The sequence below is a fragment of the Bufo gargarizans genome, chromosome 4, assembly GCF_014858855.1.
Source record: "Bufo gargarizans isolate SCDJY-AF-19 chromosome 4, ASM1485885v1, whole genome shotgun sequence".
NCBI classification, from domain to species: domain Eukaryota; kingdom Metazoa; phylum Chordata; class Amphibia; order Anura; family Bufonidae; genus Bufo; species Bufo gargarizans.
The window spans coordinates 530,058,050-530,130,138 of NC_058083.1; the positions used below are offsets into that span (position 1 = coordinate 530,058,050).

At 44.3% G+C, this 72,089-nt stretch overlaps 1 protein-coding gene across 3 annotated transcripts; it reads right to left on the bottom strand.

Annotated features, from left to right (window-relative positions):
* Nucleotides 1–25,444: 25,444 nt before the first annotated feature.
* On the bottom strand, nucleotides 25,445–58,939 carry LOC122934750 (oocyte zinc finger protein XlCOF6-like). Of its 3 annotated transcripts, none has more exons than XM_044290434.1 (4): nucleotides 58,900–58,939; nucleotides 46,957–47,054; nucleotides 30,430–30,487; nucleotides 25,445–29,242 (listed from the first exon to the last, which is right to left on the bottom strand). In XM_044290434.1, exon 4 carries the CDS (start codon nucleotides 29,229–29,231, stop codon nucleotides 27,420–27,422), a length of 1,812 nt encoding a protein of 603 aa, XP_044146369.1. In that variant the 5' UTR covers nucleotides 29,232–29,242; nucleotides 30,430–30,487; nucleotides 46,957–47,054; nucleotides 58,900–58,939; the 3' UTR covers nucleotides 25,445–27,419. The 3 variants fall into 3 exon arrangements, with proteins under 3 accessions (XP_044146369.1, XP_044146368.1, XP_044146367.1); XM_044290433.1 differs by lacking the exon at nucleotides 58,900–58,939 and adding an exon at nucleotides 47,809–47,858 and having other exon boundaries at nucleotides 25,446–29,239; XM_044290432.1 differs by lacking the exon at nucleotides 58,900–58,939 and adding an exon at nucleotides 47,809–47,858 and having other exon boundaries at nucleotides 25,447–29,242.
* Between the last annotated feature and the right edge of the window lie 13,150 nt (nucleotides 58,940–72,089).

A 72,089-nucleotide genomic window follows, 5' to 3' on the forward strand; every position in this document is an offset into this window, starting at 1 on the left:
CAGGGCCAAGGCAGAGGACAAGGAAGAGGTCGCCAACGCAGCTGGGGCACCTCCAGCACCTCAGAATGCAGGGTAAACATGGCCGAAATGTGGAAAAGCTGTGTCAGCACGCCACAACAACCAGCACCACCAGCTGATATGGAACGTCTTAGCAGGAGGCAGCATTTCACCAACATGGTGGAGCAGTATGTGTGCACACGCCTACACGTACTGAATGACGGGTCTGCCCCCTTCAACTTCTGGGTCTCCAAATTGGGCACATGGCCTGAGCTTGCCCTTTACGCCTTGGAGGTGCTGGCCCCCCCTGCAGCCAGTGTATTATCTGAATGTGTGTTTAGCCTGGCAGGGGGCGTCATCACAGACAAGCGCAGCCACCTGTCCACAGCCAATGTGGACAAGCTCACGTTCATTAAAATGAACCAGGCGTGGATCCCTCAGGACTTGTCCGTACCTTGTTCAGAATAGACATGTATACCGGCACTAACCAGCCATTGTTATACTGCAGCGCAATTGCTCATGCTTGTATTTTTGATATTTCACACTCTTTTTGAGTGTACCCTAATTTAAAAAAATTAAATTAAAACCAAAAATCTGTGTTGGCTACCTCGTCCTCCACCGCCGCTTCCACCTACACCGCTATGTCCACCGCCTCCTCAAACTCCTACTCCATATGGACCTCTACCTCATAAATCAGTTTTTACTACTTTGTCAGTTAAATTTTCTGGTGAAATTCACCAATTTTTGGGTGTGATGTACCACTGCTATACCGAGTAAACAGGTAAAATAATATAAAAAAAAGTCTGTTACATTTTTTGGTAAAATTCCGAAATTTTGGGGTGTAATATACCCCTCCTCTACCTTGTTGACAGCCTAATAAATTTCAATAATTTTTCTTTTACATTTTTGGGTGACAATAAGCTATTTTTTTCTGTCATAGACCCCTGCTCTACCAAGTAGACAGGTTAATACATTTCTGTAATTTTTCTGTTACATTCTTGGGTTGACATTATACAATTTTAGACGTGAATAAACCCCTGCTCTGCATAGGTGACAGGGAATAAAATTTCTGAAATTCTTCTTTAATTGACGCGTGCCACCTCCTTTTATTCAATGCTTAAACTTTAACAAGTTGTACCACCTTTCCGCTTTACTCACTTTTTGGCCCACATTTGGGCTTCTGCAAATTGTCCCACATTTGCGCTTTAACAGCTTTTCCCACATTTCCGCTTGATTCCCAAAATTTTTTATAAATTTATCTCCCTTAAATTTGGTCTCTTTTTCTCACGCTCCCTCTCTGGCGTAGAACCCTGATTCGCCGATAACCGTTATCAATATGGTAGGCTCAGAAAAGAACATTGAGTTGATAGAGAGGATATCGAAATGGATGGTGGATGTCACTGGGGCACCTCTACATAGGTGACAGGAACATAAATTTGAAAAAATTAGGTGACATTTTTCAAATTTTGCCGGATAGAAACCCCTGCTCTGTATAGTTGACAGGGAATAAAATTTAATAAATTCTTAATTAATGCGCACCACATCCTTTCATTCAATGCTTAAACTTTAAAAAGTTGTCCGACTTTTACGCTTTAATAATTTGTCCCATAATTCCGCTCTTCAATTTTAAATTTGAAAAAATTAATCCTCCCTTAGATGTGGACTCTCTTTCTCACGCTCCCTCTCCGGCGTGGAACCCTGATTCCCCGCCACCCGTGATCACCATGGTAGGCGTATAAAAGAACATCGAAAGATGATAGAGATATCAAATTGGATCGTGAACATCAGGGGGACGTGCGACATGGTGGGGCAGTAAGTGTGCACACGCCTACACAAACTGACTGACAGGGGTCAGCCCCTGCAACTTCTGGGTCTCCAAATTGGGCACATGGCCTGAGCTTGCCCTTTACCCCTTGGATGTGCTGGCCTGCCCTGCAGCCAGTGTATTGTCTGAACGTGTGTTTAGCATGACTGGAGGGGGTTATCACAGGTTATATTTCCCAATGTTTTGGGGTGTACCCTAATTTAAACAAATCTAAAATAATTTAAAAGCAAAAAGCAGTGTAGGCTACCTCCTCCACCGCCGCTTCCACCTACACTGCCAAATCCACCGCCTCCTCAACCTCCTACTCCATATGGACCTCATCCTCCTAGATCAAGATTATTATTTTTTATTTTTCCGTATTTTATGTTATTTAAAGTTATTTCCCTATCCACATTTGTTTGCAGAGCACTTGCCATGCTCTTAACCACATTTTGATGCCATTTGCAGCCCTCTAGCCCTTTCCATGACATTTTTACAGCCATTTTAGTGCTCAAAAGTTCTGGTCCCCATTGACTTCAATAGGGTTTGGGTTCGGGGTCAAGTTCGGGTCCCGAACTCGAACTTTTTTCTGAAGTTCGGCCGAAGCAGTCGAACCCGAACATCCAGCTGTCCGCTCAACTCTAGTTATTACACTTTCTGAGCTTTTCACTGATAATAAACTGTAAAGAGAGTATACGTCTCAATTACATAGTAGACTGACAGATAGAGGGAGGCACTAGGGTAGTTCCCAGACTGGAGGGTGCAGCTACAGTTGTGTTCAAAGTAATAGCAGTCAGACATCACTAACCTGATCAATCACTGTTTTTGGTAGAAATAATATTTCTACATGGCAAATAATTTACTTGCAGGTGTAGTAGAGTAATAGAAACCTAACAAGACCCAACAGTCATGACATGCATGCTGCTGATTCTGTGTAATTCAATGACTTATTGAAAGGGGCATGTTAAAAAAAATAGCAGTGTGGAGTTCAATGAGTGAGGTCATTCATTCTTTGAAAAACAGGTGGCAATTATTGCCCCTATTTAAGGAAGGAAGGCAGCAAATGTTGTACATGCTGGTTACAGTGCATTTCTCTCTGAAATTCTGAGGAAAATGGGTTGTTCCGTACATTGTTCAGAAGAAAAGCCTACCTTGATTAAAAAGTTGACTGGAGAGGAGAAAACATATAAAGAAGTGCAGAAAATGATAGGCTGGTCAGCTAAAATGATCGCAAATGCTTTAAAATGGCAACCAAAACCTGAAAGACGTGGAAGAAATCGAAAAAATACCATTCAAATGGATAGAAGAATAGCCAAAATGGCAAGGCCAACAATCAGCTCCAGGAACATCAAAGAAGGTCTAAAGTTACCTGTGAGTTCTGTTACAATTAGAAGACGCCTATGTGAAGCCAAGCTATCTGCCAGAAGCCCCCGCAAAGTCCCATTGTTGAAAAAAAGACATGTGCTGAAGAGGTTACAATTTGCCAAAGAGCACATTGACGGCCTAAAGAGACATTTTGTGGATTGATGAAAATAAGATTGTTCTTTTTGGGTCTAGTGGCCGGAGACAGTTTGTCAGATGACCCCCAAACACTAAATTCAAGCCACAGTACACTGTGAAGCATGGTGGCGCAAGCATCATGATATGGGGATGTTTCTCATACTACGGTGTTGGGCCTATTTATCGCCTACCAGAGATCATGGATCAGTTTGAATACATCAGAATACTTGAAGAGGTCATGCTGCCTTATGCTGAAGAGGAAATGCCCTTGAAATGGGTGTTCCAACAAGACGACGACCCCAAACACACCAGTAAACGTGCAACATCTTGGTTCCAGACCAACAAGATTGACGTTATGGAGCGGTCAGCCCAATCCCAGGATCTTAATCCAATAGAAAACTTGTGGGGTGACATCAAAAGTGCAGTTTCTAAGGCAAAACCAAGAAATAGAGAAGAACTGTGGAATGTAGTCCAATCATCCTGGGCTGGAATACCTGTTCGCAGGGGCCAGAAGGTGGTGACTCCGAGCAGCACAGACGTCCAGCAGTTCTCAGGGACAGCGGTTATGCAACTAAATATTAGTGAAGTGATTCAAAGGAAAGCAAAATCTTCAAACATTTCTCAGTTTATATAGTGAATGTTTGAGTTTGTAAAGAAGAATACAAACCGTCTAATATTCACTTTTTTGCATTTTTTTTTATAGGTACAACACAAATTTGATATATTTTTCTTCATGTTTTGATTTGGAATAGAATGTGTAGTGTTCCCAATGCATTTGTATGTATGGAAATAAAAGCTATTAGAAGGATTTTGACCTTTATTCACTTTTTTAAACACACTGCTATTATTTTGAACACAACTGTATATGATATGGCTGGCAAAACCACCTCAAAGTGTGGAAGGTTGCACTAACAATATTCCCTCTCACAGCAGTAAGGTCTCTCTGCCATAAATGTGCACAATACCCTGCTGAATGACTCCAATGCATGGCCTTGTAGATTCTGGACCTTCTGACTCCCTTCTTTCTGGAGGACTTTTGATGATCAAGCAGCTTTCTTGGCTGTAGAAGTCTCAGAGCTAAAGGTTCTCTAAGCTCAGTTCTATCTCTGTGGAGCTTGCACATGTAGGTCTTCACTGTTGAACAGCTAGACTAGAATTCTACACAGACTAACCAGGGGTAGATCCAAGTCCATTTCCTGTCAACCTAACAGGATAAGGCAACATTTTAACCTTTAACTGTCCAAACAATGCGATTGGGTACACAGATACAGTAAATTGCAACGTTTAACTTAGCAATATACCATTATAACAATTAACCCTTTGCAGTGACCCTGTTCTGGGTACTGCACAGTGGCGTAGGGATCACCATAGCAGCCATAGCAATGGCTATGGGGCCCTACACCACTGGGGGTCCCGGGCTGCCAGCTGAGGATTAAAAAAAATAATAATTTGAGTGGCGGTGCGATAGGGGCCCCGGAACCCCCCCCCCTTCATTGGTGGCAGCGGCAGTTCCGATCGGAGTCCCAGGACGCTACTGAAGTCCTGGCTACCATGGCCAGTTACTCTGCAGAATACTTACATGTGCTGTGGCCGCCGGGCGAACCTCCTTGTTGTAACTCGTGACAGGTCTGTGCGGCGCATTGCTATAAGCCTAAGGTCCAAAAAAGTGAGCGGGTAAGTGGATGGGCCGCAGCACATAGTGTAGGCGGCACTGATGAGATCATGTGATTAGTGTCGGTCACGTGAGGAAACGTCTCCTCCTCCCCTGACATGCGCACTGGATACAGGGGGACGCGCTGTAAGCATGCATCACAGAGGTATGTGTTCAATAGAGTGTTACTCTTCACATGGGAGGATTTATATATACTTGAAGCGAATGTATGTGAACACATTGTGATACACTGTGGAAGATTAGTGTAATATATAACTAGGTGATTGGCCACGGCCGTTTGGGGAGGTGTGGCTTGTACTTTATAAGCAGGATCATTTAGGGATCACACTGTGCTTGATAAAGGCTATGCTATAGCCGAAACGTAGCAACTTTTGTAACCACGTTTTGCATGTAAGCAGTTCCCAATAAAGGGATATTCACCGGATATGCTGCCTCCGTCATCGTTTATTGGATTGCATATTCAGGAGCCTCTGTGGATCTAGGGCTCCAGATGGGCTGCTGCATTCCGGACGACCGTAAGATCTGGCGAGTGTGACTCCCTATTGATGTATTTCATGACTTGAATCCAAGGAGTTAGCACCGGGGTTTGAAACTTCCAAGATGGAGGGAACCTCAGGATCTGGTAAGGTCAGAGAGACTGCTAATGTGAACACGTGTTTATATACTGAGGAACAAATTCAAAGACTCATTAATGGCGACAGCGGGGATGTGTCCTTTTTGAGTACCCAGTAGACCTGCTCAAGAGAAAGTTTGACTAAAACAAACAAGTGGAAATAATGTATCAAAATATCAATTTATTATAAAATATATAGTATGGGGAAAAGACAGGATGGTATACAGTATACAGAAAAGCAAAGGGTCAGAGACACCCTAACATACACCTATCAACCTATGTATCGATCAGACGCAGGATAGTGTAGCACTCAAGGAACGAGGGATAAAAGCACAGGGACAACTGATACTGCATAGCATAAAAATATCCACCACAAAAGGGTTGTATGCTGTCAAATGCAAAATATCATATCATGGTGTCCATGGGCTATCTCTCACATCCCATAAAACATATGCGGCATGACTAATAATGATGAAAGAATCTATCAGTATCCTAAAAAATAATAATCACAGTGGTAGGCCTGAGGAATCTAGGACCCACTATGGATGTAATGAAAGTGCCGGGGGGATGCCGAGCTAGGCCAAACACAGGACGTACCTGAAGACATGGTGACTGGAAGGATGTCGGACCCTAAGCGCGAGACCTCGACGCGCATTTCATCTCAGCGGCTTCGTCAGGAGGTACCGAATGATATGCAGGCAGGGTATATATAGTCTAAGTAGGGGTGGGGAGATATTACCTGGATTCAAGCCACCTGCGGTCCATTTCATCGGGCGCGGAAGACTCGCGCTTAGGGTCCGACATCCTTCCAGTCACCATGTATTCAGGTACGTCCTGTGTTTAGCCTAGCTCGGCATCCCCCCGGCACTTTCATTAAATCCATAGTGGGTCCTAGATTCCTCAGGCCTACCACTGTGATTATTATTTTTTAGGATACTGATAGATTCTTTCATCATTATTAGTCATGCCGCATATGTTTTATGGGATGTGAGAGATAGCCCATGGACACCATGATATGATATTTTGCATTTGACAGCATACAACCCTTTTGTGGTGGATATTTTTATGCTATGCAGTATCAGTTGTCCCTGTGCTTTTATCCCTCGTTCCTTGAGTGCTACACTATCCTGTGTCTGATCGATACATAGGTTGATAGGTGTATGTTAGGGTGTCTCTGACCCTTTGCTTTTCTGTATACTGTATACCATCCTGTCTTTTCCCCATACTATATATTTTATAATAAATTGATATTTTGATACATTATTTCCACTTGTTTGTTTTAGTCTATTTTGGATATCGTACAGGTGGAAATCATAGCTGTCTAGTCTGACAGAGAGGTTCTTTTGTAGGTTAACTAGTATTTCATATATCTTTAGGTAATACTTCATACATGGATTTTCGATCACGTGACAAAGATTGGGTGTCACAATTAGGAACAGTTTTTGGTGAAAATACGGCACAGGATACAGAGAAATGTAATAGTAAGGAGTTAAAACATAAGATCAGAGAAGCACTTAGAAAAAGGACCAAGTTGGGGGCGGAGCCTGGACTGAGAGCATGGTGGACGTGTGTTAGCTCGCTCCACCACACTAGGCCCGTGCATAGCTCATACCTTGGCTGTAACAGCTACCAGAATGGTCAAAACCTGCAAAGATAAAGCCAGAGACCCGCGAAACCAGAGTTGAAGAGTGCCGACATGGAGAAATTTCTCAGTAAAGCGGCCGTCTCGGCGGGAGACCGCGCGCACAAGATGGCGCCTGAACGCCGGAGAATCCAGTCACTTGAATCGGATGCAGGCAGCGTCTCTGACTCTACGGTGGCCAGCGGTAATGGGGTGCAGGACCGTATCACAAAACGGTTTCTCAAGCAAGCGCTATCCCACGCTATAACCCCGGTGATGAAAGAACTGGCAGATATAAAAGGTGACCTGAAACAGATTGGGCACAGGGTCGAGGCCTTGGAACATAATCAAGCCGAAATGGTTGCCTTCAGCTCTCACCTGGAGAAACGAACCGCCTTACAAGCTGAATCTATTAACACTGCCGTCACCCTCTTGGAAGTCCAAGAGAATCGCAGCCGGAGGAGGAATGTTAGGATCCGAGGAGTCACTGAAGCTGTCCTCCCCGACCAGATATTGGAAGCGGTCTCCTCCATTTTTTCTGATCTCCTGGGGGAAGACAGAGTGGCTACGATAGTAGTTGAAAGAGCCCACAGGGCCCTGAGACTGGTACCTAAACCGAACGAACCCCCCAGAGACATTGTGTGCGGTTAAATTATCTGGACACTGCGGCTTTGCTTAAGGAGGCTAGGAGCCGCACTGATTTGCAACATGGCGGAGAACGGATCCAGCTATTCCAAGACATCTCGCCGGCTACCCTTAACAAGAGGAGATTGCTACGTCCTCTAACAGACCACCTGAAGGCCAACAACATCATGTACAGGTGGCTTTTTCCATTTGGCCTGGCATTTTCCAGCAATGGCCGGAGGTGTATAGTCAGGAACCCGACCGACTTGCCAGCTGCTTGGCTCATCCTCCAGATCGCGCCTATTGAGATACCTTCTTGGCTTCAGATCGATACATCGGAGGACTCGCTGCTGGACTTACCTGACCCGGGATCCTGGTCACAGCCGAAGAAGAAGAAATCCACTAGCCGGGACATTGCTAGCACGTGAGAGGTCTCAACATAGGCCAGCAGTATAGGTGCCGGTTTGGCGTATTATGTGACCTCCAGTTTGCAGTCGCTTGTTTTCTGCGACTCGATTGTTTTCTTGAAGCAGGTCTTGCTTGTTTGATCGGTGCAGTGAAGTGATGTGGAGTTCTGCTCCATCACGAAAATTGCTTTAAACGAGAGTGGAATCGCAGGGCAGGTAGTAATTGTATGAGCAATGGCTCCACCACACCACCCTGTGCTTCCGTCTCGGGCACAATATATTTTACACTGCATATACATTTATTTATCTGCTTGCAATGTGTTACTTGATTTAAAGTTTGACTGAGCCTGTGAGGCACGGGCCTGATGGACCTCTTCCAGGCCCATATGTTGTTCTCATTTCTGCTTCGTCTGGTTACCCCCACTCCCAGACGAGGCCTTGGTATAGGAGTGAATTTCCATCTCTGGGCTTACTTCTATTGCCCCCTGTCATTTTATTTACACTCCATACTACCATTTAGTTTAGGTAGTTCACTGATGTGGACCTTATGTTTATGTGTGTTTCTGTCCCCTTCCCTTGCTCCTGTTCCCCCTGGCCTCTCCAACCTCCTCTATCCTTCCCCCCTTTTCCCTCCCCCACCCCCATCGCAGCATAGGGTTGTGTGTCGCCGGGTTTGGCTCTAGAAACCCAACACTATGACTCAAGTAATCTGTACTACTTTTAATGTTAGAGGCATGAATACACCGCAGAAACGCTCACAAGTTTGTAGATTGTTACGTCAGTCCAAAACGGACATAGGCTTTTTGCAGGAAACTCATTTTAAGGTGGGCCGTAATCCCTGCATGACGAGACTTCAATTTAAAATGTGGTTCCATAGCACCTTTGAGAAGTCATCAAGGGGAGTGAGCATTGCTATTGCAAACACCATACCCTTTTCACATATCTTGACGCAGGCGGACCCGGAAGGGCGGTTCTTGTTTGTAAAGGGCAAGATAGGGTCAGATATTGTTACACTTGTGAACTTATATGCCCCCAACAAGGGTCAAGGGCTCTGGCTCAAGAGGACACTGTCCAAATTGGATAACTTTGCTGAAGGTGTCAGAATTGTATGAGAGGACATTAACTTAGCCCTGTCGCCTGCTCTAGACACTTCATCTGGTTTGTCCAGTCATTCTCAACACTCTCTGGGAGGTGTCTATGGTACGCTGAAGAGAATTGGTCTAGCAGATGTTTGGAGGCTATTACACCCCACGACTAAGGATTTTACGTTCTTTTCGGCCGTGCATGGCACCTTCCAGAGACTTGATTATATGTTTATTTCTGAGCAGCACCTAGAGCTAGTACGTTCTGCTAATATAGGCCCGGTGACTGTTTCTGATCATGCACCGGTATCGGTCTCTATATGTTTTACTGGCCTATCTGCAAGGGCGAAAACCTGGCGCTTAAACGAAACCCTTCTGGATAGGGAAGCTGATTGTAAGTAGTGATGAGCGGGAGGTGCCATGTTCGATTTCGCGATATTTCGCGAATATTCGAATGAATATTCGTGCTATATTCGTCGAAATCGAATATTCGTAATTATTCCAATTATCGCGAATAATATGCGATTTATTTTTCGCGTATTGCGATTATTTATCTTGATAGTATAAGGCAACGTTCCTATGCTAATTGACTATGGCTAGGCTAATATGTGTATTTTACGAAATTTCGTGATATTGCTCTAACTTCGTCTCTTAGAATATTACGAATATTCTAAAAGAAGAAGTTAGAGCAATATTACGAAATTTCGTAAAATACACATATAGATTGTAATTTAGCTAATATAGTGCTATAATCCCTTTTTTTTCCTCTAATTTTTTTTTGCCTCTTCTGGACTTTATTACAATATTACTATAGCAGTATATTAGCTTAAATACAATCTATGTGTATTTTACGAAATTTCTTACTATTGCTCTAACTTCGTCTTTTAGAATATTCGTAATATTGCTCTAACTTCGTCTTTCAGAATATTACGAATATTCTAAAAGACGAAGTTAGAGCAATATTAAGAACATTTGCAAAAGTCGAAATTGCGATGCGAGTAATATAACACGAAATAATCGCATGAAGATTTCAACTTAGCACTGCTATATTCCATATTCTAGCCTAATATGGAATATAGCAGTGCTAAGTTGAAATCTTCATGCGATTATTTCGTGTTATATTACTCGCATCGCAATTTCGACTATTGCGAAATTTCGTAAAATACACATATAGATTAGATTGTAATTTAGCTAATATGGAATATAGCAGTAAGTTGAAAACGCCACTGACTGGAGCAGCCAGGAATCCAAAGGACAGGTAAGAACAACTTTAGGGAAGTGGGAAAGAAAAAAATATAATAATAAAAAAAAATATTAATATTTGATTTCGCGAATATATAGAACGATATTCTAAATATTCGCGAAATCTCGAAATTGGGATATTCGAGAAAAAAATTTGCAATTCGAATATTCGCGCTCAACACTAATTGTAAGTCATTACTTCAAAAACTCACATTGTTTTTTCAGGAGAATCCCCCGGAAGACACCTCCATGATGACAGTTTGGAAGACGCACAAAGCTGTTATCCGGGGTGAGCTCATTTCCCTAGGATGTAAGATCAAACGTGATAGGCAAAAACAACTGCAAGCCTTATTATCCCAGATCACTAGCTTAGAATCCCTTCGTAAGCGGGCACAGGTCCTGCGGGTCCAGAAGGATCTCACGCTCTTGAGAGGTCAGTTAAAAGACCTGCTTAATGTGCAGTCAGCAAAGGCTTATCAGTACGCTAAGGTGAAAATGTATGCTCACGGAGATATATATATCTCAAAATATATGTCCCGCCTCATTAAACAGCGTAAGGATGCCACGTATATCCAGGGGATAAAGAACTCGGCTGGTGACAGAGTGACTAAAACAGCGGAGATAGCGGCGGCCTTTAAAGATTTCTATGCTCAGCTTTATAACCTGAGGGGTAGTGAATCGGTGAAGGGGGATGAGAGGATTAAAATGATGGATGACTTTCTAGACTCGCTACATCTCCCGTCTATTAAGGCCAGTGATTGTGATTTGCTTCTTCAGCCCATTACGGAGAAGGAACTCAGGGTAATCATAAATTCCATGCCATCAGGGAAAAGTCCGGGACCAGACGGATTTCCTATAGGCTACTATAAGAAGTTCCTCCCTGTGCTCCTTCCTCATATGACTAAATGGTGTGGCTCATTGCTAGCGGGGGGCTCTCTGCATCCCCAGTCCCTTGAAGCTATTATAACTATACTACCGAAAGAAGGTAAGGACTTGGAGCAATGTGGAAGCTATAGGCCGATATCCTTACTGAATGTCGACTTCAAGGTTTGGGCAAAAATTCTAGCTTCCAGATTGAGCCGACTCCTACCCGAATTAATACATCCTGAACAGGCTGGCTTTGTTTTGGGGCGGGAAGGCAACCACAACTCGTGTAGAATCTTATCAGCCATGGCATATGCTAAAAAAAATTCTCAACCCCTAGTATTCCTCAGTGTCAATGCTGAAAAAGCATTTGACCGGGTGGACTGGGTATTTATGCAGAGAGCTCTCGGCCGTTTTGGCATACCTACAGCATTTATTCAGGCGATCATGTCACTATATTCTTCGCCTGGGGCCAGAGTGAGGGTGAACGGCACTCTTTCAGCGGGTTCTCCATAACTAATGGAACCCGCCAGGGGTGCCCGTTGTCGCCCTCGCTCTTCATACTGGTGATGGAAACGTTAATCCAGGCAATTCGGGAACATCCTAATATACAGGGATTGAAGTTGCCGGACCCATTGCCCCAACAACACACTGCTGCCTTTGCGGACGATTTGTTGATCTTCGTCACCAATCCTTTGGAAGCATTCCCGCATCTGTTAGACGTATTCGACAAGTTTGGTGTGCTTTCTAATTTTAAAGTGAATTGCACTAAATCTGAAGCCATGAATGTTTCGGCTCATCCCTCAGTAGTTACCAAACTTCAGGGTCTTACTCCCTTTAAGTGGCAATCGTCATACCTTACCTATCTAGGAATCAAAATTCCCCGGGAACTTGGTAATGCCTACAAAATGAACTTTCCTCCTATGGTGACTAAGCTTCAAAGCCAGCTTGCATCCCTGGCGGTCCCATATATCTCTTGGATGGGTCGTAAAAATCTTCTTAAAACCTTTATCATGCCCCAACTATTATACGTCTTACAAATGCTCCCTATTTTTATTCCCAAGAGTTTCTTTCAGCAAATTAAGTCCTCTTTTTCGAAGTTCCTATGGAATAAGAAAAGAGCAAGATTACCCTATGCTAGACTGTCTATGAGGAAGGAGCATGGCGGATTCGGGCTTCCAGACCCATATGTGTATTATGTATCCTGACGAAGCTGAGGCGAAACGCGCGTCGGGGTTCCTTCCAGCCCTGTGTTCGGTGCTTCCACCCTCCATCATGTCTGTGGGTATGTTCACGTCCCCAGTGGATATCTTTTGTGTGGGAGTTTGATTGTACAGCCTGGTATCCTTGATTTATTGTATATGGGCAGACTGCATCTAGACGTATCTGATGGATGTTATGTGACTTTGTGCTCCATTGTATCATCATTTTTTGCTGTATTTTTTCACACTATAACCTCTCCCTGGGTTGTGCAGTGAGTTGAATATCACAGACACTTGTAGTGGATGTTTACTGACACTCTCTACTGGTGAATCACCTCACTGCACATCACACTGACATGTTTTTCATCTGCTTGGTGGGTGTTTGAGGCACCGACGGGGGGGACTATTGTTTCCAGTCTGTTTTGCTGATTATTCTCCATAGCATATCTGTGTAAAAAATATTTTATGAATTTTGGTGATCCATTGATGATCTAATAAAGTATTTATATTTCTACTGGGCATTCTATGGTTGTTTTTATAGCAGCATTTATAGGTTTAACCATATGTGTATTACAAGGCAATAATTATGAGAAGGTGGCTCCAACTCAACTCCAGAAATCAGCACATTTATGGAGTGGATATGGATCTCATCTCTGCTACCCCTCCTCAATTAGCAGGTCTTTGGGGTCTGAAGATGACTGTACCTCCCTTCACTAACCCGATACTGCAGGGCATAATAGCTATGATAAGATCAGTGGCTAAGGATAGGGATGTCCTAGGTTCGCCTTCACCTTTAATGCCACTCACTGATCCCTTTCCTGTTGAGACCACTATCCCTAAATGCGCCTCAGATTTGGAGTAAGTTCAGTGGCCAGACTTGGGCTAGTTTTTATGCGGGCTGGTTCACAGAGACGGGGTACCTCAGCCGCCAGACGTGGATACGCTCTCGTCAAACTTTTTAGACAGGGCAGAATTGCTATCAGCATGTAAGATCCTGCATTCCAAGAATGTGCGGGCAGGAGATTTGACTTGGTTTGAAAAAATCTTAGCCAAACCTGATTTACCCAAGAAGTTAGTCTCAATCCTCTACAATTCTTTCTAAACAGGGCAAAACAAGGGTACGCCTGCATATATAGCCCAATGGTCAAAGGAGTTAGGTAGGTCATTCACAGAGAGAGATATAATACGGATGCATTCATGTTCACATGGGTTCTCGCGTTGTGTCAGAGTCCAGGAGCATTCTTATAAGGTTCTAACATGCTGGTACAAAACCCTGCAATATTTATTTTCAATAGGCCTTGCCCCAACCGGGAACTGCTGGCGATGTGGGAAAGACTCAGGCACGTTGAGCCACATTTTCTGGTTCTGCCCTAGAATTACTGAGTTTTGGCGTAGTGTGGCTGCGGAAATTGAGAAGATCATAGGCAAACGATTACTGTTGTCTCCTAAATCCATTTTGCTCTGGCTCCCTAATGTATCCTGGTGCCCGGGCAGGAAGGATCTTGCGACGCAGTTAATCCAAGCGGCTAGACTAGTTATTCCTCTTAAATGGTTGGACACCAATCCCCCGACGTTAGACATGTGGATTGACAAAGTAGACCAAATTTACAGATTAGAGGAACTCGTGAGTTGGGAGCTGCGGAAACACCAGGGGTTTCTGAAGTTCTGGGCTCCTTGAAAACAATACAAGACCCGTATCCCTCCAGATGGTTATTGCAGTATATTCATGTACACTGGAGTTAGCAGTTACATTGCATGCACTTGATGAGCTCTAGTAATGTAAATGGTCACAACCTTGGTCCTTTTAACATCAGCATCTTCCCACCTTCCCCACTTTCCCTCCCCCCTCCTTCCCTTGTGGTTCTTCCCCCCCCCCCCCTTCCTACGTCCACTTGTCTTTGAGGCACGTGTTCCACACGGCTTTCATATTTAAGATGATGTATGTGCCTTAATTGATGTGTACTGTACTGTTATTGTATGTTTCATATTTCAAGGTGCGTGTGAACTGTTATGTATATCTTATGTATGTACACCGCCTGTGTCGGCGGTTATTCAGTGATGTTCATACAAATGGAACTTATACCTTGATGCTGCACTATTTGTTTTTGCTTTCAATAAAAAGAAATTTGAAAGAAAAAGGACCAAGTTATGGTGGAATAAGGCTGCATTAGAGAATTATCTTAATAAGAACATTGTGCCACGGGTACTTCGGGTCCAGATATTTCCTACTTTGGAGGGCGAGGATCCGACTTTCATTACTATATGGGAAGAAACCCTCACTAAGTGTTCACAGACTCTGATTGAACTACTAATTGGAGCTGATCGCAGATCATTAGAGGCCGTGGAGAAGGACATTGACAGCCATAAGGAGGGCATCCAGCAACTCCTGACGAAGGACGAACTGGATGTCTTTGACAAAAGTCTAGAAGAAGATCTTGTTAAATGGGAGCGAGAAATACAGTCCATGAAAACTAAGAAATTTCTGAGAGATCTGGGAGATTACCAGCAAAACAAAGTGTTCAAGTGGCAAAGAACTAATTTTAGGTCTGAGCCACGTTCACGCTCCCAACCAGTAGCATCCTCTATAGCTGAAGACGAATGTGGCGCGTCTTTTTTAGATGGGTGCCCGGTCACCGGACGTGGCCCGGATCCCGTAAGGACGGGCTACAACCTGCGTACCCCAGTACAAAAGAGAAAATACTGGAACGGGAACGGCCGAGGGAAGAGAGCAAAGAACTAAAGGTAATTAACCTCTCTGATATTTGTCTCACTCCAGCACAACAGCATGTTCTGCAGAGGGGCTTATCCTTCTCCCGGTTGGGAAATTTGACTACTTCGAAGTGGTCAAAGACCTTGAATTATTTGCCCGTAAGCTGCTTTTCAAAAAATATTTCAGTCGTGGACATGAGTCTACTGCTTTCATGTCACCAGTAGAGAGACAAGCGATTAGGGACCTGGAATCTCTCCTTGACGATCAAGTAGAGACCAAGACAAGGAGGTCCCCCATACATCTGCACCGACGTTCACGTACGTTCCCCCCTAAAACTTTATGCCCCGCGGTGGATGTCTTTGTGAAGCTGGTCAAACGTGATTTAAATATTGATCACCCATACATCAGGGGAGACAATTTGACCTGCCCACAAAGACAGGCACTGCGTGAATTACAGGAACTTAAAGAGGTTGTAATCAAACCAGCCAATAAGGGGGGTAACGTCGTGATACGGCCGGTGCAGATGTATGAGAAGGAGGCGTTTCAGCAACTTAATAACAAACAATGCTACAAGAGAATTGAAAGAGACCCCACCTTTCTCTATAAAAGAGATTTGGATGACATCCTGATGGATGCTTGTGATCAGGGTATTATATCCCCCAAAATGATGGAGGGTCTGCAGGTTGATTTTCCTGTTAAACCCACCCTCTATTTGCTGCCCAAGGTGCACAAAAATCATACGCACCCCCTGGACGTCCAATTGTTTCGGTGATCGGGGGTCTGTGCACCAACGTGGGGAAATTCATTGATTTCTTTCTCCAAAAGAGTGTGGAAATTCTCCCCTCCTTTGTGAAGGATACCACCGACATGTTGAGACGACTAAATGGGATCCATGTCGATTCTGACGTGGTTCTCGTCACATGTGATATTGAATCACTCTACACGTCTATATACCACGACCAGGGAGTACGGGCATCTAGATCCTTCTTATCTATGACCGATTACGATAACAACATGATTGAGTTCATTTTGGCTTTATTAGAATTTATGCCTACGCATAATTATTTTCTTTTCAAAGATCGCCTCTTCCTACAGCTCCAGGGGACAGCAATGGGGGCATCTTGCGCCCCCTCATATGCGAACCTTTTCCTGGGGCTGTGGGAAAGAGAGATTGTCCATAATACTCCTGGATACGATGCCGTACTCCTATGGTCGAGGTATATAGACAATGTGTTCTTCCTGTGGCAGGACACTGTTCCTGCTTTGGAGGGCTTTTTAGCCCGTCTGAATACAAATACACGTAACATCAAGCTCACTTGGAAGTATAGTCTCACGAATGTGGAATTCTTGGACATTATGATTATGAAAGGACCTGATGGATGTTTGTCCACCGATCTCTTTAGGAAGTCTACTGCTGTCAATGCCCTTCTCCACGCCTCCTCTGCACACCATCCGAAAACCATACAGGCAATACCCACAGGGCAATTTTTAAGAACTCGTAGAATCTGCTCCAGTGAAGAGCAGTTTGAACAACAGGCATCGGTTCTAACGCGGCGATTCCTTGAAAGAGGATATTCACCTGATACGATCCAGAAAGGCTACGAGAGAGCCCAAAAAACAAAAAGAGACTCCTTGCTGGTGAGTAGAATTAAAAATAAGGAGAATAGGGACTCCTAATAGGGGTGAGATTCATTACCCCTTTCAACAATAAGTGGCGGATCATTCAAAATATCTTTCGGAAACATTGGCCAGTCTTACAAACCGATGGTGATCTGGCGGTGTGCCTTCCGACATACCCCCAAATCACGTGGAGGAGGTCACGCAATTTGCGTGATATCCTGACCAAGAGCCACTATCTCCCGAAACCAGTAGGAGGCATTTTTGGTAGTAAGGGCCCCAGATGGGGATCATTCTCCTGCGGATCATGTGCCGCTTGTAAGTACATGGTCCGCTCCACTGCCTTCTGTGACTCTTCTGGGAAAAGAAGTTTCAAGATTGCACATAACATCAATTGCAACACCGAGGCAGTGGTGTATTTGATTACATGTCCATGTAATTTGTTCTACATTGGCATGACAAAAAGGGCCCTCAAGGTACGGGTCCTTGAACACATTGGTAGGATTAGAGCAGCCGCAGAGACATCAGAGAGGGACTGGGAATCACTACAGGCGGTCCCACGACATTTTTGCAGATTTCACGGGTCTGACCCACGGGGATTGATGGTGAAAGGTATTGACAGAATCCATTTAGGATCTAGAGGTGGGAATATCAAAGTAGCCTTACTTCGTAGAGAAACTAGATGGATAGTCACCCTGGATACCGTCACCCCGTATGGTCTCAATGAATCCAACAGCTTCTCCTCCTTTCTATAAGAACTGCGCAAATTTTAATTGCAGAGTATAGTTCTTTTTTTTTTCAGTTTTTTTGTACTATAATATTTGTGTCTTTTCCTTTTCTTGAGATCAATCCACCTAATATTTTGGGATATCGTGGGGATGGATCCTGCAATTAACCAGCGGAAGACATGGCCGGGACAAAGGACAAGAAAGAATAAGAACATCAAGCAATATACACCCATTTACGAGAGAACGGACATTATATGGCCATTGACGCCTTTAATTAATACACCCTTTTATATTGCTGGTTTGGGGCTATTCTGACCTATTCGGACTAGGGGCAGCCCTCACATGGATATTTTATATCCTTTACGTTGGGGAGATACATATAGGTATCCCGCCCTACAGGTCCTGTTTCCTGATGTCTTTGTTGTATGTGGGGTGGGAGTGCCCTGGTCGACCCCACTGGCGGCTTCGGCCGCCGGTGGGGCCGCCCCGGCCACTCTTGCTCTACACTTTTGTGGTCTTAGACATTTATAGGGATGCATATTTAGATCCAGCCGGGATGCTTTGGTCTTATGGCCAATTATGGCATATCGGCCATGCAGTCCGGTTGAGCACCAGTGAGCCTGTCCCATTATTTAGTTGGGATTGAGTTGCAAGTTTTATTCTTAAGCATTGATCAGGGTTTTATGCTATTGACACTTTCTTTTTAGGTTTACGATGATTTGTCCACTTTGTATCATAAATCCATGATCTATGTTTTATTGATCATGTATTTATATTATTTTATTAATATATTGACTATATGTGCACTATATATATAACATATGTCATCACAGTTACACTTTTTATCATTTATATATGGTATCCTTAATGTTCTTCACTTATTATGTCATCTTAGTGCATAGATCGTCTATGCGATTCTATATAAAAAAAACTTCTTATATCTTCACATGAATGTACACATATATCTCTCTGATTTGGGCATGCGAGCTGTGTGGGACCCAATATGGATGTATAGAGTGCTTCCCTCCCTTTTATATACGCTATACGATCCATGCGACCACTATTACTTCCTGTTTTAGATCCACTACTGGTTGGTGCGGGTCACCTGCGTTCCACGGGGTCGCGGATCACGCATGCGCTGCACGACGCCATCTCAACGTGCTCTGTGACGTCTGTATCTGCACGCAGACATAGACGCGCTGAGAGATGACGTCGTGGATCATGGAGTCTTCCACGCCCGATGAAATGGACCGCAGGTGGCTTGAATCCAGGTAATATCTCCCCACCCCTACTTAGACTATATATACCCTGCCTGCATATCATTCGGTACCTCCTGACGAAGCCGCTGAGGTGAAACGCGCGTCGAGGTCTCGCGCTTAGGGTCCGACATCCTTCCAGTCACCATGTCTTCAGGTACGTCCTGTGTTTAGCCTAGCTCGGCATCCCCTCGGCACTTTCATTACATCCATAGTGGGTCCTAGATTCCTCAGGCCTACCACTGTGATTATTATTTTTTAGGATACTGATAGATTCTTTCATCATTATTAGTCATGCCGCATATGTTTTATGGGATGTGAGAGATAGCCCATGGACACCATGATATGATATTTTGCATTTGACAGCATACAACCCTTTTTTGGTGGATATTTTTATGCTATGCAGTATCAGTTGTGCCTGTGCTTTTATCCCTCGTTCCTTGAGTGCTACACTATCCTGTGTCTGATCGATACATAGGTTGATAGGTGTATGTTAGGGTGTCTCTGACCCTTTGCTTTTCTGTATACTGTATACCATCCTGTCTTTTCCCCATACTATATATTTTATAATAAATTGATATTTTGATACATTATTTCCACTTGTTTGTTTTAGTCTATTTTGGATATCGTACAGGTGGAAATCATAGCTGCATAGTCTGACAGAGAGGTTCTTTTGTAGGTTAACAAGAGAAAGTTTGAGCATGAGTCTAAGAAATTGGTCACCATGGATTTACACCTGAACACCTTAAGGGAATACTATCGCTCACAACGAATACCTAGGGGATTGAGATCCCATCTCAGACCGACTCTATTCCTGAATAATGAAGAATTCTGTAAAAAAATTGAAATGATTAATAACAAACATGCCTTTGAACTTATGCTGCTGAATATAGATTTCCTCGGTCAGGAGATTGAGGGAGTTAAAAAATCCATGACTGCAATAGAAATACAGATTCAGGGATTACTGAGCAATGAGGAGGTCATGGCTTTCATGGAGAAAATGAAAACCTATACACAGAGACATAAGGCAGAGGTTGAGAAAATTAAGAGAGATAAATGGCACCGTGATTTAGAGGACTATCAGGTGGGCCAGATATACAATTGGCAGCAACAAGTACAGAATAGACCACGCAGGAAGAAGGAAATTTGACCAGAGCCGGTTTGGCTTCACTACTGGTGATTCTGATTCATCAGATAAAGTGAATAAAACATCTTTTTTAGGACCTCCCCTACTCAGCACAAGCGACGATGCTGCAGGGGGGGGGGGAATAAACACCGTAGATCCCAGAAAGAATCAACCTCGACCATACCAGAAATCCAACAGGGGCACAAGGGGGAGAACGACGAGACGCAACCAGATGTAATGAACAATTTGGTCGTGAACATTTCATCTAGTGAATTGACCAGGGATCAATTGAAAGTATTGGGATGTGGTTTGTCCTTCTGTCCTGGTCAAGAGAGAAATTGGTTTGATTTGGAACTTGATTTACACCATTTCTATCGATTGTTGAGACTTAAAGCCTTCTTTTTCACTAAAGGGGAGAATATTGTGGGACCGGTATCCGACTCTGGTGATGGGGTTGATTTTGCATTAAAGGCATTGGATTTAAGTGTTAAGAGTGATTTTGCACCTCCCCACAGCAATCATGTTGTGGAGGCTTATATAATTATTGTGTCACAGCAAATTGACCGATTGAGGAAAGGCAATAGGATGGGTAGAGGGAGGCGTTGGCACAACTTGAACAGAATAAGACCCTGACCATCAAACTGTCTGATAAGGGAGGGGCGGTGGTGGTGATGGACACGGTTGGCTACAATCGGGAAGTGCATAGACAGCTGAGTGACCGGGAGGTGTATATAGTGTTACAGAATGATCCCAAGTGGGACATCATACGTATCCTTGAGAACATCATTAGTGAGGCCCTTGTGGAGGGCATCATTGACAGGGATGTCAGTGAATTTCTCAGGATTAAGCATCCGGTCACTCCCCTGTTCTATGTACTTCCCGAGATTCATAAGAGCCTTGTCGATTATGTCAGGGAGGGGGTCGATCTTTAGCAATACGGCCATATTCCTTTACAGGGTGTTACATGTTCATGCCACCAGCGCCCCTTCCTTTATTAGGGATACCAGCCATTTTTTGTTGAAACTTAGGGATCTGAGTTTGCCTGCCCATCCTCTTCTTGTCAGTTTTGACGTGGTCTCACTTTACACTTCTATCGAGCATGCATTTGGATTAAGTGTCGTCGATGTGGACGTGGCTGGCACCGGGCTCTCCCCGGATGGCCGCAGGTTTGTCCTCCAACTCCTTGAGGTGGTCCTGAGGCGGAATTACTTCCACTTTGGGTACACCTTTTACCAGCAGCAGCGTGGAGTGGCCATGGGGTCCAATGTGGCACCCACATATGCTAATATGTTCATGGCGGAGGTGGAGGACAAATTAATATACAGGTGGACCCTTTTCGGGGGAGCCCGCTGTTGGTGGCACTACATCGATGACATTTTTGTGATCTGGGGCGGCACCCTAGATGAATTGCAATTGTTTCATCAACATCTTAACCACATGGTACCTGGCCTAGAATTTACCATTACGGTATCTCCGGTTGAATTACAATTCTTAGATGTGATGGTATACATCAGGTGCAATCGCGACAGACATCTATCATAAGCCAACTGATAGGAATAACTTGCTGAAATTTGACAGTAACCATCCCTGTCGGAGGGTTGAGTCACTCCCTTGGTGGCTGTTGACCGTGAGTCCACGCTCCAAGGCAAAAATAAGAGCAGGGATAAGAAACGTATTCCCTTTGTCTCCACTTATGGTGCCCTTAGTGGGGAGATTGAACGAATTATACGGAAGGAGTGGCATATCCTACAGAAAGGGTTGCCCACAATAGGTGAGTTTCCGAATTTTCCTATGATGGCTTATAAAAGAGGCGCCAACTTACGTGACAAGCTGGTGAGAACAGAAGTCATGGATTCCCGAGGGGATGGACAAAGGTATCTGGCGTCAAGGAGGTTGGGATGTTATCCCTGCCTTGGTTGCTGCAACTGTGGTAATATGGTGAAAGGAGATACCTTTGCCCACCCTTATAGTGGTAAATCCTATAAAATAAAAGAATTCTATACATGTAGATCTCGTGACGTAATTTACATGATCACGTGCTCTTGTGGTCTCATCTACATAGGAGAGACCACTATGGAGGCCAGTGAGTGGATTAACTCCCACAAGAGTAACATTAGAAGGGCACAAGTGGATAAACCAGTAGCTAAGCATTTAGTTGAGTGTGGACACTCGGTCAATCAGCTACGGTCCCGGATTATTGACTCAGTTGGCAAAATAAGACGTGGGGGCGACAGGAATCGAATCCTACGTAGGAAGGAAGTGAAGTGAATTTTTGAATTGAAGGCACTCCAACCTCATCAAATGTATAGGTTATCTATAGGACATAATGATGAATTTGTACTTAGTATGGTGATTTTTAATATGTACTTGTTTTTAACTTTTGTACCTGTAGGGATATATTCACTAAGATCACTATGGGTTCTGCACATTGAACACAGCTCCGTGATTCACAATGTGGAGGAACTTGCCCCCCTCCATAACTGGGAATTAAGATATCTGGTCCATAAGATAATTATGGGTATGTCTTCTGCCAGCGGCTCTGATTGGGGGCGGGTGGTTTTTATGCGTCCTTAGTAACGAAGCGCAGCCTGAGGGAGGAGTAGGAGGCGGCTCGGCGGCACTGATGATCGCATGGACGGGTTAGTTTGCGATCATGTGATTAGTGTCGGTCACGTGAGGGAACGTCTCCACCTCCCCTGACATGCGCACTGGATACAGGGGGACGCGCTGTAGGTGTGCATCACGGAGGTATGTGTTCCATAGAGTGTTACTCTTCACATGGGAGGATTTATATATACAAACTGGATTCCAAAAAAGTTGGGACACTATACAAATCGTGAATAAAAACTGAATGCAATGATGTGGAGGTGCCAACTTCTAATATTTTACTCAGAATAGAACATAAATCACGGAACAAAAGTTTAAACTGAGAAAATGTACCATTTTAAGGGAAAAATATGTTGAATCAGAATTTCATGGTGTCAACAAATCCCCAAAAAGTTGGGACAAGGCCATTTTCACCACTGTGTGGCATCTCCCCTTCTTCTTACAACACTCAACAGACGTCTGGGGACCGAGGAGACCAGTTTCTCAAGTTTAGAAATAGGAATGCTCTCCCATTCTTGTCTAATACAGGCCTCTAACTGTTCTATCGTCTTGGGCCTTCTTTGTTGCACCTTCCTCTTTATGATGCGCCAAATGTTCTCTATAGGTGAAAGATCTGGACTGCAGACTGGCCATTTCAGTACCCGGATCCTTCTCCTACGCAGCCATGATGTTGTGATTGATGCAGAATGTGGTCTGGCATTATCTTGTTGAAAAATGCAGGGTCTTCCCTGAAAGAGATGATGTCTGGATGGGAGCATATGTTGTTCTAGAACCTGAATATATTTTTCTGCATTGATGGTGCCTTTCCAGACATGCAAGCTGCCCATGCCACACGCACTCATGCAACCCCATACCATCAGAGATGCAGGCTTCTGAACTGAGTGTTGATAACAACTTGGGTTGTCCTTGTCCTCTTTGGTCCGGATGACATGGCGTCCCAGATTTCCAAAAAGAACTTCGAATCGTGACTCGTCTGACCACAGAACAGTCTTCCATTTTGCCACACTCCATTTTAAATGATCCCTGGCCCAGTAAAAATGCCTGAGCTTGTGGATCTTGCTTAGAAATGGCTTCTTCTTTGCACTGTAGAGTTTCAGCTGGCAACGGCGGATGGCACGGTGGATTGTGTTCACTGACAATGGTTTCTGGAAGTATTCTTGAGCCCATTCTGTGATTTCCTTTACAGTAGCATTCCTGTTTGTGGTGCAGTGTCGTTTAAGGGCCCGGAGATCATGGGCATCCAGTATGGTTTTACGGCCTTGACCCTTATGCACAGAGATTGTTCCAGATTCTCTGAATCTTCGGATGATGTTATGCACAGTTGATGATGATAGATGCAAAGTCTTTGCAATGTTTCGCTGGGTAACACCTTTCTGATATTGCTCCACTATCTTTCTGCGCAACATTGTGGGAATTGGTGATCCTCTACCCATCTTGGCTTCTGAGAGACATTGCCGCTCTGAGAAGCTCTTTTTATACCCAATCATGTTGCCAATTGACCTAATTAGTGTTAATTGGTCTTCCAGCTCTTCGTTATGCTCAAATTTACTTTTTCCAGCCTCTTATTGCTACTTGTCCCAACTTTTTGGGGATTTGTTGACACCGTTAAAATTTAAATCAATGTATTTTTCCTTTAAAATGATACATTTACTCGGATTAAACGTTTGATCTGTCATCTACGTTCTATTACAAATAAAATATTGACATTTGCCATCTCCACATCATTGCATTCAGTTTTTATTCACAATTTGTTTAGTGTCCCAACTTTTTGGGAATCCGGTTTGTACTTGAAGCGAATGTATGTGAACACATTGTGATACACTGTGGAAGATTAGTGTAATATGTAACTAGGTGATTGGCCACGGCCGTTTGGGGAGGTGTGGCTTGTACTTTATAAGCAGGATCATTTGGGGATCACACTGTGCTTGATAAAGGCTATGCTATAGCCGAAACGTAGCAACTTTTGTAACCACGTTTTGCATGTAAGCAGTTCCCAGTGCCTTCGTCACCGTTTATTGGATTGCACATTCAGGAGCCTCTGTGGATCTAGGGCTCCAGATAGGCTGCTGCATTCCGGACGACCGTAAGATCTGGCGAGTGCGACTCCCTATTGATGTATTTCATTTTTTAGACCTGACATTAGAGGGAAAAAGTCACAGATTGTTGCACAAATAATTTATCATGTAGTGACAATAACCTCCCCCCCTAATAAAAGTTGCAATAGATCTGCCATGTGGTTGAAGCAGAAAGTTTTTTTTTTCTGTGTGTGGTTCACACCTGTTCAGAGTCTGCCAGTTCGCACACATCCATCGCTTTTTGATGATTTACAAGGAAAATTTACTTTTTCTTATAAAGTCATATATCAATTGAAATTCTGAATATGTGATTTGCACAAACTCTGCTGCCCTGACCTTGGCCTGTTACAAGCTTTGCCTGATCCCTCACTGCCACGCACCGGTGTTTCTGACTCCTGTGGGTCAGCTGTCTACCAAACAGGACTACTCCAGGAGGTAGCAGCCTGGTGGCGCCACTATAGTGAATTCCAGATCCCTGTATAAGGGTAAAGTGTGAATACCAGAGCCCTGCCAGGATAACAATCGTAGGCTTAGCCCAAAGACAAACCGTTTGGTTGACACAGTGGTTCCACACCCACTTATTGTTACACTCTTATGGACAGATCTGGCTGGTCAGGTCTGTATTATTTTTGATGTTTCACCCAGCTACAAGGACATTTATTGTTTTTATATTTTAAGAAACCTGACTATAAGATATATATTATGTATAAAAACAAAAAATATAATGAACAATATGAAAAGATCACTCTTTATATATTATACATAATTATTTATTTATTTTATGCACTTATATAGCGCTACCATATTCCACAGCGCTTTACAGACATTATCATCACGCTTTACCTGGAGGAAACCCACGCAAACGCGGGGAGAACGTACAAACTCCATGCAGATGCTGTCCTTGGTCAAATTCGAACCTAGGACGCCAGCTCTGCAAGGCAGCAGTGCTAACCACTGAGCCACCGTGCTGCCCATTATGATATTATGCCATAGGAAGAGAACAGGATGATTAATGCAGCGTGAAACTCTATTATTAATAGCGAACAATCCACACTATAAGGCACATTAATAGGCAAACTGAATCCTAGAGTTTGTCCATTCCATGGTAGTAGTTTGCAACTCAGAAAATGAATTTCCATGCTAGGTTGAAAATGTAAGTATATTTTATGAAAGATTAGAAGTGAAAAATGACCCATATTACACCAGTAATATCCACCATTAGTAGAGGTTTTATTAAGATAGAGACAACACTCTTGGGCTATCTATTAAAAAATGTATATTCTGATAGTAGGGTTCTCCTTATCTTCAGCTCTAGGGATCATATCCACATTCCAAGTAGCAACTGATAAATCACATCCAGCACAAGTATTTGTGACGGTCATCTGTTATGGCCACGATGACACCACATTTAGCAGCAAACAACACATTGGGAGGGTTTATAGTGTACGCTCAGCTCAATGTCAGACTGGGGTGCCTGGGGTCCACCGTACGGATACATTCAAATATTACCTGCTCACACAGCAGCAAGATGCTACCAGATGCTTAAATATGGGGGTCCCTGCAGGAACTTTGAGAAGGTAGGTCCTGGGGAAAAGAGGATACTGGCTAGCTTTCCTCTGTACCTAGAAGACATCTCAGCTATCTGATCCTGTCTATAAAAATAAACTGGGGAGTTTCTTTAATTATCTATGAAGTTTGTTATATGAACATAGGCTGGTTGAGGTGCTGTACATTGAATATATGTATGTAGTGCAGCAAGACTACTGTGTTATGTGCCACTTGTGCAAGGGGTGGGAGACTAGGGGCCCACCTTGCTCAGGGGCCCACTGGTGGATTCACCTGTACACCTGTGGGCCAGTCCGAGCCTGGCTCAGTTCACTTCAGGACCACATACAGCATCCCCACTGGCTGCATTTCCTTTAGTCCAGACCTCATAGGTTCAATATTGCCCATATAGCTCCTTTTAATCATTTTGCAAGTATGATGTCTGATTGATGGTGGAAAGGGGGTTTGATCACATGCATAGATGACCATAATACCCTCCCTCTGGAGCCATGTACAGTTAACAGGGAGAGGGTAGCAATGTCTCTCCTTCTGCAGTCTGTCAGTACTGGGCGCGCTATGGATCAAATTCAAGCATGTCTTGACTGAAATCTGTTCCCAGATCTCTTCTACACATACTGAATGTCGGCGCATACTGGTCGACTCACTTTCCTGAGGATAGGTCATTAATATGGGAAACTAGACACCATTTAAAGTTATACAGAAGACATGATTAGGCAGCAGGTCTCACAATAAAACTCCACATCTCTCACATGTCCTACAATCTGAACATTGCAATGGCTTCTCTTCTAAGTGAATTCTCTCATGTTTAGAAAGACTTGATTTCTGAATAAAAGACTTACCACATTTTCCACATAAATATGGCTTCTCATATGTGTTGTGAGTTCAGTGATGTCGAACAACACTTGCTTGACAGGTGAAACATTTCCCACATTCTGAACATGAAAATGGCTTCTCCCTTGTGTGAATTCTCTGATGTCTAACAAGATTTGCTTTATATCAAAATATTTACCGCATTCAAGACATGAAAATGGCTTTTCTCCTCAATGGGTTCTTAGATGTTTCCCAAGAATTGATTTCTGGCTAATACGTTTCCCACATTCTGAGCATTAAAATGGCTTCTCCTCTAAGTGGAGTCTTTCATGTTCCTCAACATGTGATTTCTGGCTAAAAGGTTTCACACATTCTGAAGATGAACATGGCTTTTCTCCTGTGTGACTTCTTACATGTTTTAAAAGCATTAATTTCACACCAAAATACTTACCACATTCAGAACACATAAATGGCTTCTCCCCAGTGTGAGTTCTCTGATGTCGAACAAGATTTGATTTCTGACTAAAACATTTCCCACATTCTGAACATGAAAATGGCTTCATCCCTGTGTGAATTCTTTGATGTTGTATAAGCAATAGCTTCACATCAAAACATTTCCCACATTCAGGACACACAAATGGCTTTTCTCCTGATTGAGTTCTCTGATGTGTAACAAGGTTTGAGTTTGAACTAAAGCATTTCCCACATTTTGAACATGAAAATGGCTTCTCCTCTAAGTGGAGTCTTTCATGTTCCACAACATGTTTTATAGGCATTGATTTCGCACTAAAATACTTATCACATTCAAGACACATAAATGGCTTCTCCCCTGTGTGAGTTTTCTGATGTCTAATAAGATTTGATTTCTGACCAAAACATTTCCCACATTCTGAACATGAAAATGGCTTCTCCCCTGTGTGAATTCTTTGATGCTGTATAAGCCATGACTTCTCATGAAAACACTTCCCACATTCAGAACACACAAATGGCTTCTCTCCTGTGTGAGTTTTTTGATGGTTAGTAAAATTATATTTCCTGTTAAAGCCTTTCCCACATTCAGGACATGAAAATAGCTTCTCTCCTGTGTGAGTTCTCTGATGGGCAACAAGATTTGATTTCGAACTAAAGCATTTTCCGCATTCAAGACATGAATATAGCTTCTCTCCTGTGTGAGTTCTCTGATGGGCAACAAGACCTGATTTTGAACTGAAGAATTTTCCGCATTCAAGACATGAAAATGGCTTCTCTCCTGTATGAGATCTCTGATGCTTAGAAAAATTATATTGACTGTTAAAGCCTTTCCCACATTCAGGACATGAATACAGCTTCTCTCCTGTGTGAGTTCTCTTATGGGCAACAAGACCTGATTTCGAACTAAAGCATTTTCCGCATTCAAGACATGAAAATGGTGTCTCTCCTGTATGAGATCTCTGATGCTTAGAAAAATTATATTGATTGTTAAAGCCTTTCCCACATTCAGGACATGAATACAGCTTCTCTCCTGTGTGAGTTCTTTGATGTGTAACAAGATGTGGCTTCTGACTAAAGCACTTTCCACATTCAAGACATGAAAATGGCTTCTCTCCTGTATGAGTTCTCTGATGTCTAACAAGACACATTTTCAGACTAAAAGATTTCCCACATTCTAGGCATGAAAATGGCTTCTCCCCTGTATGAGTTCTCTGATGCCGAATACAATTTGATTGATTGTTAAAGCCTTTCCCACATTCAGGACATGAATATATATTCCCCCTTGTGTGAGTTCTCTGATGTCTAACTAGAATGGATTTCATGCTAAAAGATTTTCCACATGTCAAGCATGAAAATGACCCATTATCTCTGCATTTTCTCTCATGCAAAAAAAGATTAGACTTCTTTTTAAAACGCTTCTCACTAGAAAAAATGTTTCCACATTTCTGTTTAGTTCTTGTTTTACCAATCAGTAATTGCTTAGATGAAGGTTTCTTGTGACAAGCGGTATCAGTGGATAGATCTCTGCTGTAAAGGACTGAGGGTTCATTAGGAGTTATTGAATAATCTTGTGTAGTATTGTTATCTTCTGCTTCATGATGGGAAGATAAATGGAGATGTCCATAGGAGTCGCTCATCCCGTCTTCTACTGGAAAATGAAAGAAAATTATATTATTTTGGCAGCTTTATTGAGACAATTGCAAGCCAGGAAATGTGATCACTACCATCTTCAATAATCTGTAGAATCCCCTGCATAAAACACAAAGATTTAAACTTTTCCCTACCACATATTGGTGCATCGTGTCATTCGAAAACCATTGGTTGACTTGTTTCAGGATTGAGGGATCTCCTATCACTGGCGATTCCCTTTGCCCTTTTTGTCAGAAATGGGTGAGGCTCGTCTATTCTCAGACCCAGGATTCCTTCAGGATCAAGATCTACCTCCTGTGATCTTGGCTGCCTGGCCCTCCTTGGCAACTTCCTTCTTAGCTGGATCCCATTAGTCTAGAAATCCTTCGGTCTCCTCGGATCTGCAAAACTGCTCTCTCCTACACCTTCCTCTGCTACCCTGCTGGGCTTCCTGCAACATCTCATGTGATGCTGGCCTATACTGAACAAAGACTAGTTTTGTAAGAGTACTGCAGACTTTTGTTTTCTTTTTGCAGAGCCTCCCTCTTGTCTAAAAGGTTCACCTATTTTAAATTGCCTTTTATCGGTCTTTAGATAACTGCTACCTTGTCCTTATCATTCATGGTCTTGTGATATGGAAACCAGTTTTTTTCAATTATAAGTACTTTCATCTCAGCAGGTTGGTTTAGTTTTTTTAGTTTTTACCAGCTAATTTGCAAGTGTCCTCCTCTTCCTATTTCTCTTATCATCATTAGATGCATTCACTTTTCTAGTTATTATTCTAACGGCTATTTACCCTTCATCTTTAGGACTAGGCCCTAATCTGACTGAATGCTTACATCCTGTACTACTGACCTCCCCTGCAAGGTGTGAATCTGTCTGAGAGGGCATATGGACAACCGAAGACTCGAGAAGGACCCCATGGGTCCACATACCACAGGTTCTTTGGCCTATCATATCATGTGACCTTTGCTCTGAATCGCCATTTACCCTCCAATCCTTTTTGTGTTTGTGATTGAATCTATTCACTTTGTGTCACATTTTACCGGTGCCAATGAAGATCAAGGGATACTATGGCTATAAATTAATTATTAATATTAATTGTATTATTAATGATGATGAAGAGGAGGTTTCTCTGAACTTACTATCAATTTCCCCATCAATAAAGACATTTACAATCAAAAAAGATTTATTAAAGGCTCTTACCATTCACAGACACTGAGATGGGTTTTTCAAGTCCACTAGTCGTTTCACCAGAACTTTCCTGCAAGATAAAAGACATGAGAAAAATATACCCCTCTGCTAGTTTTTCTTATTTCCATGCGAAAATTAAACACTTCTACAAGACATGAATTCGGCTACTTTCACACCAGCGGTTTTGCTGGATCCGTCATGGATCAGCAAAAACGCTTCCGTCATGATAATACAACCATCTGCACCTGGATCCGGTTGTATTATTTTTAAAATAGCCATGACGTATCCATCATGAACACCACTGAAAGTCAATGGGGGACGGATCAGTTTTCTATTGTGTCCAAGAAAACGGATCCATCCCTATTGACTTACTGTTTGCAGCGTTATTCTGACCGCAATGGGGATGCAACCAAACAAAACGGAATGCATTCTGGTGCATTCCGTTTCGTTCAGTTGTTTTGACCCACTGACAATGAATGGGGACAAAACGGAAGCGTTTTCCCCTGAAATTGAGATCCTGTGACAGATCTTAATAGCGGAAAGGGGAAGTGCAGAAGTGACAGTAGCCTTAGAGATGAGCAAATTTCTTGAAATTTGTTTTGGGTCCTGTGAAGGAGAGCCCTTTCACTATGGATTTGTTCACACCTTTTTGTTCGTTTATTTCCTTCATTTCGGCTGTTTGTTAGGTCCTCGAGCAAAGACACCCCCACTGGAATTCGAAAGACCCTGCATCTGTTTGGAAAACCAGATCAAGGGAGGTTCTTCGAACGCTTTACTGGATGGCCGCCATCTTAACACGCAAACCAACCATCCAGAGATGTGACTTGTGTGGGGTTATATTGTATTTTCAGGGCACTTTTGGGGTGTTTCACAATACTGTATTTTTCTGACCTGGGGAAGTTGGGGGTTGGCTTAGTTTGTATCTCAATTTTCTCCCAGGCTGTGGGGGAGGAGTTCTGTGTACTGTAAAAATTTGATGCGTGTGTACCAATAAAGACAGACTTGGTTTACTCAGCATTAAGCCTCGGCTCATGTGTGGGGTTATACTATACTAGAGCCATTCTGCCTGTATGGCTTATTTGCGGTCCGGCTGAAGAAAAGGGGAACCCGTGACGGTAAGAGTTGGTCAGCCCGTCTCAGATTCAATTCGAACAAATCACTCCAAGAATTCGATTTGGGTCTGAATCGATTCTACCTCAATTACAAGTGCTCCGATTGGCATATCACACTCTAAGATCTCCTAGGACACATATTATTACCTTTATGTTTATTTTTAATTTTCTTCTCTTCCCTCTCCCTTTTTAAGCCCTTTAACATTAAATAATGTCAGAATGACACTGATCTGTATAGCGCTGGGTAAACGCATTATTGACAGTGCTAAGAAGCAGCCTGTTTAAAAAGACACTGTGCCCTTTATAAAATTAAAAACAGTCCAATAATTGTCCCGTATTGGAGGCAAAAATTCTCCCTTTTTTGGGAGCAGCAGTGCAATGAGAAACCTCACAAAAAAGGCAGGCAATGTGCAGCCATTTAGGGGTAGTAGTAATGGCACCAGGCGGAGCAGCAGATGCAGTACAGTATGGAACACCATGAACAGGCAGGCAGTCGCATCACTGGGCTGATCATAAATAGTGATGAGTGGCAGGGGTCATATTCGAATTTGCAATATTATGTGAATATTTTGTAGAATATTCGGCGAATTTTTGCGAATTCATATATTAGTTTTTTTATTACAAAAATCGGCAATGTAAAGAAATAGGCCAAAGAGGATGCCTATTCCTCTATAATAGCTACCTCTTGAAGCTCATCAAGAGAACGCCAAGAGTGTGCAAAGCAGTAATCAAAGCAAAAGGTGGCTACTTTGAAGAACCTAGAATCTGACATATTTTCAGTTGTTTCACACTTTTTTGTTATGTATATAATTCCACATGTGTTAATTCATAGTTTTGATGCCTTCAGTGTGAATCTACAATTTTCATAGTCATGAAAATAAAGAAAACTCTTTGAATGAGAAGGTGTGTCCAAACTTTTGGTCTGTACTGTACATATAACCAAAAAACAGAACAGCACCTCCAGAGACAATCGCAGGTGCAAGCTACCAAGCAACAATGTAGAAAAACAAAAAAAGTTGTAGCACACTACTAAATGAATAGGTGAACAGGTGAATGTGTGAACAGGGTCAAATACATAACTCCAATACTTAATATTAACTGTTTTTTGGTTATAGGCATCCTCTTTGGAACTTACCACTCCCCGCCCACCCCCAGGTGCTTGACAAGCAACTTAAGCAGGGAGGATACATAAATAGCCAGAAATGGAAGATCTATTCATTGTCATCTGCTGGAAATGTGTTAAAATCCTCAAGGATCCATGTGCCTGAATTATTTTGACAGAGCTAAAGTTTTGCAAACGCGCAAGACAATTTTTCCTGCTTGGGTGGGAAAATGCCACCTGCCATGAGGAAAACCCTCCCTGAGATGACACAAGAAGCTGGAAAACATTGTACTGTGATAGCAAACTTGGCCATTTCCAGCCACTGTTCCAATCTGCATTCACAGAAGTCCATAGGGTCAGGGCATAGTCCAGGTACAACTGAACCTAGCTGTTCAGACAGTGCATTTCCGTTTACTGCATCAGGTTGGAGCAGCAGCTTCTGCTACTTGTTCTAGTAGAAACAACAGGAGAGTGGTGACTTAAATTTTGGTGAAGGAATGGAACTGCACTGCAATTACCACAAAACTAAGTGGTACAGCAGCAACTGCACTGCCAGCAACTTGGCCACGTGGGATTTTAGTTTGCAAACAAGCTAATTGCTGGTTGCGAATAGACTTCCCATGGCCGCATATTCTGTTATGGATGTCTCATGATGGAACAGATAACAAGGAGGAGGATGAGTATGAGTAGGAGCAGAAGAAGCTGATGATGATGATAAGGTCACTGTACTGCTTGGGGATGTGGCCTGGCTGTCACAAAGAAGATTGGGAGGACAGACTTTATCAAATGCTGGACAGTTCTATTTCCTGTCACGGCTGAGGATGGGGAAAACCCTCAGCCGTGCGATGCCCGATGATGTTAGGCTGCTCGGCTGGGAAGACAGGATTAGGGAGCAGGTCACCTCCTAACGCGTCCCTAACCTGACCCTAACTCCTAGCTGCATGAGCTGACCTTTAAGGTAGGAGGACCCATGCTCCGGAACCTCGGATCCCTAACTCACCCTCCGTACGGTCCCTGGACTAGGAGTCAGGGTAAGACGACCTACTCCTCCTAGGCACGGAGGAGCAGGAGTCTCAATGGCCAAGCTGCTGGGAAAAGGGGAACACAAACAGACTTACGGAAATGGCAGGCGAACTAAGTAGTTCCACCAACCTGCCACAGCCTTGCTGACTGGATCCCTGTGCACACAGGAATCCAGAACCATAAGCTGCACAAAATCACAAAGGAAGGTCCCAACAGAACATCACATGGACATCACACACAACAAGACATAAACAATGTGACAATATCTTTATGACCACAGGGGTGGCTCTCACTGGCAGGTAGAAAACACAGGAGGCTGCTCCAGCTAAGCATGGCTGAAGCAACCCTCAGACCTGTGCTAACAGTGAGGCTTTATAGGCCAAGAAGCCACACCCCACAGTCGGACACACCCAGTGACACACACACACACTGGGAAGGGAGTTAACCCTTCCAGCACCAGGGAAGGGAAAACACAACTTAAAAGGAGATATGTCCAAAACACGAAACACACTGTGGCTGTTGCCGCAGGCAACGACATGGGTGGCACTCATGTCCTGGGAGTCAGCCCGAAGGCCGGGACACTGTCACCACATGTACACACAACGACCTAACGTTGCCACGGGCAACCACAGTGAGGGGAAGATGTAAGTGCACACCACACATAACACAGAGTGCACACAAACATACGAAAGTGCATACAAACATGCACACAACTCCAAGGGGACCGCAGACATAGCTGTTGTCCGCGGCAACCGCACCTGAGGCAAACAGCAAAATGCCTCCAGCTGCGGTTGACACAACAACCCAAAACCGCGGGAAACTGTATGCGGCTCTCAAGGAGTCACGGCCATAAACATGGTCGTGACATTTCCCCACTGGATTTGGTGACGCCGTCTCATTGCTGCAATACAGCTCTGTTGCCAATGCTTGTGTTTGAATGTCAATGACATATTTTAATCCTGCAGATCAGTTTTGTGTGTTGGCCTTGTGGAGAAAAACAGCCATACAGGAGTTGCTCGCACAGAGATAGCGGCAGCCAAACTTGTTTTCAGTGGCATCACCAGTTCTCAAGCTCATCAAAATAGAAGTAGATCTGGCTCCGGCCATACATTGCCTCCATTCTTTATTGCAGCCACGCCATCACCCTTCTCCTCTGATGCCGCCTCCTCCTCAGCACACAGATCCCGCTCCCATGTCCTGTCCAACACAAAATCATCATCATAGTCCTAACCCTTCCCGTCACTTTTATCAGAAAGTGATATGTCATCGTGGGATCCTTGCCCCCCCCTTCCCCCACCGATGATGAGGCACGGGTAGTGGAAGTGCTCATTAGTACAGAAGGCCCAGGGAGTGGGAAGTACAGTGCTAAGTATTACATACCGCACCCTGGTCCTCTTCTCCCGGCGTCAGCTCTGCATTCTGTTCTGACACAGGTTTCAGGATACAGTGTGCGGCACGCGATATGACCTGACACTGACATCAGGACACAGTGCAGCACCAGTGCCCGGATACAGTGCTGAACTAAGAGCGGTGGTACCTGGAGGAGGAGAGGTGAGGTTTCTTTTTGTCTGGTCTGAGGTCTGCATTTAAGGGACCAAGAGGTGAGGTGGGAGATATAGGTGTGACAGGGGTCTGCATTAATTTAGGGATCTGATATACGGTCTGTATAAATTTGGGTTCTGATCTGGGTCTGAATAAATTTTGATCCCCGTATTTAGAGAGCCTGTGTATTGGTGTAGAACACTGTGCATTACAGAAAGATGCATAGGGAGTCCGCTGTGGTAGTGAAACAGTACTGTGAGTCCATATGACATGCAGATGACAGGCGTCGCTCTTAGAATCACTTAACACTTCACTTATTTGGTCAGTTACGGGGCCAAAACTGACCAAATAACTCAAGTGTGAACTTAGTCTTACAGGTTAATGTTAGCGCCTGGTATGAAGAACCATGCAGAGTCCCAAGATACTACTATAAAGTGAAAGTGCGCACTCCTTTTACACCGTCATCAGCTGATTCCACAGTTTTCTATAGACCCTGTTCTGTTACACACTGATACAAGTAGAGCCCCCCCCCCCTTCCCGACAGAGTCGAGTTTGTGTTGACGTCACTGGTTATTTTGCCCTTCTTCTGATCTGTCATAAGAGCAACGCCCAAAAAACAGATCCTGTCGTTTGAGCATCTTCCTTCACACGGTCAGCATTTCGTCAGTAATCCATCAGTATTGCTAAGGCCAAAAAAAACAGGCGTGGATCCTAAACAGAGATGACAAGTAAATGGAATATTTGCATGTCTTCTGTGTTTTGTACCCACTCCTGCTTTTGGCTACCAAATCATGAACCAATCCTGATGCAAAATAGGGACCATGTGATACAAGCCTGACAGCTGCTCCAAAGACGGGATCCGTTGTGTGTCTCATTTTTCTGTCATTCTGACAGATGAGAAGAAGTGTAAAATAAATTATGATGTCAATAAGGCCAAACAGGGAAAATAGAGGCCCCGTCATAGAGTGGTGAGGTGGCAACAGCATGAGGAGACAACACAGTGGCCCAGTCACAGAGTGGGGAGGTGGAGGGCACAAGCAGTGGTGGTAACAGCACAAGATGGTGGGTGGCTGTAGGAGCGCATGGCAGCAGGTGTGTGGCATCAGGCGGGTGGCAGCATCAGAATAGTGGCTGAAGCAGGTAGTGGAGGAGGAGAGGTGAAGCACGTGACAAAGTTTTGGTGTGGCATCGAGAATTATTTAGCCTGATGCATCAGGCACTGGTGTGTGGAAATCCTGGCTGAGCCACGCCTGATTCATGTTCACAAAGGTCAGTCTCTCCACATTTTGGGTGAAAAGACGAGTTCTCCTTGGGGTAATTATGGCCTCGGACAAACTAAATAGCCGCTCTGATGCCACACTACTGGTCAGGCAGGTAAGCTTGTCGATGTCGGGTGGCAGGGTGCAGTCCAAGTAATCCACCACCTGCTGGCTCAGGTTCTGCTCCATGTCTTGCTGCTGCTGGTGGGTTGGTGGTTTCTTCAGTAGGCGGGTGATGAAAACTGCTCATCAGAGACTCTTGGCTTAAGTTGCTGCTGATGGAGCTGGTACTGCTCCTGCCCACCCACCCCCCTCCAGTAGCTATGGCAGTTGAATGTGAGCACAGAGGGCCCCCCCCCCCGGTAAAAACTTCGTGATAAAGAGTGATGGCGTACATAGGCAGCGGCCAACTGACTACATAGAATGTCTCGATAGTAGTACAGTTTATCCTCCCTCCCAGCGGTTTGAAAAAAAGGCCATCATTTTGGACTGGTAGCGAGGGTCTAACATGGTGGAGAGCCAGTAGTCATCTCTCTGCCAAATTGTGACAATTCAGGTATCACTACACAAGCAACTGAGCATGCATCGGGCCATTTGCGCAAGGGACTCGGAGGGACTTCCTGCCTCCACCTTTTCTGCATACCGCCATAGTGTCTTGGGGTCATCTGTCTGGTCTTCCTCATTGCCCTGTAGCTCCTCCAGCTCCTCCTCTCCTGTCACCTGTGCAGAAAAACCACCCATTTCTATATCCATTACTTGTGCATGAATGTCCTTCTCCAGTTCAGCCCCCACAGGGCTCATGTGGCCGCCACGTCTCCTGTCCAGCCAGATTTATCAGCATCTTCCCCAGGACATGAAGCAGTGGAATGACGTTGTTCATTCCATAATCCTTGCGACTGACAAATAAAGTGGCCTCCTCAAAGGGCCTGAGCAAACAGCAGGTGTCACGCATGAGCTGCCACTGGCTAACGTCGAAGTTACACAGTGGAGCCCTCCTATCCGTCTGCATCATCAAGAAATCGTTTTTGGCCTTCCTCTGCTCATATAGTCAGTGCAACATGTGGAGGGTGGAGTTCCAACGGGCGGAAACATCACATATCAGCCGATGTTGGGGGAATGCTATTCTGCCTCTGCAGCTCAAGAAGGGTGTGCAGTGCAGTGTAAGAGTGGCTGAACATTTTCAGGATGTCTTGCAGATGGGTGGAAGACTTCAGGAACTGCTTTAGACCAAATTAAGCATGTGCGCCAAACAGGGGGCATGGCTTAGCCCTCCTTGACACAGCTCCAACACAATGTTCTTCCCGTTATGGGAACTATAAAGTAGTGTAAGAAAAGTTTTCAAAAATATATATTTTTTTAAATATAAAAATTCAAATCACCCTTTCTCCATGTACTCTAGTTAAAAATTAAAACAATAAAAAAACAAAAAGACATCATGGGTACTGCCACATGCAAAAATGCCTGTACCATTAACCATTAAAATATAAAATAATTTTTCCCATACAGAAAACTGCGAAAAAAATTCAAAATGGATAATTCGCTGTTTTTGGTTGCTTCACCTCCCACAAAAAAAATGTATATAAATTGATCAAAAAGCCTTACACATCCCAGAATGGTATCAATGAAAAGCACAGATTGCCCATCAAAAAATGAGCTCTCAAACATCTCCGTACACATAACTACAAAAAAATTATGGGGATCAGTATATGGAGATGAAAAGAAAAAATAATAATTCTGTATTAAAATGCAAGAAAAACTATACACATGCGGTATCACCATAATCTTACTGACTTAGAGAATAAAAGTAACAGGTCAGTTATACGGTATGGAGAACGCCGTAAAAACACAAACCCATAAAACTTCTGCGGAATTGTGTTATTTTTCCAATTTCACCCCATTTGAATCATATGCATTAATAAATGGTGGAATTAGAAAATGCAACCTGTCCTGCAAAAGCCCTCGCAGCCCCGTATGGCGTCACTGTATGTCAGGATCACGCGATACGGTTTTGTCACTGGTTACCAAAACGTGATGTTGCGCCCTCCCTGGGAGTACGTAAGGTCAGCCTGGCACAGTTTACACAGATAGCTCTTGTCCGCATGGGCACAGGAAGGCACAGGGAGTGAGAGAGGGTGATCACAAGTACTCAGTTCGGTCAGTGGACCGACAAAAATCCCTGTAGGGGTCCTAAACTAAATAACTTTATTGTAACATATCTAAAATCTAAAAACCTACAGGGATAGGTTAAAACCATCAGGAATGAGAGGGGGGGTGACGGTTCCTCACTTGCAATTGGTGCCACCTAACACTTTATGGACCATTTGATTATTTTATGGGCGCACAGCCTGTCACAGAACTGAGGATAGCTAGACTACATTAAGGATCAGGTGTAGTTTACATGTGTGGCACTGCTGTAGGAGACTAAGGGCCGCTTCACACGAGCGGATGCCGTGCGTGGCATCCGCTCCGTGAAAGAGTGCCAAGACCCGCTGCAGACTGCAGAGGCACGGAGCGGTAACATGACTGTTAATGCTCCGTGCCTCTCTGTGATCTCTTTACTACGAAATCACAGTTGTCACTGTGATTTCGTAGTAAAGAGATCACAGAGAGGCACGGAGCATTAACAGTCATGTTACCGCTCCGTGCCTCTGCAGTCTGCAGCGGGTCTTGGCACTCTTTCACGGAGCGGATGCCACGCACGGCATCCGCTCGTGTGAAGCGGCCCTAAGAGTTCATTAATAAACAATTAGGTGCAATCTAGGTTGCTACCATTGAATGTTATCTTAGGCTAGATCTACACGACGACATTTGTCGCACGACAATAAGTCGCGCGACAGATAGGGCGCAACATTTGTCGCGCGACATTTTGTTGCACTAATGTCGCGCGACAATTTTTATAATGACAGTCTATGGTGTCGCACTGCAACATGCGACATGCTGCGACTGCGACCCAACAGTCGCAGAAAAATCCATCTCGAATGGATTTTCTGCGACTGTTGCGTAGCAGTCGCAGCATGTCGCATGTTGCAGTGCGACACCATAGACTACCATTATAAAAATTGTCGCGCGACATTAGTGCAACAAAATGTTGCGCCCTATCTGTCGCGCGACTTATTGTCGTGCGACAAATGTCGTCGTGTAGACCTAGCCTTACAGTCTCCCAGAAACTCGTAGCAATTAATTGCCAATGGTAATGGAATTGTTTAATCAGTGCAACTCACATTTGATCAATTAGCATTCAGACCAAGGGTACTAATCAGTTCTGTTGTATAGGTACTGTGGCTCTGTATTGTGTATCACAGGCGTAAGAAGAGAGGGTGATCCACGCTACCTTCAGCGTGATACAACACTCGCTCACAACCCTGACAAGCTGAGAGAGCCTTTCCACTGCCCCAGTGAAACAGAGCACTGCCAGCCCGGTAGACTGTCACCAGTTCCTAGATATAAGCCCGGTCCTTTAACGGGATTATATCGGGTCAGGAACCAACCCGGGTAGAGTATGACATAATGCAGAAACAGGGACATGGGGATTCGTGGATTGAGATACAGAACAGAGCAAGGTTAATTTATATATTTAATTGCCTTAAGGGCGCACTAGACACAACACTATATACACACAGATATATACAATGGTCAGATGTACACGGGCATTTTAACCCTTACTCAGTCACACCATCCCTCCTCCTGTTTTGAAGCAGGGCCAACTGTGTTGCCTGATTTCCTCTGCCCAACTACCCCTCACCCTCAGCAGATGGCAGGCATTAAATCATCACTCCGCATATTCCTCACAGCCGGACTCCCTTGCTGATGTAGACTTAGGCCATTTTCTACACCTAAAACAGGCATAGAAAATGACACACGAGATGGGCCAAAAAGTGGCGTATATCTGTTAGTAAATGAACCCCTGTGTGCTTCACATTAATAGTAATTAACCCCTTCTTTTCCCCCACCATGTTGCCCAGTATGTGAACAGTAAGTTGATGAGGTTACTACTAATGTGAGGCATAGGGTTTATGAACTTAAACTGCATAGGGTTTATGAACTTAAACTTTCATGTGGCAATAATTGAGCAAGCACCTTGGCTAAATGCGCGGGGGAATCCCGTGAAGCCCCCCCCCCCCCCCCCCCGTGTGTCAGGTCAATTTAGACCTGCGGTTTGCGGCTTTTACCTGTGGTTGCAGCGTTGATCTGGCGTGCTATCAGGTCCCAATGCGGCTGTAGGGGGGACCCGATGGCATGGAAGGCAGCGTAATGCCTTCCTGAGGCATCGCGCTGCCTTCCGGCGACGAGCCTGTGAGATCCAGCCCCCTGGATCTCACAGGCCGGAAGCTGTATGAGTAATACTCACTGTATTACTCATACAGCCAATGCATTCCAATACAGAAGTATTGAAATGCATTGTAAAGGGATTAGACCCCCAAAAGTTGAAATCCCAAAGTGGGACAAAAAATAAAGTGAAAAAATTTTAAGTTTCAAGTAAAAATAAACAAAAACGTCATTTTCCCCAAATAAAGTAAAAAAAAATTGGTAAAAAATAGGGGGAAAAAAATAGTATACATATTAGGTATCGCCACGTCCGTATCGACCGGCTCTATAAACAAATCCCATGACCCCTCAGATGAACACTGTAAAAATTATAAAATAAACAATTTTTTTGTCACCTTACATCACAAAAAGTACAACAGCAAGCGATCAAAAAGGCGTTTGCCCACCAAAATAGTACCAATCTAACCGTCACCTCATCCCGCAAAATATTAGCCCCTACCCATCCCCTCATTGCCCAAAAAATTAAAAAACTATGGCTCAGAATATGGAGACACTAAAACATAATTTTTTTTGTTTTAAAAAAGCTGTTATTGTGTAAAGCTTACATAAATAAAAAAAAGTTGACATATTAGGTATCGCTGCGTCCGTATCGACCGGGTCTATAAAAATATCACATGACCTAACCACTCAGATGAACACCGGAAAAATTAAAAATAAAAACTGTTGTAAATAAACCATTTTTTGTCACCTTAAATCATAAAAAGTGTAATAGCAAGCGATCAAAAAGTCATATGCACCCCAAAATAGTGCCAATCAAACCGTCATCTCATCCCGCAAAAATCATACCCTACCCAAGATAATTGCCCAAAAACTGAAAAAATTATGTCTCTCAGACTATGGAAACACTAAAACATGATTTTTTTTTCGCTTCAAAAATGAAATCAGTGTGTAAAACTTACACAAATAAAAAAAGTATACATTTTTCTTGCTGATGGATCAATTGGATGCGGAAAAGCAAAAGTCTAGTAGAACATCACAATTCTTCGGAAAATGGAGGGTGTACATTAGTAAGCAGCTCTCCGAAACTGAAATTCAAAAGATAATGAAAAACTTTCAATTCACAGAATGGTACCTACTCACTGACTTGAAAGGAAGCTTGGGTAATTTGAAAGTAGTCCAGTCATCCTAGTGGGGAATTTTTCAACTTAATTTTCATTTTCAGTGGCATTTTCATTCTCTTTTTGTTTCACCAGCATTTAGGATATTAATTTAATTAGTCGGGTTGGGTACACATCCAGAAAAAGGGGGGGGGGGGGAGTTTGGGGATTTGAGAAATGTGCTTTAAGAAATGAGTGATATCATTTGGAGCAGAAGGTGTTGATGATACTCTGATACTCTGATTTTGTACATGATGGAATGGTTAGTCAGTATGCCGTTACCTTGATTTTTGTACTCTACTCCAGTGTAAAGCCATGTTTTGCTTCAGAAATGCTTCTATCATAAAATAAATAAAATGTTATTTAAAAAAAAAAAAAGTATACATATTAGGTATCGAAGCGTCCGTAATAACTTGTTCTATAAAAATATCACATGACCTAACCCCTCAGGTGAATACTGTAAAAAATACAAATAAAAACGGTGTAAAAAAAGCAATTTTTTGTCACCTTACTGTACATCACAAAAAGTGTAATAGCAAGCGATCAAAAAGTCACACGCACCCCAAAATAGTGCCAATCAAACCGTCATCTCATCCCACAAAAATCATACCCTACCCATAATTGCCCAAAAACTGAAAAAATTTGGGCCCCTTATGGTATGGAAACACTAAAACATGATTTTTTATTTTTTTTTAAAGAAATCATTGTGTAAAACTTACATAAATAAATAAAAAGTATACATATTAGGTATCGCCACGTCCGTGACAACCTGGTCTATAAAAATACCACATGATCTAACCTGTCAGATGAATGTTGTAAAGCAAATAAAAACGGTGGCAAAACAGCTATAGTTACCTTGCCTCAGAAAAAGTGTAATATAGAGCAACCAGAAATCATATGTACCCTAAACTAGTACCAAAAAAACTCCACCCTATCCTGTAGTTTCTAAAATGGGGTAACTTTTTGGGAGTTTCTACTCTAGGGGTGCATCAGGGGGGCTTCAAATGGGACATGGTGTCAAAAAAAACAGTCCAGCAAAATCTGCCTTCCAAAAACCGTATGGCATTCCTTTCCTTCTGCGCCCTGCCGTGTGCCCGTACAGCAGTTTACGACCACATATGGGGTGTTTATGTAAACTACAGAATCAGGGCCATAAATATTGAGTTTTGTTTGGCTGTTAACCCTTGCTTTGTAACTGGAAAAAAAGTATTAAAATGGAAAATCTGCTAAAAAAGTTAAATTTTAAAATTATATCTCTATTTTCCATTAATTCTTGTGGAACACTTAAAGGGTTAACGACGTTTGTAAATTCAGTTTTTAATACCTTGAGGGGGTAGTTTCTAGAATGGGGTCATTTTTGGGTGGTTTCGATTATGTAAGCCTCGCAAAGTGACTTCAGACCTGAACTGGTCGCTAAAAATTAGTTTTTTTTAAATTTCTGGAAAAAATTAAAGATTTGCTTCTAAACTTCTAAGCCTTGTAACTGTCACGGCTGAGGATGGGGAAAACCCTCAGCCGTGCGATGACAGAAGATGGTGGTCGCTACTCGACCAGGATGACTGAATTAGGGAGCAGGTCACCTCCTAATCGCATCCCTTATCTGACCCTGACTCCTAGCTGTATGAGCCGACCCTGATGGTAGGAGGGCTCATACTCTGGAACCTTGAAGTCCCTGCTAGCCCTCAGGGTGGCCCTAAACTAGGAGCAGGGTAAGACGACCTGTTCCTTCTGGATACGGAGGAACAGGAGTCTCACTGGCCAAGCTATAAAGAAAGGGGGACAGAAACAGTCATATGGCAATGGTAGGTAAGTGCAACTAGTACCACACCTACCTGCCACAGACACAGAGCCTGGAACCCAAGTATAAGTGCTGCTGTCCACAACAACACAAGAGACAGAGCACACACCACACAGGAACCCAGGAAACCATACGCTGCAATAAATAAGCATAACACAAACGCATCCTCATAACATTGTGTATCACATTTTATGACAACAAGGGTGGCCCTCACTGGCAGATGGTATATGGGACCAGGAGAGTGCCTCCAGCTTACTACAAGGCTGGAGTACCCCTCAGACATCAGGTCTTGACTGAGGCTTTATAGCCCTTGTAGCCACACCCACAATCAGACACACCCAGTGCACACACACTAGGAAGGAAGTTAACCCTTCCAACACCAGGGAAGGGAAGATATCAACTTAAAGGGGAAGTGCACACAATCAAACCCTGTGCACACCAAACAGGAACAAGGCACACCTAAATAGACAGGTTGCCAGGTGCAACCGCATGCACAACACAGCAAGCTGCCTCGCAACAGCTCAGGCTGCTATGCTGCCACATAAACAATGTTGCCAGCGGAAACCACAGGTGAGGCAACATACTACAGCCCTCACCTGTGATTGACAACCAGACCTAGACCGCAGGCAACTGCATGCGGTTACAGGAGTCACGACCACGACCAAAAATAAAATATCATTCCCAAAATGATCCAAACATGAAGTAGACAAATGCGGAATGTAAAGTAATACCGGAAACTATTTTTGGAAGTATTACTATGTATTATAGAAGTAGATAAATTGAAACTTGGAAATTAGCTATTTTTTACAAATTTTTGGTAAATTTGGTATTTTTTTATAAATAAAAATTACCGCAATTTTTTTAACTTCATTTTACCAGTGTCATGAAGTACAATATGTGACGAAAAAACAATCTCAGAATGGCCTGGATAAGTCAGATTGGAAAAAAATGGCCTGGTCCTTAAGGTCAAATAAGGCTGTGTCCTAAAGGGGTTAATAGCGATTTTTTATTTTTTTATCTAATAAATAACTTTTTCTTTTCATCTCCATATTCTGACCCCATAACATTTACAGTTATGTATACAGAGCTGTGTAAGAGCTAATTTTTTGTGGGACGATCTGTAGTTTTTATGGATACCATTTTGTGGTACGTTATTTTTCCATTACACCATTCGCCGTAAGGGATCAATGTTTTTAGCTTTAAATAGTAGAGGTGTTATCGGATGCAATGATGTCTATATTTTTGATTATTTACTTTTACTTTAATTTGGGGTAAAGGGTCGATTTGAATTTTTGTAATTTTAAAAAACATTTTTTTACTTTTTTTCTGGCCCCCCCCCCTCATTAGATTGCCTTTTATATTAAGTATTGGAATTTTAGCCATTCCAGAATATAAAGATCAGTATATTACAATACGTGCTGCCACCTGCATTGGAATATACAAGTAATAGTCCTAAAGCCTTCTACAGCCTCTGGCCTATTACTGCTATGGGACGCTTTCCCTGATTTCAGCCAGGGAAAAGTGTTCCTGCCCAGAAAGCGCGTGCTTCTGGGGGTTTTTACCTCTCAGATGCCGCGGTCACATTTGAACAGAGCATCTGAGGGGATAAATGTCTGTGAACGGCATTATCACTGATAACAGACATTAGCCCCGTATGTCTGCTGTATGGAACTTAAAGCACCCGGCGGATAAGACACTTGTCTCGAAGAAGACACCATCTTTAGAGACTCAACATCTGCCGTACATGTATGGATGTCAGGAAAGGGTTAAAGGGGGGCAGTTTAGGGGCCATTTTTCTGCTTACAAGTTCCATTTAATTACAATTAATACAATCTTTTGACACCAGAAACCATTTGCAAACAACAATAACATGAAATACAGCGTACAGTATACTCCACTGCTGCTGGGGGAGGTCAGTAGATGGAGAGTACAGTATACTCCACTGCTGCTGGGGGAGGTCAGTAGATGGAGAGTACAGTATACTCCACTGCTGCTGGGGGAGGTCAGTAGATGGAGAGTACAGTATACTCCACTGCTGCTGGGGGAGGTCAGTAGATGGAGCGTACAGTATACTCCACTGCTGCTGGGGGAGGTCAGTAGATGGAGAGTACAGTGTACTCCACTGCTGCTGGGGGAGGTCAGTAGATGGAGAGTACAGTATACTCCACTGCTGCTGGGGGAGGTCAGTAGATGGAGAGTACAGTATACTCCACTGCTGCTGGGGGAGGTCAGTAGACGGAGCGTACAGTATACTCCACTGCTGCTGGGGGGGGTCAGTAGACGGAGAGTACAGTATACTCCACTGCTGCTGGGGGAGGTCAGTAGATGGAGCGTACAGTATACTCCACTGCTGCTGGGGGAGGTCAGTAGATGGAGCGTACAGTATACTCCACTGCTGCTGGGGGAGGTCAGTAGATGGAGAGTACAGTATACTCCACTGCTGCTGGGGGAGGTCAGTAGATGGAGCGTACAGTATACTCCACTGCTGCTGGGGGAGGTCAGTAGATGGAGCGTACAGTATACTCCACTGCTGCTGGGGGAGGTCAGTAGATGGAGCGTACAGTATACTCCACTGCTGCTGGGGGAGGTCAGTAGACGGAGCGTACAGTATACTCCACTGCTGCTGGGGGAGGTCAGTAGACGGAGCGTACAGTATACTCCACTGCTGCTGGGGGAGGTCAGTAGATGGAGAGTACAGTATACTCCACTGCTGCTGGGGGAGGTCAGTAGATGGAGAGTACAGTATACTCCACTGCTGCTGGGGGAGGTCAGTAGATGGAGCGTACAGTATACTCCACTGCTGCTGGGGGAGGTCAGTAGATGGAGCGTACAGTATACTCCACTGCTGCTGGGGGAGGTCAGTAGATGGAGAGTACAGTATACTCCACTGCTGCTGGGGGAGGTCAGTAGATGGAGAGTACAGTATACTCCACTGCTGCTGGGGGAGGTCAGTAGATGGAGAGTACAGTATACTCCACTGCTGCTGGGGGAGGTCAGTAGATGGAGCGTACAGTATACTCCACTGCTGCTGGGGGAGGTCAGTAGACGGAGAGTACAGTATACTCCACTGCTGCTGGGGGAGGTCAGTAGACGGAGAGTACAGTATACTCCACTGCTGCTGGGGGAGGTCAGTAGATGGAGAGTACAGTATACTCCACTGCTGCTGGGGGAGGTCAGTAGATGGAGCGTACAGTATACTCCACTGCTGCTGGGGGAGGTCAGTAGAAAGCTCCATTACATCAGTCTGTAGAGGATTTGTAGAAACCTCAGCTTCACTTACCTGATGATCCAGTGGGATATTTGGTTTCTCCTCTGGACAGTCCTGGGAATACTGAGGACTGGGACATCTCTCTGGTGGATTTCTCTGACTGGATCCATCTGTAGGAAAACACACGGTGACTGAATACATTGTCTATATCCAACGATGAGTGAATCTGTGATGCCGTCCGGTCCGTGGCTGCTGACATCTCCTTGTTCCTTGAAGGCCGTTGGAGCGCTTACCCAACTCCCTGCTCCGGTGGTCCATACCTGTTGACATTTTATTGTTCTGTCCACAACGTGCTGATCTGTGGCCAGCTCTTGGCCTGCAGTGGCTTTGTCTGCCTGTAGGGCATGTGCTTCTTCTGGTTCTTAAAGGGCCAACATGTGTGGCCTTAATCTGTCCACTCTATGGCTAGCCTCCCTGGGATATTTAAGGCACCCTCCCCTGTGGAATGGAGCCTGAATAAGAGGTTCTAGTTGCTAGTTTCCTACCAAGGAGCTCCACTCTTGAGTTCAGTTGCACATTTCAGATGAGCGAGTGTGATGCTCCGGACTCACATCGCAGCACCCGTCCTGAACTTCCAGCACTGCCAGGGTCGCATAGCTTTATATTGATTTATGACGCTATGTAACCCTTAGAGGTCTGGAATGTATTGGATAACACTGACATAAGGCTGTCAGTGTTATCCAATACGTTCCAGAACTGTAATTGTTACATAGCGTCATAAATAAGTATAATGCGACCCCGGCAGTGCTGTTAGGTCAGGACGGGTGCTGCTGCCGGCCAAATCTGTGGCACAGCACATCTACATCCGCACTGTAATTTAAAACTGTTCTCTCCTCTACAGTGTCATGGAAGGTCTCCTCTTACCTGGTGATGTGAGGGACTGGTGATTCTCCATCATGACGTCCTTGTACAGATCCTTGTGTTCTTCTAAATACTCCCACTCCTCTATGGAGAAATAGACAGCGACATCCTGACACCTTATAGGAACCTGACAACACAAGGATACAGTCATTACCAGACCCCTCCCTTGGCGTTATTGTATAATGTCCCAGCATTCCCAGCAGCGCTCACCTCTCCGCTCAGTAGCTCAGTGATCCTGGTGGTAAGTTCTAGGATCTTCTGCTCATGTATCAGGGAATGAGGTGGAGGCTCGGTGATGGGGCTCTGGGTCCTGCTCCGTCCTCCTGACACACGGGGTGTCACACACTCACCAGACGACTTCTTCACTACTGTGTAATCCTGTGTATGGGGAGACGCCGATCACTACAGAGATTCTAAGAATCCTTCACCTTTCCAGACATTTCCCTGGTTTATTACTAGAGATAAGAGTGATGTCATGCGAGACTCTCACCTCTCCAGTTATCAAGGAGATGATCTCCAGGGTGAGGTCCAATATCCTTACAGCCATGTGGTCTCTGTCCTTCTCCATCCTTGGTGGGTCCTTGATGGAAAAGACCATTGGATATAAAAAGAAGAGAGTCCTGCACCTAAGAAACGAGGGAAAGAAGGAGGATTTGGAGCAAAATCACATCTTACATGAACTAAAGTGTCTCAAAAATTAAGAATGACAAAAGTCTACCAATATTGTACAACGGAGGTGACTTAGCTCTTGAGGTGTCTTAAAAATACCAGACTGGTGACCATAATAAATCAGTCAGCCGGCCTCCTGCTGTACAGTGAATACAGTGTTACACAGGACACACATCGCAGTCTACCACATACAGCAGACAGAGCTCATCTTATTTTTACTGTAAACGTCTTTATTAATGGGATGACTGATAGGAAGTTCTCAGACACTTGATCTGACATGCTTTCTGCAGCCTTTGAGAATTTGAAAGTGTTACAATGTAAAGACCCACATTCTCCCCCCCTAACCTCCCCCCTTCGAGTTTTACCCTCAGGGTATCCATATAAATTCCTATTTTCTTTTTTTTTATGACATCAATATCTGACCGGTGGGGGTCCGACACCTGCCCCCCGCTGACCAGCTGGTTATAGAGGAGGCTGTGCCCCATGCGAGCCCTGCTTCCTCTGTATTACGCCGCCCATCGTCTCCCCTGTAGCGGCGGTGTAGTGCGATTACAATTACTTGCTTCATTCAAGTTTATGGAGCGAGTTCTAGTAATTATACTGCTCCTCCGAGACAACGGGCAGTCTAATGAAGAGGAGGTGACAGTCACATGGAGCGCTGCCTCCTCTACAAACAGCTGATTGGCGGGGGGCCGGGTGTCGGACCATCACAGATCTGATACTGATGACATATCCTGAGGAAAAGTCTTTAATATAAAACCCCTGCACAACCCCTTTAAGATGGAAATGTCATATTTCTACTTCAGCGGCGTTCTCTTTATTCCAGAAGCACAGTCTTTTCTAATAACCGCAACTCATACGCTTTATTCTCCATCTCATGAAGTAATCCAATAATCCTCCAAAAAAACAACAAGGCAACATTATTTTAAGGGGACAGCACTATTGTGAGGGGGCACTAAGGGGACAGCACTATTGTGAGGGGGCACTAAGGGGACAGGACTATTGTGAGGGGGCACTACTAAGGGGACAGCACTATTGTGAGGGGGCACTAAGAGGACAGCACTATTGTGAGGGGGCACTAAGGGGACAGCACTATTGTGAGAGGACACTAAGGGGACAACACTATTGTGAGGGGGCTCTAAGGGGACAGCACTATTATGAGGGGGCACTAAGGGGACAGCACTATTGTGAGAGGACACTAAGAACAGCACTATTGTGAGAGGGCACTAAGGGGACAGCACTATTGTGAGAGGACACTAAGGGGACAGCACTATTGTGAGGGGGCACTAATAGGACAGCACTATTGTGAGTGGGCACTAAGGGGACAGCACTATTGTGAGGGGGCACTACTAAGGGGACAGCACTATTGTGAGGGGGCACTAAGAGGACAGCACTATTGTGAGGGGGTACTAAGGGGACAGCACTATTGTGAGAGGACACTAAGGGGACAGCACTATTTTGAGGGGGTGCTAAGGGGAAAGCACTATTGTGAGAGGGCACTACTAAGGGGACAGCACTATGGTGAGGGGGCACTACTAAGGGGACAGGACTATGGTGAGGGGGCACTACTAAGGGGACAGCACTATTGTGAGGGGGCACTAAGAGGACAGCACTATTGTGAGGGGGCAATAAGGGGACAGCACTATTGTGAGGGGGCACTAAGGGGACAGGACTATTGTGAGGGGGCACTACTAAGGGGACAGCACTATTGTGAGGGGGCACTAAGAGGACAGCACTATTGTGAGGGGGCACTAAGGGGACAGCACTATTGTGAGAGGACACTAAGGGGACAACACTATTGTGAGGGGGCTCTAAGGGGACAGCACTATTATGAGGGGGCACTAAGGGGACAGCACTATTGTGAGAGGACACTAAGAACAGCACTATTGTGAGAGGGCACTAAGGGGACAGCACTATTGTGAGAGGACACTAAGGGGACAGCACTATTGTGAGGGGGCACTAATAGGACAGCACTATTGTGAGTGGGCACTAAGGGGACAGGACTATTGTGAGGGGGCACTACTAAGGGGACAGCACTATTGTGAGGGGGCACTAAGAGGACAGCACTATTGTGAGGGGGTACTAAGGGGACAGCACTATTGTGAGAGGACACTAAGGGGACAGCACTATTTTGAGGGGGTGCTAAGGGGAAAGCACTATTGTGAGAGGGCACTACTAAGGGGACAGCACTATGGTGAGGGGGCACTACTAAGGGGACAGGACTATGGTGAGGGGGCACTACTAAGGGGACAGCACTATTGTGAGGGGGCACTAAGAGGACAGCACTATTGTGAGGGGGCAATAAGGGGACAGCACTATTGTGAGGTGGAATACTAAGGGGACAGCACTATTGTGAGGGGGCACTAAGGGGACAGCACTATTTTGAGGGGGCACTAAGGGGATAGCACTATTGTGAGGGGGCACTAAGGGGACAGCACTATTGTGAGGTGGAATACTAAGGGGACAGCACTATTGTGAGGGGGCACTAAGGGGACAGCACTATTTTGAGGGGGCACTAAGGGGACAGCACTATTGTGAGGGGGCACTAAGGGGACAGCACTATTGTGAGGGTGCACTAAGGGGACAGCAATATTGTAAGGGGGCACTAAGGGGACAGCACTATTGTGAGGGGGCAATAAGGGGACAGCACTATTTTGAGATGGCAATAAGGGGACAGCACTATTGTGAGGGGGCACTAAGGGGACAGCACTATTGTGAGGGGGCACTAAGGGGACAGCAATATTGTGAGGGGGCACTAAGGGGACAACACTATTGTGAGGGGGCACTAAGGGGGCAGCACTATTGTGAGGGGGCACTAAGGGGACAGCACTATTGTAAAGGGGGCACTAAGGGGACAGCACTATTGTGACGGGGCACTACTAAGGATACAACACAATTATAGAATGTGTCAGCAGATAAGAACCATTTGGCCAATCTAGTCTGCCCAATATACTGAATACTATGAATAGCCCCTGGCCCTATCTTATATGAAGGATGGCCTTATATTCTCTCCTCTTTTACCTTGTTGATTCCCTTTATGTATTTAGCAGTTTCTATCATCTCCCCTCTGTCTCGTCTTTCTTCCAAGCTATACATGTTAAGGGCCTTTAATCTTTCCTGGTAAGTTTTATCCTGCAATCCATGTACTAGTTTAGTAGCTCTTCTCTGAACTCTCTCCAAAGTATCAATATCCTTCTGGAGATATGGTCTCCAGTACTGAGCACAATACTCCAGATGAGGTTTCACTAGTGCTCTGTAGAGCGGCATGAGCACCTCCCTCTTTCTATTGGTAATGCCTCTCCCTATACACCCAAGCATTCTGCTAGCATTTCCTGCTGCTCTATGACATTGTCTGCCTACCTTTAAATCTTCTGAAATAATGATCCCTAAATCCCTTTCCTCAGATACTGAGGTTAGGACTGTATCACTGATTTTATATTCTGCTCTTGGGTTTTTACGTCCCAGGTGCATTATCTTGCTCTTATCAACATAAAATTTTAGTTGCCAGATTTTCGACCATTCCTCTAGTTTTCCTAAATCCTTTTCCATTTGGTGTATCCCTCCAGGGACATCAACCCTGTTACAAATCTTTGTGTCATCAGCAAAGAGACCCACCTTACCAGTGAGGCCTTCTGCAATTTTGCTGATAAAGATATTAAACAATATGGGTCCCAGAACAGATCCCTGAGGTACCCCACTGGTAACAAGACCATGGTCTGAATATACTCCATTGACTACAACCCTCTGTTGCCTGTCCCTCAGCCACTGCCTAATCCATTCAACAATATGGGAGTTCAAGCCCAAAGACTGCAATTTATTGATAAGCCTTCTATGTGGGACAGTATCAAAAGCCTTACTAAAGTCTAGATAAGCGATGTCTACTGCACCTCCGCCATCTATTATTTTAGTCACCCAATCAAAAAAAATCAATAAGATTAGTTTGACATGATCTCCTTGAAGTAAACCCATGCTGTTTTTCATCTTTCAATCCATGGGATTTTAGATGTTCCACAATCCTCTCCTTAAGTATGGTTTCCATTAATTTCCCTACTATTGATGTCAGGCTTACTGGCCTATAGTTGCCCGATTCCTCCCTACTACCTTTCTTGTGAATGGGCACAACATTTGCTAATTTCCAATCTTCTGTTACCAGTGATTGGTTAAATAAATCTGTTAATGGTTTTGCTAGTTCACCGCTAAGCTCTTTTAATAGCTTTGGGTGTATCCCATCAGGCCCCTGTGACTTATTTTTATTCATTTTAGACAGCTGACTTAGAACCTCTTCCTCGGTAAAGACACATGCATCAAAATATTAATTAGTCTTCTTTCCTAACTGAGGTTGTTTTCCTTCATTTTCCTTTCATCGAGGCAGTCAGCTAGTTCTTTATCTTCTTCCAGATACCTTCCTTCTTTTGTTTTTAATTTTGTAATTCCTTGTTTTAGTTTCCGTTTTTCATTTATGTATCTGAAGAATGCCTTATCGCCTTTTTTCCCTGACTGAGCTCATTTCTCTTCTGTCTGTGCTTTAGAAGCTCTTATAACTTGTTTGGCCTCTCTCTGCCTAATCTTATAAATTTGCCTGTCATCCTCGTTTTTTTTTTATTTTTATAATTCCTAAATGCTATCTTTTTGTTTTTATGATTTTGGCCACTTCTGCTTAGTACCACAGTGGTCTCTTCTTTTTTGTTTGCTTTTACTGACAAGCCTAATGTAATTTTCTGTTGCCTTCAATAGTACCACTTTTAAGTAGTCCCATTTCTTCTGGACTCTAATGAAACTGTTCCAATCTGATAGGGACTCGTATACCACTAATCTAATTTTAGAAAAGTAAATTTTTCTAAAATCTAAAACTTTTGTTTTGTGTGGTGTGACTCAGTCATTGTACTTATAGTAAACCACACTGACTGGTGATCACTAGATCCCAAGCTTTCCCCTACAGTAATATCAGATACCAAATTTCCATTTGTGAATACTAAATCTAAAATGGCCTCCTTCCGGGTTGGCTCCTCCACTACTTGCTGTAGAGATAATCCCAGTAGGGAATTTAGAATATCTGTACTCCTGGCAGAACTAGCTATTTTGGTTTTCCAGTTTACATCAGGAAGATTGAAGTCTCCCATAATGATAACTTCCCCCTTCAATGTCATTTTAGCTATTTCCTCAACTAGTAGATCATCTAATTATTTGACTATGCTAGGTTGTCTATATATCACACCTACACGAGTTACCTTATGATTATCAAGCCGCAAGGTAACCCAAACTGATTCGAAATTGTTCTCGCTAACTTGTATCAAATTTGATTTTATGCTATCTTTCACATACAGGGCCACCCCACCCCCTTCTTGCCTTCTCTGTCTTTCCTGTATAGAGAGAACCCTGGTATTGTTATATCCCAGTCATTACTCCCATTGAACCACGTCTCAGCAACAGCCACTACATCTATATTCTCAGATGCCATTATAGCCTCAAGTTTATTGATCTTATTCCCTAAATTGGGAGCATTTGTAGACAAGAATCTGAGCTTGTCATTTCTTAACCTTTGTGCTACTGGCATCTTCTGGAATTGTTCCGGGCGGCAGTTGGACTGCTGGATTATCACTCTTTTGCCCCACTTTCCTAGTTTAAATGCTCCTTAGCAAATACTTGGAACTGCTCACCGAGGACATTCGTTCCCTTGAGAGAAAGATGCAAACCATCTTTCTTGTACCGTTCTTTTCCACTCCAACAAGAGCTAACATGAGACACAAAGCCAAACTCTTGGTTTAGACACCATTCACCAAGCCATACATTGAATTGCTTAATGTGCATCTTCCTGTCATGGTGAAGGTTATGCACAGGCAAAACTGTAGAGAATGAAACAGTTGATGCAACCTTTCGTATATCCTTTCGAAGTGTGAGAAAAGCTTCTTTCACCTTTGAAACCTCATTGAAAGCCAGATAATTTGTCTCAAGATGGACAATAGCTTCCACCTCCCTTTCCTGCTTTGCTTGCCTAACAATATTAAGTATCCGTCGTCTATCCCTGCTAGCGCTAGCACCAGGGAGACATCTCAAAAGACCATTCTCCTCTACTCCTTATGAGGGGGCAATACTAAGGGGACAGCACTATTGTGAGGGGGCACTAAGGGAACAGCATTATTGTGAGGTGGCACTACTAAGGGGACAGCACTATTATGAGGGGAAATACTAAGGGGACAGCACTACAGGGAGTGCAGAATTATTAGGCAAATGAGTATTTTGACCACATCATCCTCTTTATGCATGTTGTCTTACTCCAAGCTGTATAGGCTCGAAAGCCTACTACCAATTAAGCATATTAGGTGATGTGCATCTCTGTAATGAGAAGGGGTGTGGTCTAATGACATCAACACCCTATATCAGGTGTGCATAATTATTAGGCAACTTCCTTTCCTTTGGCAAAATGGGTCAAAAGAAGGACTTGACAGGCTCAGAAAAGTCAAAAATAGTGAGATATCTTGCAGAGGGATGCAGCACTCTTAAAATTGCAAAGCTTCTGAAGCGTGATCATCGAACAATCAATTGTTTCATTCAAAATAGTCAACAGGGTCGCAAGAAGCGTGTGGAAAAACCAAGGCGCAAAATAACTGCCCATGAACTGAGAAAAGTCAAGCGTGCAGCTGCCAAGATGCCACTTGCCACCAGTTTGGCCATATTTCAGAGCTGCAACATCACTGGAGTGCCCAAAAGCACAAGGTGTGCAATACTCAGAGACATGGCCAAGGTAAGAAAGGCTGAAAGACGACCACCACTGAACAAGACACACAAGCTGAAACGTCAAGACTGGGCCAAGAAATATCTCAAGACTGATTTTTCTAAGGTTTTATGGACTGATGAAATGAGAGTGAGTCTTGATGGGCCAGATGGATGGGCCCGTGGCTGGATTGGTAAAAGGCAGAGAGCTCCAGTCCGACTCAGACGCCTGCAAGGTGGAGGTGGAGTACTGGCTTGGGCTGGTATCATCAAAGATGAGCTTGTGGGGCCTTTTCGGGTTGAGGATGGAGTCAAGCTCAACTGCCAGTTTCTGGAAGACACCTTCTTCAAGCAGTGGTACAGGAAGAAGTCTGCATCCTTCAAGAAAAACATGATTTTCATGCAGGACAATGCTCCATCACACGCGTCCAAGTACTCCACAGCGTGGCTGGCAAGAAAGGGTATAAAAGAAGAAAATCTAATGACATGGCCTCCTTGTTCACCTGATCTGAACCCCATTGAGAACCTGTGTTCCATCATCAAATGTGAGATTTACAAGGAGGGAAAACAGTACACCTCTCTGAACAGTGTCTGGGAGGCTGTGGTTGCTGCTGCACGCAATGTTGATGGTGAACAGATCAAAACACTGACAGAATCCATGGATGGCAGGCTTTTGAGTGTCCTTGCAAAGAAAGGTGGCTATATTGGTCACTGATTTGTTTTTGTTTTGTTTTTGAATGTCAGAAATGTATATTTGTGAATGTTGAGATGTTATATTGGTTTCACTGGTAAAAATAAATAATTGAAATGGGTATATATTTGTTTTTTGTTAAGTTGCCTAATAATTATGCACAGTAATAGTAACCTGCACACACAGATATCCCCCTAAAATAGCTAAAACTAAAAACAAACTAAAAACTACTTCCGAAAATATTCAGCTTTGATATTAATAAGTTTTTTGGGTTCATTGAGAACATGGTTGTTGTTCAATAATAAAATGAATCCTCAATAATACAACTTGCCTAATAATTCTGCACTCCCTGTATTGTGAGGGGGCACTATGGAGACAGCACTATTGTGAGTGGGTATTAAGGGGACAGCACTATTGTGAGTGGGCACTAAGGGGACAGCAATATTGTGAGGCGGCACTAAGGGGACAGCACTATTGTGAGGCGGCACTAAGGGGACAGCAATATTGTGAGGGGGCACTAAGGAAACAGCACTATTGTGAGGGGGCACTAAGGGGACAGCACTATTGTGAGGGGGAATACTAAGGGGACAGCACTATTATGAGGGGGCAATACTAAGGGGACAGCACTATTGTGAGGGGCATTACTAAGGGGGCACCACTATTGTGAGGGGGCACTAAGGGGACAGCACTATTGTGAGGGGGAATACTAAGAGGACAGCACTATTATGAGGGGGCAATACTAAGGGGACAGCACTATTGTGAGGGGCATTACTAAGGGGGCACCACTATTGTGAGGGGGCACTAAGGTGACAGCACTATTGTGAGGAGGCACTAAGGGGACAACACTATTGTGAGGGGGCACTACTAAGGGGACAGCACTATTGTGAGGGGGCACGAAGGGGACAGCACTATTGTGAGGGGGCACGAAGGGGACAGCACTATTGTGAGGGGCATTACTAAGGGGGCAGCACTATTGTGAGGAAGCACTAACGGGACAGCACTATTGTGAGGGGCCACTAAGGGGAAAGCACTATTGTGAGGGGGCACTACTAAGGGGACAGCACTATTGTGAGGGGGCACTGCTAAGGAAACAGCACTATTGTGAGGGGGTATTAAGGGGATAGCAATATTGTGAGACGGCACTAAGAGTACAGCACTATTGTGAGACGGCACTAAGAGTACAGCACTATTGTGAGGGGGCACTAAGAGTACAGCACTATTGTGAGGGGGCACTAAGGGGACAGCACTATTGTGAGGGGGCACTAAGGAGACAGCACTATTGTGAGGGGGCACTAAGGGGGCAGCACTATTGTGAGGGGGAACTAAGAGGACAGCACTATTGTGAGGGGGCACATGTTTTTATCCATAATTAATCAACATAAATGTTGAAAAAAAAAAAAAAAGCCCCATTCCGTCTACACAACGACCTTTCTAGCGGAACATAGTTTGTACTTCTAGTCTATGGTGTCGCACTGTAACATTACAGTTGCCACATTTCCCAACAAAACATATCGGCCAAGTTAAGCCACATTCCAATGTGGATGTGCGGCTGTGGCTTAATACAAGGTGTCGTTATGTCATAATGTGGCTCCCAGTATTAATAGCGCCCCTATTAATGCCACCCAGAATGGATTATATCCCCAATTAGTGTTTCTAGTATTAGTAATGCACCCCATTAGTGCTCATCAGAATGAATAATGCCCCCATCAGCCCCCTTCAGAATTAATGCCCTATTAGTGCCCCCAGTAATAGTAATGTCTCCATTAGTGCCCCCCAGAATAATAATGCCCCCATAAGCACCCCCCAGAATTAATACTACCCCATTTAGGGTCCCAGTTACAGTAATGCCCTGCCAGAATTATCGATACCCCTATTAGTGCCCCCCGGAATTAATAGTGCCGCCATTAGTGACTGTAATAATAATGCCCCCATTAGTGCCCCCAATAATATTAGTGCCCCCAGAATTACTAATGCTCCCTTCTCTTCTATGTGCAAAAAACAGAAGTCAGCTCCTCCAGTTGATGGCTCCGCTGCGTTCCAGCATGATGGCGTCTGGCCGGTCCTGTCCTGAGCTACCAGTGAGCAGCGAGTGTTCCCAGCAGAGGCAGCAAATTACCGGCTTGGCCGATGAGATACTGGCCGGGGGGCAACCTTACCGGTCATCAGTGTGCGGTAGGTGGGGGCTCGTCTCTATCAGGACCCCACTAATCCTGGGAATGAAGGGGCTGCAGAGCTGCTTTACTGCTGAATCTCCTCCACAGTCCCTGCTCATTAGAGCTCTGGCCTCCGCTGTGCAGGGACAGTGAGGAGAGGACACAGCGCTGCAGCCCCTTCATCTAGAAGAGGTTGTCCCCACCGATCACACACTGACTCCATATCCTAGTGATATCACAGAACACTGTGTGATGGAAGACCCCTCTAATCCAGGAGAACAGCCCCTCTTACAGGGGTCTGGGGGGGGTCTCCTAATATTCCAGGGCAGACATGTCTGAGGAGAACTCCCCTCCTGTGAGCAGAGACTCTCTATGGCCGGTGCTGCCCCCTGCTGGACCTGCTATATATCATCTATAGTAATTCTGGGGGCACTAATATTATTGGGGGCACTAATGGGGGCATTATTATTACAGTCACTAATGGCGGCACTATTAATTCCGGGGGGCACTAATAGGGGTATCGATAATTCTGGCAGGGCATTACTGTAACTGGGACCCTAAATGGGGTAGTATTAATTCTGGGGGGTGCTTATGGGGGCATTATTATTCTGGGGGGCACTAATGGAGACATTACTATTACTGGGGGCACTAATAGGGCATTAATTCTGAAGGGTGCTGATGGGGGCATTATTCATTCTGATGAGCACTAATGGGGGGCATTACTAATACTAGAAACACTAATTGGGGATATAATCCATTCTGGGTGGCATTAATAGGGGCGCTATTAATACTGGGAGCCACATTATGACATAACGACACCTTGTATTAAGCTCCATTCTAATAAACCCAGAACCAAGACCAATAACGGACCTGCAGATCTCACCTCCTGGGGCTGCAGGACCTGCGATGACGTCACACTGGTCACATGTCAGGAAGTGCTGCACAGTGAAAGACCTCCCCTGCTTTACTCCTCCCCTCATGTGACTGATCACATGACCATGACATTATCAAAGGTCCTGAAGTCACTAGGATATAATATCAGTAGTATCTGAAGTCTACGGTACGGACCTTTTCTATGTGTTATACACAGAGAGGTTTTCCTGCTGCTGTGGTCCTCTTTAGACTCGTGTTGAGCACGAATATTCGAATTACGAATATTTATCTTGAATATCGCAACTTCGAGAATTCGCAAATACTTTGAATATAGTGCTATATATTCGCTATATCGAATATTCATCATTTTTTAACATCTGAAAACATGATTCCTCCCTGCTTGTTTCTTGTGGGCCAATTAGTCATTGGCCTACAAGCAACTTAATCAGGAGGGAATGATGACATATTCAAAATAGTGCTATATATTAGTTTTTTAGAATATTCGTCAATTTTTTCCATCAGAGTCATGATTCCTCCCTGCTTAAATTGCATGTGGGACAATGACTGTTCACTTCAGATGGAAAAAAATGATGAATATTCTAAAAAACGAATATATAGCACTAAATTCTATAGTGTTATATATTCGTTTTTTACCCACTTTACAGTACACGATTTTTACATTGAAGATTTTTTGCAATCGCGAAATAGTGTCGAATGCAAATATTCGTAAATATGTGACGAATATTCTACCACATATTCACAAAATATCGCGAATATGGGACCTGCCGCTCATCAGTACTTCAGACATGGAGTTTAGCCTGCTCACAGTGTACTGTCTATTTCCCATACACCAGACGGACCTTTTCTATGTGTTATATACAGAGAGGTTCTCCTGCTGGTGACGTCCTCTTCAGACATGGCGTTTAGCCTGCTTACAGTGTACTGTCTATTTCCCATACACCAGACGGACCTTTTCTATGTGTAATATACAGAGAGGTTCTCCTGCTGGTGAGGTCCTCTTCAGACATGGCGTTTAGCCTGCTTACAGTGTACTGTCTATTTCCCATACACCAGACGGACCTTTTCTATGTGTTATATACAGGTCCTTCTCAAAAAATTTGCATATTGTGATAAAGTTCATTATTTTCTGTATTGTACTGATAAACATTAGACTTTCATATATTTTAGATTCATTACACACCAACTGAAGTAGTTCAAGCCTTTTATTGTTTTAATATTGATGATTTTGGCATACAGCTCATGAAAACCCCAAATTCCTATCAAAAAAAATTAGCATATCATGAAAAGGTTCTCTAAACGAGCTATTAACCTAATCATCTGAATCAACTAATTAACTCTAAACACTGCAAAAGATTCCTGAGGCTTTTAAAAACTCCCAACCTGGTTCATTACTCAAAACCGCAATCATGGGTAAGACTGCCGACCTGACTGCTGTCCAGAAGGCCATCATTGACACCCTCAAGCAAGAGGGTAAGACACAGAAAGACATGTCTGAGCGAATAGGCTGTTCCCAGAGTGCTGTATCAAGGCACCTCAGTGGGAAGTCTGTGGGAAGGAAAAAGTGTGGCAGAAAACGCTACACAACGAGAAGAGGTGACCGGACCCTGAGGAAGATTGTGGAGAAGGACCGATTCCAGACTTTGGGGGACCTGCGGAAGCAGTGGACTGAGTCTGGAGTAGAAACATCCAGAGCCCCCGTGTACAGGCGTGTGCAGGAAATGGGCTACAGGTGCCGCATTCCCCAGAAACAGCGGCAGAAGCGCCTGACCTGGGCTACAGAGAAGCAGCACTGGACTGTTGCTCAGTGGTCCAAAGTACTTTTTTCGGATGAAAGCAAATTTTGCAAGTCATTCGGAAATCAAGGTGCCAAAGTCTGGAGGAAGACTGGGGAGAGGGAAATGCCAAAATGCCTGAAGTCCAGTGTCAAGTCCCCACAGTCAGTGATGGTCTGGGGTGCCATGTCAGCTGCTGGTGTTGGTCCACTGTGTTTTATCAAGGGCAGGGTCAATGCAGCTAGCTATCAGGAGATTTTGGAGCACTTCATGCTTCCATCTGCTGAAAGGCTTTATGGAGATGATGTCATTTTTCAGCACGACCTGGCACCTGCTCACAGCGCCAAAACCACTGGTAAATGGTTTACTGACCATGGTATTACTGTGCTCAATTGGCCTGCCAACACTCCTGACCTGAACCCCATAGAGAATCTGTGGGATATTGGGAAGAGAAAGTTGAGAGACGCAAGACCCAACACTCTGGATGAGCTTAAGGCCGCTATCGAAGCCTCCTGGGCCTCCATAACACCTCAGCAGTGCCACAGGCTGATGGCCTCCATGCCACGCCACATTGAAGCAGTCATTTCTGCAAAAGGATTCCCGACCAAGTATTGAGTGCAGAACTGAACATAATTATTTGAAGGTTGACTTTTTTTGTATTAAAAACACTTTTCTGTTATTGGTCAGATGAAATATGCTAATTTTTTTAGATAGGAATTTTGGGTTTTCATGAGCTGTATGCCAAAATCATCAATATTAAAACAATTAAAGGCTTGAACTACTTCAGTTATGTAGAAAAACGAAAAACAAAAAAATTTATTAGTGGCAATTTTGGAGGAGCTGCTCAACCCCAGACACAGTAGCGTGTCCTCAATCAGGGGGAGCAACCCGACCGCATGTGGACCGCGATAATCGACTAACCCCAGCAAAATATGCATACAATGGAGGACGTCGGCGCGGTCCACATGCACCACAAGAGCAAACTACACAAAATGTAGCAATCATATGAAACACAGAGAAAGAATGCACCAAACAGATATAACACTGACTATACTGGCAAGACACAAATGAAGATATTAAAAGCTGAGACTTTAGCCAATATATACCAGTGATGGATATATCGGAGCCCATCATGCACCACGTCACGGTTCTCAGCATGGCAAGGGGTCCTAACCGCTGCTCTAGCTTTTAATATCTTCATCTGTGTCTTGCCAGTATAGTCAGTGTTATATCTGTTTGGTGCATTCTTTCTCTGTGTTTCATATGATTGCTACATTTTGTGTAGTTTGCTCTTGTGGTGCATGTGGACCGCGCCGACGTCCTCCATTGTATGCATATTTTGCTGGGGTTAGTCGATTATCGCGGTCCACATGCGGTCGGGTTGCTCCCCCTGATTGAGGACACGCTACTGTGTCTGGGGTTGAGCAGCTCCTCCAAAATTGCCACTAATAAATTTTTTTGTTTTTCGTTTTTCTGCTTTGCTAGATTCGAGTGTGTCTGCCTTTACCTGGCATTTAAACACTCCTTTGCACCTGGTCACCTCCATCACATGGTCTGATGTGGGTGTGGCTTGCAGCCTGGCTTCATTCACATCGCACAACCGCAGCATTCATGCTGGGCGTTTGTGGGAAGCTTTGCTGCGAGCTGAATTATATCACCCCCAGACCGTGTTCACACCATAGTTAGAGCAGCGGTTAGGACCCCTTGCCATGCTGAGAACCGTGACGTGGTGCATGATGGGCTCCGATATATCCATCACTGGTATATATTGGCTAAAGTCTCAGCTTTTAATATCTTCATTTGTGTCTTGCCAGTATAGTCAGTGTTATATCTGTTTGGTGCATTCTTTCTCTGTGTTTCATACTTCAGTTATGTGTAATGAATCTAAAATATATGAAAGTCTAATGGTATCAGTACATTACAGAAAATAATGAACTTTATCACAATATGCTAATTTTTGGAGAAGGACCTGTACAGAGAGGTTCTCCTGCTGGTGAGGTCCTCTTCAGGCATGGAGTTTAGCCTGCTCACAGTGTACTGTCTATTTCCCATACACCAGACGGACCTTTTCTATGTGTTATATACAGAGAGGTTCTCCTGCTGGTGAGGTCCTCTTCAGGCATGGAGTTTAGCCTGCTCACAATGTACTGTCTATTTCCCATACACCAGATGGACCTTTTCTATGTGTTATATACAGAGAGGTTTTCCTGCTGGTGAGGTCCTCTTCAGGCATGGGGTTCAGCCTACTCAGAGTGGGAAAGTGGCCAGATCCCCATTACAGTCCGGCGGTGCATGGTGGTATCCAGGTATGACAGATACGGTGAACTCCTCCACCGGAACAGACTGACAGAGTTCACTTTTGGACACAGCCTTAGGCCTCATGCACACGACCGTTGTGTGCATCCGTGGCCGTTGTGCAGTTTTCCGCATTTTTTTCGCGGACCCATTGACTTTCAATGGGTCCGTGGAAAAATCGGAAAATGCACCGTTTTGCAGCCGAGACCGTGATCCGTGTATCCTGTCCGTCAAAAAAATATGACCTGTCCAATTTTTTTGACGGACAACGGTTCACGGACCCATTCAAGTCAATGGGTCCGTGAAAGAACACGGATGCACACAAGATTGGCATCCGTGTCCGTGATCCGTGGCCGTAGGTTACTTTCATATAGACGGATCCAAAGATCCGTCTGCATAAAAGCTTTTTCAGAGCTGAGTTTTCACTTTGTGAAAACTCAGATCCGACAGTATATTCTAACACAGAGGCGTTCCCATAGTGATGGGGACGCTTCAGGTTAGAATATACTAAAAGAACTGTGTACATGACTGCCCCCTGCTGCCTGGCAGACCCCCCTCCCCCCTTGTAGTTAAAACATTGGTGGCCAGTGCGGCCGCCCCCCCCTCCCTCCCCTGTAGTTAACAAGTTGGTAGCCAGTGGGCCCCCCTCCTCCCTCCCCTGTAGTTAACTCGTTGGTGGCCAGCCCCCCCCTCCCTCCCCTGTAGTTAACTCATTTGTAGCCAGTGGGTCCCCCCCTCCCTCCCCTGTAGTTAACTCGTTGGTGGCCAGTGGGCCCCCCCCCCTCCCCTGTAGTTAACTCGCTGGTGGCCAGCCCCCCCCTCCCCTGTAGTTAACTCATTGGTGGCCAGTGGGCCCCCCTCCCTCCCCTGTAGTTAACTCGTTGGTGGCCAGTGGGCCCTCTCCCCTCCCTCCCCCTCCTAATTAAAATCTCCCCCCCATCATTAATGGCAGTGGAGAGTACCGATCGGAGTCCCAGTTTAATCGCTGGGGCTCCGATCGGTAACCATGGCAACCAGGACGCTACTGCAGTCCCGGTTGCCATGGTTACTTAGCAATTTGTAGAAGCATCATACTTACCTGCGAGCTGCGATGTCTGTGTCCGGCCGGGAGCTCCTCCTACTGGTAAGTGACAGGTCTGTGCGGCGCATTGCCTAATGATCTGTCACTTACCAGTAGGAGGAGCTCCCGGCCGGACACAGACATCGCAGCTCGCAGGTAAGTATGATGCTTCTACAAATTGCTAAGTAACCATGGCAACCGGGACTGCAGTAGCGTCCCGGTTGCCATGGTTACCGATCGGAGCCCCAGCGATTAAACTGGGACTCCGATCGGTACTCTCCACTGCCACCAATGATAGGGGGGGAGATTTTAATTAGGAGGGAGAGGGAGGGGAGAGGGCCCACTGGCCACCAACGAGTTAACTACAGGGGAGGGAGGGGGGGGCTGGCCACCAACGAGTTAACTACAGGAGAGGGGGGGGCCCACTGGCTACCAACGAGTTAACTACAGGGGAGGGAGGGGGGGGCCCACTGGCCACCAATGTGTTAACTACAGGGGGGGAGGGGGGGCCCACTGGCTACAAATGAGTTAACTACAGGGGAGGGAGGGGGCTGGCCACCAACGAGTTAACTACAGGGGAGGGAGGGGGGGCCCATTGGCTACCAACGAGTTAACTACAGGGGAGGGAGGGGGGGGGCCCACTGGCTACCGAGTTAACTACATGGGAGCGAGGGGGGCCCACTGGCCACCAATGAGTTAACTACAGGGGGTGGAGGTGGGGGGCCGGCCGCACTGGCCACCAATGAGTTAAAAACAGGGGGGGGGGGGCTCTGCCCCCTGCTGCCTGGTAGCACCTGCCAGGCAGCAGGGGGCAGTCATGTACACAGTTTTTTAGTATATTCTAACCTGAAGCGTCCCCATCACCATGGGAACGCCTCTGTGTTAGAATATACTGTCGGATCTGAGTTTCACGATGTAACTCATATCCGACAGTATATTCTAACATAGAGGCGTTCCCATGGTGACGGGGACGCTTCAAGTTAAAATATACCATCGGATTGGAGAAAACTCTGATCCCATGGTATAAAGGGACTCCTGACTTTACATTAAAAGTCAATGGGGACGGATCCGTTTGCAATTCCACCATATTGTGTCAACGTCAAACGGATCCGTCCCCATTGACTTGCATTGTAATTCAGGACGGATCCGTTTGGCTCCGCACGGCCAGGCGGACACCAAAACGACTTTTTTTTCATGTCCGTGGATCCTCCAAAAATCAAGGAAGACTCACGGACGAAAAAACGGTCACGGATCACGAACCTACGGACCCCGTTTTTGCGGACCGTGAAAAAATACTGTCGTGTGCATGAGGCCTTAGATTTAGATTCTGGCATAATAACAGCCTGCTGGAGTATACTGTATCAGGTATATCCAGATACTACAAGGTACTATATGCTCTCATCGACTATAATGTGGTCTAGGCCATCTGGCCATGTTCAAGCATATATGGTGGGTATCGTCCAGACAAAAAGCGCTACATAAAGCGTTTATTTTTTTGGGTCCTGCCAAAACCTGTCTCGTTTGCTATAACATGGCCGGACCCTATTATAGTCAATCGCAGCGGCGGCAACTGGCAGTATCTAGCTATACCCGATACTGTACACTCCGGCAGGCTGTTCTTCTGCCAGATTGTATATTATAGCTGTGAAACAACCTTATGTGTCATGCATAAAAAAATAAAATAAAAAATAAATTCAAATGTAATATTTATAAAGCAATACATTATTTTAAGAAGGTTTTTATTATTATTAATTCTCGATTGTTAGAATAATCAATAATACTTCGAATACTTCAAATCGATATTACTTAATTACTAAAATAATCGATAGCGACAGCTCTAATTGTGGCCCTCAAGTTTTTACAAAAATACAACTAGCATCAAGACCGGATAGCCTACAGCTATCATGGATTGCCGATAGTTCTGGTCTTGCTAGCGCTGTCGAGCCATGAGTTTGACATTCCTAAAATCAACTTCCTATAAGAAATTTTAACTATTGATGTTATTTATCATATTTTACATGTACTAGTTCTAAGTACATATCTATCATTCTTGAAGTGGAAATCTAAATCTGTTTGTCGTCAGTCGATCATCTATACTGCACTCTGCTTGCTGCCAACACTGATTCTTTGACCGGGATTAGCAATGGCATTAGAGATTGCTTCTACACATGCTCTGGAAGGGATCACTGTATATAAATTCAATGAATCTTCCACTGTCAAGCAAACGATTGTTGGAAAGGAATGCTTAATTCTTGACCATCACACGCAGCAGGGGCCTTTAGCGCTTTCGACTCCTGTCTGGTAGACCCCTGGTTCAATTTGGCAGGGATTTGCTACACTATAACGTGTTGGTCTGCCCTCACGCACCTTTTTTGCCATTATTCACCTCTCATATCTATGTCACCTGATGCTCCCCAGTTTCAATATTGCATATTAACAATGGTGACGTAAGTCCACTCACTATAAACGTTCACAACACATCAACAAGAAAACAGCTCACACTTATCAGTTTCAAAAATACTGCCTAAGGGTCCATTCACACGTCCATAGTGTATTGCGGATCCGCAATACACCCGGCCGACACTCCCATAGAACTGCCTATTCTTGTCCGCATTTGCAGTTCTATTTTTTTCCGGAGCCACGGACCGGAAGATCAGGGGCGTGCTCTGGAAATGCGGATGTGGACAGCACACTGTGTGCTGTCCGCATCCATTCCTGCCCCATAGAGAATGAATGGGTCCGCACCCGTTCCGCAATTTGCGGGCGGACCCTAACAGTCTTAAATCATTCCACTTGTTGCAAGTCACCCCTTTTACCTATGACTGCAGCAATAGATACAGTGGATATAAAAAGTCTACACACCCCTGTTAAAATGTCAGGTTTCTGTGCTGTATAAAAAGGAGACAAAGAAAAATAATTTCAGAACTTTTTACCCCTTAAATGTGACCTATAAACTGTACCACTCAATTGGAAAACAAACTGAAATCTTTTAGGTGGAGGGACAAAAAAAAAAAATAATAATAATAATAGTGGTTGCATAAGTGTGCACACCCTCTTATAAGTGGGGATGTAGCTGTGTAGAGAATTAAGCAATCACATTCACAATCCTGTTACATAGGAGTCAGCATACACCGGCCATCATTGAAAGTGCCTCTGATTAACCCCAAATAAAGTTCAGCTGCTCTAGTTGGTCTTTCCTGAAATTCTCTTAGTCGCATCCCACAGCAGAAGCCATGGTCCACAGAGAGCATCCAAAGCATCAGAGGGATCTCATTGTTAAAAGGTATCAGTCAGGAGAAGGGTACAAATAAATTTCCAGGGCATTAGATCTACCATGGAACACAGTGAAGACAGTAATCATCAAGGGGAGAAAATATTGCACAACAGTGACATTATCAAGAACTTGACGTCCCTCCAAAATTGATGAAAAGACGAGAAGAAAACTGGTATCGGTGGTACATGTGACAACAGTCTCCCTTATTCCTCATATGTCTGGGCTATGGGGTAGAATGGCAAGATGAAAGCCTTTTTTTACGAAGAAAAACATCCAAGCCAGGCTACATTTTGCAAAAACACTTTTGAAGTCTCCCAAAAGCATGTGGGAAAAGGTGTTATGGTCTGATGAAACCAAGGTTGAACTTTTTGGCCATAATTCCAAAAGATATGTTTGGCGCAAAAACAACACTGCACATCACCAAAAGAACACCATACCCACAGTGAAGCATGGTGGTGGCAGCATCATGAAAAGGGGCTGTTTTTCTTCAGCTGGAACTGGGGCCTTAGTTAGGCTAGAGGGAATTATGAATAGTTCCAAATAGCAGTCACTATTGGCACAAAACCTTCAGGCTTCTGCTAGAAAGCTAAACATGAAGAGGAACTTCATCTATCAACATGACAACGACCCAAAGCATACATCCAAGTCAACAAAGGAATGGCTTCACCAGAAGAAGATTAAAGTTTTGGAATGGCCCAGCCAGAGCCCAAACCTGAATCTGTGGGGTAATCTGAAGAGGGCTGTGCCCAGGAGATGCCCTCGCAATCTGACAGATTTGGAGTGTTTTTGCAAAGAAGAGTGGGCAAATCTTGCCAAGTCAAAATGTGCCATGCTGATAGACTCCTACCCAAAAAGACTGAGTGCTGTAATAAAATCAAAAGGTGCTTCAACAAAGTATTAGTTTAAGGGTGTGCACACTTATGCAACCATATTATTTTATTTTTATATTTTTCCTTCCCTCTACCTAAAAGATTTCAGTTTGTTTTTCAATTGAGTTGTACAGTTTATAGGTCACATTAAAGGTGGAAAACGTTCTGAAATGATCTTTGTCTCCTTTTTTTACAGCACAGAAACCTGACATTTTAACAGGGACGTGTAGACTTTTTAAATCCACTGTATATATGCAGCTGGCCTTACACCTTTGAATGTCCCATGTTTGGTGCTCTCTTGCAAAGTCTAAAGAAGCAGTTCTGTGGCGTTCAAGGAGACGAGGTCTTTGAAGACGTTTTTTTTGTTTTTGAAGCCCTTCAGTCTCAGATGCCGTCTGACGGTTATGGGGCTGCAGTCAGCACCAGTAAGGGCCTTAATTTGGGTCGAGGATCGTCCAGTGTCTTGACGGACAGCCAATTGGATCCTCCGCCTCAGTGCTGATGACATTTTTTTGGGTCTTCCACTTGACTTTTTTGTTCCATAACCCTCAGGATCATTTAAGAAATTCCAAATGACTGTCTTACTGCGTCCCACCTCAGCAGCGATGGAGCGCTGTGAGAGACCCTGCTTATGCAGTTCAACAACCTGACGACGTTCAAAAAGGGAGAGTTTTTTTGCCTTTGCCATCACAACGTGTGACTACCTGACAGAAAATGACAATGAATCCACATCTTTGCACAGATTTGGCCTTTTAAAGGCATGTGGTCCTAAAATTTGGATCAGCTGAAAAACAGCCTGTTTCAGTTTAATCGTTATTTTCAATTAATTGAATGCTCAAAAAATGTTTTGTCTCACTCCCATTTCTTCTTGTTGCATGTTGAAGCTCTACTTGGAACCTTGTTAAGATCCAACAATGTAAGGCTACTTTCACACTAGCGTTGTTTAAATCCGGCGTTCAATTCCGACACCGGAACTGCCCGCCGGATCTGGAAAAACGTGTGAAAATGGATTACATTTGAATCCTGATCAGGATTCAAGGACCTAAATACAATCTCGCGAATACTTACTCCATGTGCCAAAGAAACGGCATTCACAATCATTCGATCCGGTCTGTTTCTGAAATGTTAAGCATTCAAGCTCAAGGATAGAGTAATCAACCATAAAAAAAAATCACTGTACATATGTATTATTTGTTTTTTCAAACTCTCTGTAAGTTCACGTTTTCATTTAGCGATACATTTTTAACACTGTTTTCTGCATACGTGAGATGTATACCATGTATTATTACCCAGGTACCATTCACTTGTCTGGGACTAATGTCAGATCTGTTGGCTGGACTGGTGATCATTATGTCCTCTTCCACACTCTCCCAAACTGTCACACACACAGGGGGTGGGGAAGTGACCACTGAGCTCAACCCGCACTCCTGTCCCTGCCTACTTGCCTTGCAAGTCCTAGTGACAAGGGACAACTGGACGACAAACCCTCAGCTAGGATAAGTGCAGGGAAGACAGACAAAACATGCAACAGAGTAGTCAAACAAGCCGAGTCAGAAACCAAGAGAGCAGCACGGTAACAGAGGAGAAAGTGGAGGATCGTCAGGAGAAGCCGAAGTCAGAACCAGGAGGAACGCAAAGACTAAGGGATGAGACGGACGGGTAATCCACCGAAAAAGACGAAAATTATTGAAAATGCCATGACCCCACGTTATAGGGAATGTATAAAGGGTGGAGCATATGAATTATTAACTGGACAATAGGGGAAAAATAGAGGAAAAATAAATCTAAGGAGATGATAATAACAAAAAGGATAACTAAAGAGTTAGGCACAAGTGAACTTGAGATGGTGAAGAAGATATATGCCATGAATAAGCAGATTTGAAATTGCCCAGAAGGCACCATGTCTAATGCGGAGCTGTACATATAGATATGTGGTTACACTAACTGGAAAGAAGATAATTAAAGCAAATAGTTTGCAGGCCTCATTCTTCCCCTTCTCCTTATCCTTCCCCCCCTTCCCCTATATCCCGGACAAATATTAGAATTAAGCCCAGTTGAATTCTTAGAAAAGTATGGAAATATATGGAGAAGTTAGTGGAGATATACTAAACTGAAAAAGCGATAATTCAATTATTAATCCTGGAGAGTAAATGTGAAATGAGGGAGAAAATATGAAAAGAATCTGGGGGAAACCTGCTGGGAAATAGCTACTGTTGTTGGTGAATAAAGAGGCAAAGGGCACAATATAAAATAACAATGTCAATCGGCTGTGGCAGAGATCACCTGAGGAATAGATGTGCTGCGACGTCGCTGGAGCCGAAGTCCGCAGGCATGCTCAATGGAAAATCTGGATCGTGAACAAAGTTCGAAAACATGCGCAGTAACACAGGAGCGGAGAGAGCTCCAGCGTCATCAACAAGCGCGACACTGAATGATGACCCGCACCAATTGAGATGAGAGGAATTGTAAACAACTGACGTCAAGGGGCGAGGCCAGTACGTCACAGAGCCAAGCCCCACTATTCATCCAATCAGCAGTCCAGCAGAGGTATCCACCACGCCCCCAATAAAACGCATAGGAAATACGTCATAAACAAAGGTCTCATAAGTCATTAGTGAGGCGAACACGCTCAGACACTGCCCTAATCCCTGAGGACGCCATGATACGGCGAAACATGTCGGGGGGCAGCGTGAGGCTCGAATTTTAAACAGCAATCACTGTGGCCTATGTATATAGAAGAAATTAAGACACAGTGCCGATAATACATACAGGCAAGCGCGCAGCCTGCTATGGCAATAGTGTGTTCCAATCCAGCAGTAGGCATATGAAGTCAGATAACTATACTGACAACATGCCCTAAGCGACATATAAAGGCCAGTGATACTGGAAATTTTAAATCACTAACTGTATGTCGGTGTACTGCTATAACTTTTATTTATAAGCAATAAAAGTTAAGTCTTAGGATATTGGTAGGTGCAGGATTAATAGGTGTTAAATAGTCCTAAAGGACATTAGTAGTAGATAGCTGTTGTATAACACACCTTATCCTTGCACTTAAAGGGAAAGCGTAGTAGTTGGAGGACGGGTAATCAGAAGACCAGCAGGACGCCAAATAACTGGTAAGTAATATTGCGGGAAGGACCTAAATAACAGGCAATCTGTGGCCAGCAGATTGCCTGTTTAAATAGGGCGCTTGTGGAGTCATGTGACGTGGCGAGCGTCACATGACCCCTGAGTTCCAATACAGCCAAGCGGTTCACTCGGCGCTCAGCCCTTTTGCGGTTGCCATGGGAAAGGGCGACACCGGGCGTGCTGATGACGCGAGCACGCCCTGGCCGCCCCCGGCTCCCGGAACTCCGCACCGCGACACAAACATCTTCTCTGAGATACTCCGCTTTTGCTCCAACCCTTTCGGAGGCTGGGTGCTTTGGTTGTCCATATTTTCGTATCGGTAGCGGCTTAAATTTTTAAGTTTGGTTATGTTTTTTGGGATGACTCTGTCAAAGGCAATCCAGCCTCTTTTTGTATAAGAGTTGTTGATTTTCGAAGTAATTCTTCTAGGTCTTGTTGTATGACATACAAATCTCCTACTTCCTGAATTAAAAATAAAGAATCTGAATTTTTTTGGGGTCAGTTGAGTAAAAATTTTACCTAGTCATTACTACATTACTACTATGACTACTATAAATAGCCCCTGGCCCTATCTTATATGAAGGATGGCCTTATGCCTATCCCATGCATGCTTAAACTCCTTCACTGTATTTTCAGCTACCACTTCTGCAGGAAGGCTATTCCATGCATCCACTACTCTCTCAGTAAAGTAATCTTTAAATATTCTCTCCTCTTTTACCTTGTTGATTCCCTTTATGTATTTAGCAGTTTCTATCATCTCCCCT

What these genes read in the sequence shown, in the direction of transcription:
- LOC122934750 (XM_044290432.1), bottom strand. Translation starts at nt 47,842, where the DNA reads ATGATGGAGAATCACCAGTCCCTCACATCACCAG. An exon ending in ATATCCCACTGGATCATCAG is followed by an intron (nt 30,488 to 46,956) that starts GTAAGTGAAGCT and finishes TTTATCTTGCAG; the next exon opens with GAAAGTTCTGGTGAAACGAC. An exon ending in CATCTCAGTGTCTGTGAATG is followed by an intron (nt 29,243 to 30,429) that starts GTAAGAGCCTTT and finishes TTCATTTTCCAG; the next exon opens with TAGAAGACGGGATGAGCGAC.